Source organism: Eurosta solidaginis, chromosome 4 (genome assembly GCF_040869045.1).
Source record: "Eurosta solidaginis isolate ZX-2024a chromosome 4, ASM4086904v1, whole genome shotgun sequence".
Lineage (NCBI taxonomy): Eukaryota > Metazoa > Arthropoda > Insecta > Diptera > Tephritidae > Eurosta > Eurosta solidaginis.
The window spans coordinates 94693792-94754739 of NC_090322.1; the positions used below are offsets into that span (position 1 = coordinate 94693792).

Here is a 60948-nt window from a genome sequence, read left to right on the forward strand (position 1 = left end):
TTCCGGGCGGGCTCGGATGGTCGTATTGGCGGTATCGGGTTGATCGGTCGTCTTCGGCAGCCTCGACAGTCGGCGGGGTCGGTGACCTAAGGGAGAAACTGCGAGGACTCAGGTTAGTGCTGGTTTCACCGCTGGACACCCCCGTCTACCTACTTGCACACTAGTAGAAGGTGCGTAAGGGGGGGCGGGTTTGTACCAGCCGAGACACCGTGGGTCGACCCGTGGGCGGGGGGAAGGGCGCCGTAACGGCACAGCGGTAGCCCCTTGTGCGCACGCACCGGTTCACCGCCGAAACCAGAGCTGAAGAGAGGGGGTAGTGCGGTCGTTCGGGCGGCAATTCATTCCTTACCAGACCAGGACGACGGAGGGAAGGGTAGTCCGAAGACTCCACTGGCGTCGTCTTCGTCCAGCCCCGGTGAAGGGTTACTCGCGCCATGACAGCGCCCCCTTCTGCTCAGTCCGAGCTGCGGAGGAGGCGGTATTTGGTCATTGAGGCGGCGGGCCGCTCAACACCAGGGTGGGCGACAGAGGGAAGGATAGTCCGAAGACACCACTCGCGTCGTCCAACCCTGGTGGAGGGTGATCGGCGCCATGACAGCGCCCCTTCCACTCAGCTAGCTAGCTGGAGTGGCAGTTTTGTTTTTAAAAAGACAACCACTCCCGCTGGCCCACCTGCGAGGACTGAATTGCAAAACGCAAATTCGCTGTTTTTATACGGGTGGTGCTGCAAACTGCTTGAGAAATTAATACACCACTCTTGTGATTGTCTTGCGTGGTGGTCTTGCTGACGAAACCTACCATTGGTTTGCCATCAGTCGTTGGTAGCGTGTGGTTATTTACCATAGTGGTTGTTGGCTATGCTATAGAAAAAAGTACAGGGGGGTTCAGGCTTAAGTGAAAAGGGGAAGTACAGGGGGGTTATGCTATTGTAACGCTACGGTTACAATATGTAAGTAATAAAAAATTGTCAGATACTATTAATCCTCTATGTATATATGTATATTTTACAGATAATCCCTTAAGCGCGATAGAGAATAGATGAAAAAGCAATTGGAGAAAAAAGTGTAAGTATATATATATATATCAAACATAGAGGAAATTACAAGTCGAGGTAGATGCATTCAATTTTTTAAATCCGAATTCGGAAACGAACCCAGAACGATCTTTTTAATGTTGTGCATTCCTTGTTCGAGACTGTAGTACCAAATCTCCTCATTAAGAACTTCAAATACATTTGAAAATGCTACTTATGTTACACATATGGGGAAATCCGCCAAACTTAGGTTTTTTTGGAGAAAAAAGTTTTTTTTGAAACATGGTATCACGCAAATATCTTTTTGTTAGGAACATTCAGGGGTAAATTGGAGCTATAGTGCATCACCGTTACTCGTCTTACATAATGCCTCAAAAAGATATAGTCAAAAGATCGAGCAAAATATATATAAATTGAGGTCGCAATGTTAAATATACATTTATTTCAACACTTCTGTACCGATTATATCGAAATTTTAACAAAATATGGAGATATATGCAGCTGTTAGCTATGTAAAATTTTTTTGATACACGAGACCCGGTTTTGTAGATATCGGTAAAAATATAAAACTGAATAACCGTCAAATATTTTTTACTGCAAACTTTGCACCACATTTATTTTAACACCTTTCTACAGATTCTTTTGAAACTTTAAAACATATAGATATGTGCACGAAGTATGTTTAGGTAAAAAAGTTTTAATACACGAAATCCGGGTTTGGAGATATTGATAAAAATATAAACCCCGAAAACCTTAAATTTTTTTACTTATTTAAACACTTCTTAACCGATTGTGTTGAAATTTTATCAGGATGTACATATATATGCGGGTTATATTTAGGTAAAATTTTGTTGATACCATAAACCCGGTTTTAGAGATAGCGGCAAAAATATGAAACTGGGTAACCGTCGAATATTTCATACCCGTTTGTTAATTTTTTCTCTACATCACAGAAGTATACCGTTAATTACCTCATCTTGGAATATTCTCGCAAGGAAAGTTATTGATGTTTGTATATTGGGCAAATATACGAAATTTTCGCCAAAAATTGACAATGGTCAAAAAGTGTAGAAAAAAAATTTTTTTTTGTTAAATTTTTCTACCAATTTTGTGTTTCTTTTCATTTGCTTTTAAATAAAACCTGGCTTAAAAAAATTAAAAAAATTGTTCTACACTTTTTGACGATTGCCAATTTTTGTCGGAAATTTCGTATATTTGCCCCATGTACAAACATCAATAACTTTCCTTGCGTGAATATTCCAAGATGAGGCAATTTATGGTATACCACTGTGGTGTAGAGAAAAATTTAACAAACGGGTATGAAGTGATAAAAGTAAAATTGTAGCTGTGTCCACAAAAAAACATGCTCCTGGAAAAAATGAACGCAACCAAGTGCTTCCACTTTTCTGCCTCTACCTTCAAAACTGAAAGGGGCACATCGAATTTGAAGCCCCAGGTATTTTTAGTCCCTGATAGAGTATTATCGTGCATAATCCAAATTTCAATACTCAGTTGCCTCAAAAAGCTATAAGCAAAAAACTGTCAATATTGAAAATGACAAAACAAAAGTATCGCTACTTTGACTGATGATAGTTCTGAGTATTGGAGGGGCACATTAATTTTGCTCATACTTTTAGAATCTCCGTCTCAAAAACAACATTTAGTTTAAATTCCATAGCGTTTCAGCGATGCCTCAAAATTTTATCGAAAAAATTAAAAAAAAAATCAAGTGTATCGCTTGAAAAAGTGTAAAAATCGTCGTTTTTTTACATTTCGAAGTTCTGCAAAAACTTATTATCAACTTTCTTGATTTTTAAAATCATCAGATCGGAGAGTCAAAAGGTCAAACTTAATGTCCTTGTACTTTTTTCTGGTCTTAAGTGTTTTGCCCGTGTGTCAAACCCGAGTATCCAAAAAAGTAAAAGTTTTTGGGATTTGCCCATATACGTTACTCATACCCAGTTAATATTATAAATATAAATGTTTGGATGCTTAGATATTTGTCCAGATTATAAATCGTTTGTTTTCGGTTGTATTTGTCTTGGACCAATAAAACTTGGTATATGGGTCATACAGATAGAGTTAGAAGCAATTTTGAAAAAGTAAGCAGTGGCGGGCTCCCATCCCAACCCATTGAAACTTTTTAAATAATGTAGTAAAATCTCATACTTATATGGAGTATATCGTATGGGGCGTATGAGTAACAATTGTTATACGTAGCTGTACTTGTACACAGGGTATTATAACTTTATTCGGATATCGGTTAGTTATTTCCCCTTTCGTTTTATTTCTTCCTCTTGCTATCCAACCAAGAACACGAATTGTTTACTAAATATATTCTTTTTAGTGAAACAATGCACTGTGAAAATGTTCGACTACAAAGCTGCGTTAAAAAGAGGCTGGAGGATGGTACTGAAATGAAAAAGCAACTGTGAGAACAATCTACAAGTAATTTACATGTTAAATAATGTATTCTTCTTTTGGCAGTGAGACGCTAACATGCGAGAATATAGTTTTAAGAGAGAGAGAAAAAAAGCTTCACAAGGTGATATCTGGCTTGCAAGAACACATTAGAGATGTTGAGTTTGAGAAAAAGAATTTAGAGGAAAAACTTTCGGTAATGTTTACGCCTGGCCAAATTAAAAAAATTAAACAGGGTGAGAAGCGTATGAGGTGGAATGAGAAGGATATATCGCAATCGATTACTCTGTACTCCACGAGTGCAAAAATGTATAGGGTTCTGAGAAGGAAGGGAATCCCGATACCCGCTGTACGTACACTGCAGTGGTGGGCAAATAAGCTGGACATTTCCACGGGGATAATAGAACCAGGACGACGGAGGGAAGGGTAGTCCGAAGACTCTACTCGCGTCGTCTTCGTCCAGCCCCGGTGAAGGGTGACTCGCGCCATGGCAGCGCCCCCTTCCGCTTAGTCCGAGCTGCGGGTGAAGGGGTATTTGGTCATTGAGGCGGCGGGCCGCTCAACACAAGGGTGGGCAACGGAGGGAAGGATAGTCCGACGACACCACTAGCGTCGTCCAGCCCTGGTGGAGGGTGACCGGCGCCATGACAGCGCCCCCTTCCACTCAGCTAGCTAGCCGGAGTGGCAATTTTGTCTTTAAAAAGACAACCACTTCCGCTGGCGCACCTGCGAGGACTGAATTGCAAAACGCAAATTCGCTGTTTTATACGGGTGGTGCTGCAAACTGCTTGAGAAATTAATACACCACTCTTGTGATTGTCTTGTGTGGTGATCTTCCTGACGAAACCGACCATTGGTTTGCCATAAGTCGTTGGTAGCGTGTGTTTATTTACCATAGTGGTTGTTGGCTATGCTATAGAAAAAGAAGTACAGGGGGGTTCAGGCTTAAGTGAAAAGGGGAAGTACAGGGGGTTATGCTATTGTAACGCTACGTTACAATATGTAAGTAATAAAAAATTATCAGATACTATTAATCCTGTATGTATATATATATATATATTTTACAGATAATCTCTTAAGCGCGATAGAGAACAGATGAAAAAGCAATTGGAGAAAAAAGTGTAAGTATATACATATATAAAACATAGAGGAAATTACAATTCGAGGTAGATGCATTCAATTTTTTAAATCCGAATTCGGAAACGAACCCAGAACGATCGTTTTAATGTTGTGCATTCCTTGGTCGTGACTGTAGTACCAAATCTCCTCATTAAGAACTTCAAATACATTTGAAAATGCTACTTATGTTACACATATGGGGAAATCCGCCAAACTTTGGTTTTTTTGGAGAAAAAAAAATTTTTTTGGAACATGGTATCACGCAAATATCTTTTTGTTAGGAACATTCAAGCGTAAATTGGAGCTATAGTGCATCGCCGTTACTCGTCTTACATAATGCCTCAAAAAGCTATAGTCAAAAGCTCGAGCAAAATATATATAAATTGAGGTCGCAATGTTAAATATACATTTTTTTCAACACTGACAACAATTAACAAACGGGTATGAAGTGATAAAAGTAAAATTGTAGCTGTGTCCACAAAAAACATGCTCCTGAAAAAAATTAACGCAATCAAGTGCTTCCACTTTTCTGCCTCTACCTTCAAAACTGAAAGGGGCACATCGAATTTGAAGCCCCAGGTATTTTTAGTCCCTGATAGGATATTATCGTGCATAATCCAAATTTCAATACTCAGTTGCCTCAAAAAGCTATAAGCAAAAAACTGTCAATATTGAAAATGTCAAAACAAAAGTATCGCTACTTTGACTGATGATAGTTCTGAGTATTGGAGGGGCACATTAATTTTGCTCATACTTTTAGAATCTCCGTCTCAAAAATAACATTTTGTTTGAATTCCATAGCGTTTCAGCGATGCCTCAAAATTTTATCGAAAAAATTAAAAAAAAAAATCAAGGGTATCGCTTGAAAAAGTGTAAAAATCGTCGTTTTTTTACGTTGCGAAGTTCTGCAAAAACTTACTATCAACTTTCTTGATTTTTCAAATCATCAGATCGGAGAGTCAAAAGGTCAAACTTAAAGTCCTTGTACTTTTTTCTGGTCTTAAGTGTTTTGCCCGTGTGTAAAACCTGAGTATCCAAAAAAGTAAGTTTTTGGGATTTGCCCATATACGTTACTCATACCCATTTAATATTATATATATAAAGGTTTGGATGCTTAGATATTTGTCCAGATTATAAATCGTTTGTTTTCGGTCGTATTTGTCTTGGACCAATAAAACTTGGTATATGGGTCATACAGATAGAGTTAGAAGCAATTTTGAAAAAGTAAGCAGTGGCGGGCTCCCATCCCAACCCATTGAAACTTTTTAAATAATGTAGTAAAAGAGGCTGGAGGATGGTACTGAAATGAAAAAGCAACTGTGAGAACAATCTACAAGTAATTTACATGTTAAATAATGTATTCTCCTTTTGGCAGTGAGGCGCTAACATGGGAGAATATAGTTTTAAGAGAGAGAGAAAAAGAGCTGCACAAGGTGATATCTGGCTTGCAAGACCACATTAGAGATATTGAGTTTGAGAAAAAGAATTTAGAGGAAAAACTTTCGGTAATGTTTACGCCTGGCCAAATTAAAAAAATTAAACAGGGTGAGAAGCGTATGAGTTGGAATGAGGAGGATATATCGCGCTGGATTACTCTGTACTCCACGAGCGCAAAAATGTAGAGGGCTCTGAGAAGGAAGGGATTCCCGCTACCTGCTGTACGTACACTGCAGTGGTGGGCAAATAAGCTGGAAATTTCCTTGGGGATAATAGAACCAGTTTTAAAAATTTTATCGGCTACATCTCATTTGGATGATGTACAAAAAATATGCGTTCTTAGCTTCGACGAAACCGACACCTTGCTTGCTCCAGTTGAATACGTGCAAGTTTTTATGCTGCGAGGTATATTCTTGGATATTCTATACCGTATTGATACCTTTAGAAGTGGTAAAATGACGGCGGAAATACTCCGTAATATAATAAGCTCTGTACAGGCGTGTGGTTACTATGTTGCAGCAGTGGTAAGCGACTAAGGAGGACAGAACAAGGGAGGGTATAAGGAGCTTGGTGTAAAGCATAGATTAGGTTGGGTCGGCTGGACGCTGCCGCTATTGTTGATAGTAGGGCCTCCCAATATCCATTCGCAGAAAATTTGTACAACAACCTGGACGATTTATTTCCTAAGTAAAAACGGCAGCAAAGCTTTTTTCTCACACTACTGCGCAAGCCATAACACGGGCTGCTAGCCTAGGTTACTTGGACGGCCGTAATTGGGAAGAAAATCATAAAATATTCAAATTAGTTACTGAAATTTTTTAAGTTTTTATGTTTACGGAATAATGTTTTTATTTCAGACAAACGATTGATTCGACGTTATGAACGTGAGAGTTCCGTATCCTGACGCAAGAAAGTGTATACATGTGTATGGTCTAGCTCTGGATGTCCAGAATGAAATTCTTGACCTAATGACTGAATTGATGACAAATATGAGGGTCACTGAAAAATTATATATGTACCCCTTTCAAAAAGGTAATTACTTCAAAATTATACTGCACCAATTGACTATAATTGCACTTTTTAAACCTACAGGAATCATACAGTTAAATTTAGCATTAAAGATGTTGTACGAAGATCTTAAAAGTCGATTCGAAATTACACACATACTAACGTATAGGCTGAACCAGGATGTACTGGAAAATTTTTTCCTGATCGTCGGGAATTTAAATATCGCCTGCGATCAAACATTCTTGGGTTCAAGGAGGGAGTACTATCAGAACACAAACACTTTGGTGGATGATACCCCAGACTTTGAGTTGAACAACAAATCACTAACAGGTAATGAGCAATTTGTGTATTCGCTAGGTGTTGAAATAAATTTCACTATAATTTCTTATTAAGGCCTTATTCTCAATAAACTTTTCGCTGACGAAGATAATCACATAAAAGCTAGCGACGATGATCAAAAGGAAATTGACTGTCTCGCAGTTGACGGCCTTGAGAACCTTGCGGGTTATATATGCCATCGACTGCATAATTCTGTAGAAGGTATCAAGGTTGAAAACATAGATGATACTTACACCTGGGTCAACCATCTCAACGAAGGCGGTCTTTCGAAACCCACAAGCGAAATGATGGCACATATGCATCAACTGCAGAGGGTATTTGACGATATCAATGGCGACGGTTTGGCTGCAATGGCTAATTTCATTAAAGAGCACATAAAAAAGTCCGAGCATATAGCCTGTGACGAGAAAATCAAACCTTTGTTTTTTCGTGCGCGTATGTTCTTCAGGATAAGAACTTTAAACAAAGTTATTTCAGAGGAAAAAAAAGTCGAAAACGAAAGTACAAAAAAATAATAACGTAGAGTAAGTTGAAGAAATGTTCGTACTAAGGACCGTTATAAACTTAATCTTTATAAATACATTTCAGAAATCGTCATAAAAGATTATGCATATAAAAAATTTACAAAAAGTTGGCAGTTCGTTCGTACTTGTTGATATTGTTTTGTCATACTTGTGGGGCTTCCCAGAAAATATCAAAGCAAATCCCTACTTTTATTATAGTTTATCAGCCGAAGTTATTTTTTGTGCATTTGTATTTATATTTACAGCATTATATTATAAACATTGTATTTCAATATTGTTCGCATTCAGTAAAAATATTAAACATGTACATACCGTCATCTTAGTGGAAGCTATCCTTCTCTGGGGTGTCAGTTCAAAAATAGGGCGTTTTTCAAGAAAATTCTAAGACAAGTAGACTTTTATTCGTTTGTGTTGATAGGTAGGATTCGACTTGGCAGCCGGTATAGGGCCATCTTCCACTCAGCCGACAGTATAATCGTTTTCGCTAAAGTCAAATGCCGAAATATATACGAATGAATTGATGAATAAAAAGTATGAATCCCTATGCTTATCTTTCAATAGTTAGATGTGGTTTTTGTACGGGGTATCGAAGTAACAGTCATTTGAAATGACTGCAGTTGTTGTTGTTACAGCGATAAGGACACTCCCCGAAGGTCTTGGGGAGTGTTATCGATGTTGATGGTCCTTCGCCGGATGCATATCCGGTACGTTCCGGTACCAAGCCCGACCATCTCGGGAACGATTTGTTAAAATGATTGCAGTCTTTTGGTCTGCCTGCGTCTAGCATAGTTTTCTCCACCTTGCTTATCTCTTCTCTATTAAAGTACTAGCAGACCCGGCAGACGTTGTTCTGCCCTAAATTTGGTCTATCTGCATATATTTTAATAAGCTTTTTCCGTTTAACTCTGCCCTCCCCTACCCCTCTTCATTTCCTGATCCTTTTATTAACTCCTCTCTCCGTCTTTTGGCTTCATCTATCTCCATATTCGTCTGGTGATGTGCTATACTTGATATCATTCGCTATAATATTTTTTATTGATAAGCACGTTGTTTAATTAAACACCAACCAATTACACGGAAGTATATCCACACCACCTGAAAATATGAGTGCCGGTGCGTATACGTAATATTTTAATATTTGCGTATAAACATATACAAAAATTTCCAATAAAAAAATATTGAGACTATAAAATGAGATATAACCTATCCTATATTTCAAGTTAGATCAAACTACACACGGGGTGCAAAACAACTTCAAAATCGGTTCAGTAGTTTAGGAGTCCATCGCGGACAAACAATGTGACACGTAATTTTCATATGTAAAAATTATATAATATAAGGGAAATGCAAGGGTTGGCAGAGTCTACCCTTCCACTTAGTCTAAAAGTTTTACCGTAAATAATCTCTGTGATCGGGAGATATCGTTCCAGTTCAGACACGTAACACCAAAACCAAGAAAAATCAATAAAGAGCTGCCGCAAAGTTGTTTAATTATTACATTGAAGCGCCTAACATGTTACCATTGCTTTCCACGTCGATGACTGCACAATAATGGCAACAGGTCGTGGCCATTAATGAGATATGCCGTAAAATTAACAGCTATCTCCTTAGTTAATTCTTCAGAGACCATATTCGCGAAATGGGCCACACAAGTTTTGGAAATATTAGACATCCACATCGATGGCATTACGCTTCTAACTGTCCCACTCCCGAAATTTTGACGTGTGACTTCGATAATGACCTACATTTTGGCGACCATGTAGCCGCAATTGTATCCCAAGTTCAGAGCCATAGCAAAGTCCTCAAGTCCCTCGATGAAAGAAACGCTGTAACTACCTTTGAAGCAATTGACCAGCCGCTAGTACATTACTCGTATCCAATATGGACACCGAGCGTAAAAGAAACACACTTGAGGTAGGCCTGTCAAAACATCGCGCAAACACAAGAGGCGGAATAGTCCCCATAAAGAAGAGAAACGAAACGAGGCACAAATAATTTCTTTTGAAAGCTCAGAAACTTGGCCATCCTAACAAACAACTGATAGAAGAGCCCTGCCTCGCAGGGACGTAAGAAGTCACTTCTGCTAGCACTACGAAGAAATCCGTCACAAAAGAAGCCTTATGAACCAAAAGAGCATAAGGAAAGTCCTCAGAGTCATCTTAAAAGAATCGGTAAGTCATATGACGATAAATGCCCACCGAACCTCGTTCTCAGAGTCCAATAACCGAAACTTGCAGTTGAAGAAAGCAGAATTTCCAGAGAGTCACTTTGGCATAGCTTCGATCTGGATACATAAATCATATCGCCGACTGACGGCGCCCAATACTGACGACTCCCACTGTGGAGGAAAGGACATTAATCTTTCGCAATTTTGAGTTTTGTGAACTTTTTGTCGAAGTTTTTTGATATGTAAATTTATAATTTAAATTTAAATTTCCTAATACAAAAAATATCAATAAAAATGTAAGCGAAATAAATTTGTTTTTTGTTGTCCTCTTTTATTACATTTTTTTTCATTTCAAACATACTTCAAAAGCGTGACGTCACAGCAGAAGTTTTACTTTCTGTTGTTGCCTTTAATGCGAGATCTGTTACTTGGATCATGGTTAATTAGTTGTAAGTGAATATTAAAATATTTGCTACAACTTGGTTATTTTCACTGAAATATATCGTCGCTGGGCTAACGAAAACAGTTATGTGTTTTTTGTCAAAAAAATTTTTTTTGCATATTTCATTATCACTATATGGAGCCCACATTTCTGCATATGCCATTTTTTATATCTCTTTTGGTTTAGAAGTGACCGAAACAGCTATGTGCTCACAGTCCCAGAAGTACTCTGAAAAACGGCTATGTACTTACTTGCTTATAATTTTTTTAATCTCTGGCGAAAGTGCTTTGATTGCAATGTAAAAAATAATTACAAGCCATCTTAGGACAGTCACACTCTTGTCAGTGTGTCACGTGCAAGGAATGGTTGCATCGGACAGAATGTTTTGGGCTAGACCCTAAAACCCGAAGTCCCGGCAACTTTTATAAATCTTTTGTGGCTCCTTGCTGTTTACGCCCAAGAGCGTCCGATAGTCTGCGCCTTAGCGCCCCAACTACCTTCTAGCTGCCCCGCTGCTCAGCAAGTCACAACAACGCAGAATTCTGCAGTTAAACTGTAATGGGTTAACTGGGAAGATCACGGAGATAGTTGATTTCATGAATCGGCATAACATCCGCATTGCGGCAATTCAAGAGACCAAACAAGATCTGCTCTGCTGACCTGCTCTGGACATAACGTCCACAGAAAAGAATGCGAGAGCGGAAATGGAGGCGGTCTCGTGTTAATCACCCACAACTCAGTGCAATATATTCTATTTTATCCCGACATCAGCATAACGCTACCGACTGTCTTCCACCCTAAAATCTTGGGTGAGACGTTCGACCACGATCTACATTTTGGAGAGCATAAAACCGTAACTGTACCGAAAATCCAGAGCCGTAATAAAATCCTCAAATCTCTTACCGGCAGCACTTGAGGTAAAGACAAAGAAACGCTCATTACTACTTACAAAGCAATTGGCCGGCCGATTGCATGCTACGCGTCCCCGATATGGTCGCCAAGTCTAAAGGTTACTCACCAGAAGAAAATACAGGCCTGCCAAAACACTGCCCTCGGAACCGCTACGGTCTGTGTTCTTATGTCCCCAGAACACCATCTACACAATGAGGTGAGAGAACTCCCCATTAGGGAGAGAAATGAAATGCTAAACAAACACCTCCCAGGGGCTAAAGGGATCATCTCCGTAAGCGTTATAAGGAAATACGGCACAAATTTCATACATTTCCCTACTGGCAAAAGCAAATTTTAATCATGTTTGAAAGCAGCTGTGTGCTTTAAAAAGGTGCAAATATTTATTACGGCGTTATGGGTTAAAAAACATGATTTTTTCCTTCACACATCAATAACATACTATCCATAAAATATTTCAAAAATACGACATTTGCAAAACTTTGCAAATGGACACCAGAAATATGTTTTTTTTATCTCCTGAACAATTACTGAAAAACACATAACTGCTTTTGTGAGCGCAGCGACGTTATATTGTGGGTTAAATAATTACCCATTTACAATTTTATTCATTTATAATATTGTAACGAATTTGCTGCAAATCCTCTTATTTGCTCTTTTTCTAGGTTCGTATCGCTAAACTGTTGAATAAATAACTCCAATATTGAATAATGGAAAAATGGCCTTTATTAAAATACTTCACAATAACACTCAAACTGTGCAACGAATAGCTTAATAACCAAACTGATACCTTAAATGAAACTGACTTTCAAAATAATACTGCTATTGCTCGCTAGATATCGTCTTAGTCGTAACTGCTAGACAACTCAAATCAAAATGAATTCCAGCGCCTGTAGATCTGTCGCCTTTTATACTCTTTGATTTTAACATTCGCATCTTCTAGAATCTACTAGCATTGTCCATGAGCTCTCAAACTTCTCAGCTATAACTAAAATTGCACGATTTTATACATCTTCTAGGCGCTCCAGAATCTACTAATCCAGTAGCTCTCAAACTTCTCAGCTGTAACTACAATTGCACAATTTTATAGTTTTTCTCATTGCATACTTATAGGAGTATCTCAGATATATGCATGTGTTAGTACATTGACTCTCCGCTGCTCGTATACGTACATGGTACATATATGTAGACGTAGTTATTGTTTCGTTTATGTAGATACATAATGATTGAATTATTGATGTGCATTCACGTCACTGCTTAGCATCGGCTTAGAGACGGCAGCACTCCTTAGTTTTGCTAATATTCGTAACACTGCCCTCCACCTAAGTCTGATCGTCCCGATTAGACAAATCTCTCGATTTAACCGCTGCTAGCCTCTCCAAATGAGCCACTTTCATTTTGGTTCGTGGTTTGTCAATGGTTTGTATGAGGTACACTACATCGTTGATCCGTTTTACAACTTTGTATGGGCCTTCCCAGTTACACTGCAATTTCGGGGACAAACCCTTTTTTCGTTGTGGGTTGTATAGCAGCACCAAATCTCCTTCCTGAAACCCTTCCGAATTAATTGCTTTATCGTACCTCGCTTTCATCTTATCACTCATAATCTTTGCTCGTTGCCTTACCAGATCGTGTATCTCTCTCAGCTCTTCTTCCAAGACACCAGTGAATTTCTTGACATTCTTCTCCGCATCGGCATCTATCCCATACTTCAAATCAGCTGGCAGTCGAAGGTCATTGCCAAAAATTACCTTTGCGGGAGTTTGGTCCGTTGTGTCATGTACTGCCGATCGGTAGGCCATCAAGAATAACGATATGTGTGTATCCCAGTCCTTATGGTACTTGTCTACTAATTTCCTTAAATGCTTCTCCAATGTTCTATTGAAGCGTTTCACCATACCATCGGACTGAGGATGCAATGCAGTTGTCCGTATTTTTCGAATGCCCAACTTCTTGCAAATTTCTTGGAACACAGCTGATTCAAAATTCCTGTCTTGGTCAGAATGTAACTCCATTGGTACACCATACCTTGCAACCCATTCGTTTTTAATCACTTCTGCCACTGTTTCTACTTCTTGGTTTGGGATTGGGTATACCTCTGGCCATTTACTGAAATAATCCATAACCACCAGTACGTATTTGTTTCCGCGGTTGCTAGTAGGAAATGGACCTGCGACATCCATGGCGATCCTTTCAAATGGTGCACCTGAAATATACTGCTTCATCTGGCCATGACTTCGGGTTTTGGGCCCTTTCGCTCTGTTGCATACCTCGCAATTGGCAATCCACTCGGTGACCGACTGACGGCAACCAACCCAATAGAATCTCTGCTTAATTTTCTCGAGTGTCTTCGTGATTCCAAGATGACCTCCACTTGGACCATTGTGCAGCTCGCTGAGCACGTCAGGAATCCCCTTTCTGGGAACAACTATCAGTTTCTTCTTGCATTGACCATATTCACTCTCCCATACTCGATGCAAGCAACATGATACCAGTTCTAAACTGTTCCACTGTGCCCAATATGAATTCGCAATGGGACTCTCTGCTGACATCTCCTCTCTGCTTGGTCTTTCGTTTCGTTCGAGCCCTTGCATAACATGTGACATATCTGTATCCTCTAGCTGACACTTTCTTAGTTGTTCCTTGTCCCATTCATCCGTACACGTTATAGTCATTAGCCGGACATCTATAATGTCTTCTTTAGCCTCGGCCTTTGAGCAGTGCTTGCATTCCAGACTACATGGTCTTCGTGACATTGCATCAGCATTTCCATGGGTACTACCCTTTCGATTCTCAATGGAAAAGTCATAGCTTTGTAGTCGCTCGATCCACCGTGCCAATTGTCCTTCCGGATTACGGAACTGCAGAAGCCATTTCAACGCTGCGTGTGCTGTCCTGACACGGAATCGCTGGCCGTAGAGGTATTTGCTAAAATGTTTAATGCACTCTACCAATGCCAACAGCTCTCTCCGTGTAACGCAATAGTTCCTCTCTGGTTTTCCAATTGAACGGCTGTAATATGCAACTACCTTCTCTTGTCCATCGACCAGTTGTGATAAAACGCCTCCTATAGCATATCCGCTCGCATCTGTATCTAGAATAAACGTTGCTCCTTGAATCGGGTATGCCAACATTGGGGCAGTGCACAACCGCTCTTTCAATGTTTGGAAAGCTACTTCTTGCTCCTTCTTCCATTCAAAAGCTTTATTTTTTCTTGTTAGCTCGTGGAGACTATGGGCTACGCTGGCAAAATTTGGTACAAATCGGCGGTAATATGTGCACAGCCCAAGGAAACTTCTCAATTCATGCAGATTCTGTGGTCTTGGCCAATCCTTTACTGCCTCTATCTTTTCATTCGCTGTACAGACACCTTCTGTCGTTACCTTGTGGCCCAAATATTTGATTCCTTTTTAAACAGCGTACACTTTTTGGGACTGAACTTCAGACCAGCGCCAGCTATTCTCTGGAAAACTTCCTCCAAGTTCTTAAGATGTTCATCAAAATTCTTGCCCAATACGATGAAGTCGTCCAGGTACACCAAGCATGTTTTCCAATGTAGTCCTTTCCGCACCTGGTCCATGAGTCTCTCAAAAGTAGCTGGTGCATTACAAAGTCCAAAAGGCATTACTGTAAATTGCCAAAGACCATCCCCGATACTGAAGTCTGTTTTCTCTTGATCTTCCTCCTTCACCTCAACTTGCCAGTAGCCGCTTTTCAAGTCCAGTGTGGAAAACCATTTCGTACCAGATAGCGAGCCCAGAGTGTCGTCAATTCTTGGAAATGGGTAGCTATCCTTTTTCGTAATGTCATTCAACTTCGGGTAGTCCACGCAAAACCTCATTTTTCCATCCTTCTTCTTTACAAGTACTACCGGTGAGCTCCGTGGACTAGCTGATGGTTCAATGACGCCGCTGTCGCTCATTTCTTGTATGATTTGACTCACAACTTCCCGCTTCGCCAGTGGAACACTACGTGGTGCTTGAAGGATCGGCCTCGCGTCTCCAGTGTCAATTTGATGTTTCACAACATTGGTGCGGCCTGGTTTGGAACCATCCTGGTCAAATATATTCGCGTACTTTAGGAGCAGCTGTTTTGCCTTATTCTGATAGGCTTCCTCTAGCCCCTGCGTCCATGCCGTGATGTCATATGAAAGATCAGTATTACTAAATGAAACGTGTTCCTGGAGCTGTTCACAGTTAATAACTAATTCAGCCTCTTGGCATCTTCCCAAAATAGCTCCTTTGGTCAAATTAAATGGTGACTTGAACTCATTGAGTACTCTTACCAGAATGCGTCCATCTTGTTTTGTCATAGCCAGGGTTTTTCCTACAAGTATGTTCAGTGCTGATTTGTTTGCTGCTTCGACAACCCACAATTTGTTTGTCCCACAATCTCCATCAACATTTGCCCAGATGACTGCTCCGGATTTTGGTGGTATTCGCTGACTCTCTTCCACCAGCACTCGTTTACTGCTGTAGCCTCTCTCGTAGCCGAAATTAAGTGGTACATCCATGTTCTTATATCGCATCGTCTTGCTTTGCATGTCGATCTTGATGCCCTGGTCGATTAAGAAGTCCAATCCAATTATGATTTCATCAACAATCTCTGCCACTATAAAATTGTGTACTACCGTGACGTTACCAATTGCGACTTCACATGATACTTCTCCTAGAACCGTGCTGTCTTCTCCAATGGCTGTACGCAATCTTGCTCCATGCAATGGTCTTATCTTCTTGTTGACTAAATCCGCTCGAATGATGGAATGAGATGCACCCGTATCTACAGTCAGTAAACGTTCCTTTCCATCCACATGTCCTCCGACAGTAAGATTGTTTGACCTTCTTCCAATTTGTGAGATAGAGATTATGGGGCATTCAATTGTGGTGATGTCATATGAAAGATCAGTATTACTAAATGAAACGTGTTCCTGGAGCTGTTCACAGTTAATAACTAATTCAGCCTCTTGGCATCTTCCCAAAATAGCTCCTTTGGTCAAATTAAATGGTGACTTGAACTCATTGAGTACTCTTACCAGAATGCGTCCATCTTGTTTTGTCATAGCCAGGGTTTTTCCTACAAGTATGTTCAGTGCTGATTTGTTTGCTGCTTCGACAACCCACAATTTGTTTGTCCCACAATCTCCATCAACATTTGCCCAGATGACTGCTCCGGATTTTGGTGGTATTCGCTGACTCTCTTCCACCAGCACTCGTTTACTGCTGTAGCCTCTCTCGTAGCCGAAATTAAGTGGTACATCCATGTTCTTATATCGCATCGTCTTGCTTTGCATGTCGATCTTGATGCCCTGGTCGATTAAGAAGTCCAATCCAATTATGATTTCATCAACAATCTCTGCCACTATAAAATTGTGTACTACCGTGACGTTACCAATTGCGACTTCACATGATACTTCTCCTAGAACCGTGCTGTCTTCTCCAATGGCTGTACGCAATCTTGCTCCATGCAATGGTCTTATCTTCTTGTTGACTAAATCCGCTCGAATGATGGAATGAGATGCACCCGTATCTACAGTCAGTAAACGTTCCTTTCCATCCACATGTCCTCCGACAGTAAGATTGTTTGACCTTCTTCCAATTTGTGAGATAGAGATTATGGGGCATTCAATTGTGGGAGCCAGCTGTCGCCCCTTGCGGCTGACTCGCTTTAGTTTAACGATTGAGTGGACTTGGAGATTTGCTCATCTCCTTCAGCTTTGCGTTTTCGGCCACCCACATTGTTGGAGCTATTGGGACCGCTGCTGCAATGTCGTGCAATATGAGCTGGGTTGCCGCACTTGAAACATTTAATAACTCCGGCATTTTTCTGTTGTGATCCCTTCAGTGCTTCCAAAATTGTGTCTACCCAATCTGGTCTTTCCACATCCACACGATGAGCTTTGTATGCTGGTTTACTCAATAGTGAGGCCGTTTCCTGAGTCAATGCATGTGATACCGTTTCAGCAAATGTGAGCTTTGGATTTGCGTATGTAGCTCGCTTCGTTTCCACGTCCCGTATGCCATTTATAAAACTCTGGATTTTTACCCTCTCGGTGTATTCCACGGGTGCGTCCGCATTTGCAAGATGAGCCAACCTTTCAACATCCGAGGCAAACTCCTGCAAAGGCTCATTCGCTCTTTGGTGACGTTTTTGCAACTCAATTTGGAATATCTGTTTCCTATGCTCGCTTCCATAACGTCTCTCGACAGCGGCCATCAATGCTTCATAGTTGTCCCGCTCTCCTTCGGGAATCGTTTGTAGGATTTCGGCTGCTGGCCCTTTCAATGCCACGAACAGAGCTGCAACTTTATCTTCAGCATTCCAGTTGTTCGCTGCCGACGTCTTCTCAAATTGGAGCTTAAATACTTGGAATGGAACAGAACCATCAAACGTTGGCACTTTACCTTCAGAGTAGACGTTGAAGTGATTGGACGATTCAATTGTAACTCCTGAATCCGATCTTTCAAAGCATCCATCTCTGCCTCCACTTTATTTTGTCGTTCACTAACAGCCTCCAGCTGCGATGAGAATTTTTTTTCCTGCGCCTCCAGCTTTGTTGAGATACGTTCTTCTTGTGCTTCGAGCTGTAATGTTATGCGTGCCTCTTGTTCTTTTAATTGTTCTGCAATTTGTGACGGCATGTGTGTTTTCTGTTCTTCCAATTGTGATGCCATATATGTCTTCTGTTCTTCCAGTAGAGTTTCCATCTTGGATGTTATCTGTGTCGACATTTCTGAAATGCATGCCTCCTGTGATTCCAATTGTGATGACATGTTGGTAGATATTTGTGATGCCATTTCGGACATTTGTGCCGATATTGCAGCCAATATCATGTTCAGGTCTGTGTTCGCCATTGTCTGCGGTGTTTCTTCCATTTTTTTTATTTCCTCGCCATCAAGATGAAAGTCATACTCTTCCACATCAATTCCTTCTGCTTCCATTGCCTCTCGTAGCCGTGCCTGAAGTTCAAGTTTAACGCCGCTTGTATTCAATCCACGGCTCTCCAACTCCTTCTTTAGTTGCTGGATCTACAATTCACTGTACTTTGCCATGTCCTTGTTGTCCTCTGGAATTTATTCAACAATTCCTCTTCTGACACCAATTGTAACGAATTTGCTGCAAATCCTCTTATTTGCCCTTTTTCTAGGTTCGTATCGCTAAACTGTTGAATAAATAACTCCAATATAGAATAATGGAAAAATGACCTTTATTAAAATACTTCACAATAACACTCAAACTGTGCAACGAATAGCTTAATAACCAAACTGATAGCTTAAATGAAACTGACTTTCAAAATAATACTGCTACTGCTATCGTCTTAGTCGTAACTGCTTGAAAACTCAAATCAAACTGAATTCCAGCGCCTAAACATCTGTCGCCTTTTATACTCTTTGATTTTAACATTCGCATCTTCTAGAATCTACTAGCATTGTCCATGAGCTCTCAAACTTCTCAGCTATAACTAAAATTGCACGATTTTATACATCTTCTAGGCGCTTCCAGAATCTACTAGTCCAGTAGCTCTCAAACTTCTCAGCTGTAACTAAAATTGCACAATTATATAGTTTTTCTCATTGCATACTTATAGGAGTATCTCAGATATATGCATGTGTTAGTGCATTGACTCTCCGCTGCTCGTATACGTACATGGTACATATATGTAGACGTAGTTATTGTTTCGTTTATGTAGATACATAATGATTGAATTATTGATGTGCATTCACGTCACTGCTTAGCATCGGCTTAGAGACGGCAGCACTCCTTAGTTTTGCTAATATTCGTAACACTGCCCTCCACCTAAGTCTGATCGTCCCGATTAGACAAATCACTCGACACCGCTGCTAGCCTCTCCAAATGAGCCACTTTCATTTTGGTTCGTGGTTTGCCAATGGTTTGTATGAGGTACACTACATCGTTGATCCGTTTTTCAACTTTGTGTGGGCCTTCCCAGTTACACTGCAATTTCGGGGACAAACCCTTTTTTCGTTGTGGGTTGTATAGCAGCACCAAATCTCCTTCCTGAAACCCTTCCGAATTAATTGCTTTATCGTACCTCGCTTTCATCTTGTCACTCATAATCTTTGCTCGTTGCCTTACCAGATCGTGTATCTCTCTCAGCTCTTCTTCCAAGACACCAGTGAATTTCTTGACATTCTTCTCCGCATCGGCATCTATCCCATACTTCAAATCAGCTGGCAGTCGAAGGTCATTGCCAAAAATTACCTTTGCGGGAGTTTGGTCCGTTGTGTCATGTACTGCCGATCGGTAGGCCATCAAGAATAACGATATGTGTGTATCCCAGTCCTTATGGTACTTGTCTACTAATTTCCTTAAATGCTTCTCCAATGTTCTATTGAAGCGTTCCACCATACCATCGGACTGAGGATGCAATGCAGTTGTCCGTGTTTTTCGAATGCCCAACTTCTTGCAAATTTCTTGGAACACAGCTGATTCAAAATTCCTGTCTTGGTCAGAATGTAACTCCATTGGTACACCATACCTTGCACCCCATTCGTTTTTAACCACTTCTGCCACTGTTTCTACTTCTTGGTTTGGGATTGGGTATACCTCTGGCCATTTACTGAAATAATCCATAACCACCAGTACGTATTTGTTTCCGCGGTTGCTAGTAGGAAATGGACCTGCGACATCCATGGCGATCCTTTCAAATGGTGCACCTGAAATATACTGCTTCATCTGGCCATGACTTCGGGTTTTGGGCCCTTTCGCTCTGTTGCATACCTCGCAATTGGCAATCCACTCGGTGACCGACTGACGGCAACCAACCCAATAGAATCTCTGCTTAATTTTCTCGAGTGTCTTCGTGATTCCAAGATGACCTCCACTTGGACTATTGTGCAGCTCGCTGAGCACGTCAGGAATCCCCTTTCTGGGAACAACTATCAGTTTCTTCTTGCATTGACCATCTTCACTCTCCCATACTCGATGCAAGCAACATGATACCAGTTCTAAACTGTTCCACTGTGCCCAATATGAATTCGCAATGGGACTCTCTGCTGACATCTCCTCTCTGCTTGGTCTTTCGTTTCGTTCGAGCCCTTGCATAACATGTGACATATCTGTATCCTCTAGCTGACACTTTCTTAGTTGTTCCTTGTCCCATTCATCCGTACACGTTATAGTCATTAGCCGAACATCTATAATGTCTTCTTTAGCCTCGGCCTTTGAGCAGTGCTTGCATTCCAGACTACATGGTCTTCGTGACATTGCATCAGCATTTCCATGGGTACTACCCTTTCGATTCTCAATGGAAAAGTCATTGCTTTGTAGTCGCTCGATCCACCGTGCCAATTGTCCTTCCGGATTACGGAACTGCAGAAGCCATTTCAACGCTGCGTGTGCTGTCCTGACACGGAATCGCTGGCCGTAGAGGTATTTGCGAAAATGTTTAATGCACTCTACCAATGCCAACAGCTCTCTCCGTGTAACGCAATAGTTCCTCTCTGGTTTTCCAATTGAACGGCTGTAATATGCAACTACCTTCTCTTGTCCATCGACCAGTTGTGAAAAACGCCTCCTATAGCATATCCGCTCGCATCTGTATCTAGAATAAACGTTGCTCCTGGAATCGGGTATGCCAACATTGGGGCAGTGCACAACCGCTCTTTCAATGTTTGGAAAGCTACTTCTTGCTCCTTCTTCCATTCAAAAGCTTTATTTTTTCTTGTAAGCTCGTGGAGACTATGGGCTACGCTGGCAAAATTTGGTACAAATCGGCGGTAATATGTGCACAGCCCAAGGAAACTTCTCAATTCATGCAGATTCTGTGGTCTTGGCCAATCCTTTACTGCCTCTATCTTTTCATTCGCTGTACATACACCTTCTGTCGTTACCTTGTGGCCCAAATATTTAATTCCTTTTTAAACAGCGTACACTTTTTGGGACTGAACTTCAGACCAGCGCCAGCTATTCTCTGGAAAACTGCCTCCAAGTTCTTAAGATGTTCATCAAAATTCTTGCCCAATACGATGATGTCGTCCAGGTACACCAAGCATGTTTTCCAATGTAGTCCTTTCAGTACCTGGTCCATGAGTCTCTCAAAAGTAGCTGGTGCATTACAAAGTCCAAAAGGCATTACTGTAAATTGCCAAAGACCATCCCCGATACTGAAGGCTGTTTTCTCTTGCTCTTCCTCCTTCACCTCAACTTGCCAGTAGCCGCTTTTCAAGTCCAGTGTGGAAAACCATTTCGTACCAGATAGCGAGCCCAGAGTGTCGTCAATTCTTGGAAATGGGTAGCTATCCTTTTTCGTAACGTCATTCAACTTCCGGTAGTCCACACAAAACCTCATTTTTCCATCCTTCTTCTTTACAAGTACTACCGGTGAGCTCCGTGGACTAGCTGATGGTTCAATGACGCCGCTGTCGCTCATTTCTTGTATGATTTGACTCACAACTTCCCGCTTCGCCAGTGGAACACTACGTGGTGCTTGACGGATCGGCCTCGCGTCTCCAGTGTCAATTTGATGTTTCACAACATTGGTGCGGCCTGGTTTGGAACCATTCTGGTCAAATATATTAGCGTACTTTAGGAGCAGCTGTTTTGCCTTATTCTGATAGGCTTCCTCTAGCTCCTGCGTCCATGCCGTGATGTCATATGAAAGATCAGTATTACTAAATGAAACGTGTTCCTGGAGCTGTTCACAGTTAATAACTAATTCAGCCTCTTGGCATCTTCCCAAAATAGCTCCTTTGGTCAAATTAAATGGTGACTTGAACTCATTGAGTACTCTTACCAGAATGCGTCCATCTTGTTTTGTCATAGCCAGGGTTTTTCCTACAAGTATGTTCAGTGCTGATTTGTTTGCTGCTTCGACAACCCACAATTTGTTTGTCCCACAATCTCCATCAACATTTGCCCAGATGACTGCTCCGGATTTTGGTGGTATTCGCTGACTTTCTTCCACCAGCACTCGTTTACTGCTGTAGCCTCTCTCGTAGCCGAAATTAAGTGGTACATCCATGTTCTTATATCGCATCGTCTTGCTTTGCATGTCGATCTTGATGCCTGGTCGATTAAGAAGTCCAATCCAATTATGATTTCATCAACAATCTCTGCCACTATAAAATTGTGTACTACCGTGACGTTCCCAATTGCGACTTCACATGATACTTCTCCTAGAACCGTGCTGTCTTCTCCAGTGGCTGTACGCAATCTTGCTCCATGCAATGGTCTTATCTTCTTGTTGACTAAATCCGCTCGAATGATGGAATGAGATGCACCCGTATCTACAGTCAGTAAACGTTCCTTTCCATCCACATGTCCTCCGACAGTAAGATTGTTTGACCTTCTTCCAATTTGTGAGATAGAGATTATGGGGCATTCAATTGAGGGAGCCAGCTGTCACCCCTTGCGGCTGACTCGCTTTAGTTTAACGATTGAGTGGACTTGGAGATTTGCTCATCTCCTTCAGCTCTACGTTTTCGGCCACCCACATTGTTGGAGCTATTGGGACCGCTGCTGCAATGTCGTGCAATATGACCTGGGTTGCCGCACTTGAAACATTTAATAACTCCGGCATTTTTCTGTTGTGATCCCTTCAGTGCTTCCAAAATTGTGTCTACCCAATCTGGTCTTTCCACTTCCACACGATGAGCTTTGTATGCTGGTTTACTCAATAGTGAGGCCGTTTCCTGAGTCAATGCATGTGATACCGTTTCAGCAAATGTGAGCTTTGGATTTGCGTATGTAGCTCGCTTCGTTTCCACGTCCCGTATGCCATTTATAAAACTCTGGATTTTTACCCTCTCGGTGTATTCCACGGGTGCGTCCGCATTTGCAAGATGAGCCAACCTTTCAACATCCGAGGCAAACTCCTGCAAAGGCTCATTCGCTCTTTGGTGACGTTTTTGCAACTCAATTTGGAATATCTGTTTCCTATGCTCGCTTCCATAACGTCTCTCGACAGCGGCCATCAATGCTTCATAGTTGTCCCGCTCTCCTTCGGGAATCGTTTGTAGGATTTCGGCTGCTGGCCCTTTCAATGCCACGAACAGAGCTGCAACTTTATCTTCAGCATTCCAGTTGTTCGCTGCCGACGTCTTCTCAAATTGGAGCTTAAATACCTGGAATGGAACAGAACCATCAAACGTTGGCACTTTACCTTCAGAGTAGACGTTGAAGTGATTGGACGATTCAATTGTAACTCCTGAATCCGATCTTTCAAAGCATCCATCTCTGCCTCCACTTTATTTTGTCGTTCACTAGCAGCCTCCAGCTGCGATGAGAATTTTTTTTCCTGTGCCTCCAGCTTTGTTGAGATACGTTCTTCTTGTGCTTCGAGCTGTAATGTTATGCGTGCCTCTTGTTCTTTTAATTGTTCTGCAATTTGTGACGCCATGTGTGTTTTCTGTTCTTCCAATTGTGATGCCATATATGTTTTCTGTTCTTCCAGTAGAGTTTCCATCTTGGATGTTATCTGTGTCGACATTTCTGAAATGCATGCCTCCTGTGATTCCAATTGTGATGACATGTTGGTAGATATTTGTGATGACATTTCGGACATTTGTGCCGATATTGCAGCCAATATCATGTTCAGGTCTGTGTTCGCCATTGTCTGTGGTGTTTCTTCCATTTTTGTTATTTCCTCGTCATCAAGATGAAAGTCATACTCTTCCACATCAATTCCTTCTGCTTCCATTGCCTCTCGTAGCCGTGCCTGAAGTTCAAGTTTAACGCCGCTTGTATTCAATCCACGGCTCTCCAACTCCTTCTTTAGTTGCTGGATCTTCAATTCACTGTACTTTGCCATGTCCTTGTTGTCCTCTGGAATTTATTCAACAATTCCTCTTCTGACACCAATTGTAACGAATTTGCTGCAAATCCTCTTATTTGCCCTTTTTCTAGGTTCGTATCGCTAAACTGTTGAATAAATAACTCCAATATTGAATAATGGAAAAATGGCCTTTATTAAAATACTTCACAATAACACTCAAACTGTGCAACGAATAACTTAATAACCAAACTGATAGCTTAAATGAAACTGACTTTCAAAATAATACTTCTACTGCTATCGTCTTAGTCGTAACTGCTTGACAACTCAAATCAAACTGAATTCCAGCGCCTAAACATCTGTCGCCTTTTATACTCTTTGATTTTAACATTCGCATCTTCTAGAATCTACTAGCATTGTCCATGGGCTCTCAAACTTCTCAGCTAAAACTAAAATTGCACAATTTTATACATCTTCTAGGCGCTTCCAGAATCTACTAGTCCAGTAGCTCTCAAACTTCTCAGCTGTAACTAAAATTGCACAATTATATAGTTTTTCTCATTGCATACTTATAGGAGTATCTCAGATATATGCATGTGTTAGTGCATTGACTCTCCACTGCTCGTATACGTACATGGTACATATATGTAGACGTAGTTATTGTTTCGTTTATGTAGATACATAATGATTGAATTATTGATGTGCATTCACGTCACTGCTTAGCATCGGCTTAGAGACGGCAGCACTCCTTAGTTTTGCTAATAATCGTAACAATATAATTATAGGTGACCACCTGATTCTAAAAGGCGACATGCCCCCACAAGGCCTGAAAATAAATACAAATGTGTACCAATTGCAATAATAATATATTAGGCGTAGCTTTACTACCTTATAAATATGCCTAGGGTGTGGAAACTGTACAACTTGCTTAGCAAATGTTAGTTGCTCGTCGGTTTGTTGAAAATTCCCCAATCCGGTATAACTTTTGCCGTTAAGGATTCAGGTTCGGCCCTAACCTCAAAAAGTAGAAAAAAGTCACCGGTGTTAGATAAATTTTAATAGCATTACCACATCCGCATTCTTTTTTTGAGCGGGTTTGTATTTTAAATGCATCTATATACTTCTATATGATTCCTAAAACAATCCCGAATCAGTCTCGAAATAATTATACCAAAATAGTCCAGATTTAATCCAAAAATAGGCAGAAGTTTATCCCGAAAACAATTCCAAAATTATCCGATAATAATCCCGAAATCATTCCGTAATAGTTTCCAAATCATTCTTAAAACAATCCCCAATGATCTGAAGATATTAGAGATAAGTATCCGCCGCCGCCGATTTTCGTCGTTTTTCGCACGCCGCCGCCGAATGTCAAAAATATCGGCGCGGCGCGTTACTATAATTTCTACTTTTTTTAAGACTGTCTAGATTTGTTTTATCAACTAACTAAGATTCTGGGCAGTAAGCATTTGAAAACAACACCATACCATCCACAATCAAATGGCTTGGTCAAACGTCTGCACAGGCAGTTAAAATCCGCTTTATTATGTCATGGGCAAGACTGGTACGACGCGTTACCCGTGGTGCTTCTCGGAATAAGAGCCGCTTGGAAAGAAGATATCGGTGCGACGTCAGCCGAGTTAGTGTTCGGTGAGCCAATTCGCTTGCCAGGTGAATTTTTGCATCCATCAAATACGAATTCATCAGCACACGAATTAATAGCATCACTCAGGCATTACTTTCACTCGCTAACTCCAGCACAGACATCCAGACATAGTCGCAAAAACATATTTGTTTTCAAAGATCTAGCCAGCACTTCGCATGTTTTTGTCAGGCACGACCACATTCGACAATCATTTGCTACACCTTATGATGGACCGTATCCCGTAATTGAAAAGCGGGAAAAATACTTCATTGTAAATGTTAGAGGCAAAAATACACCCATTTCGGTTGATCGTCTTAAACCGGTGTAATTCCTCGCCGACGATCTGAATGTCCAACAAACACAATCAGTCAGCGCCTCTCAAGCTGCAGAAACTAAACCAGCTACAAACGTAAAATGCTTACGCTTTGTTACTTAATATGTTTTATTTTCTTCTTTCGTAGAAAACTGTGTTTCACCGCAACAGAAGATAATTTTACAAGAAGGGGAGACATGTGGTGTCAACCACATAACCGGTTTGGCTCTCTTGTTGAGTCTCTGATGCACTCACCTAATTTGGCAAGTCATAAATTCAAAAGAGTTAGTCTACGCACGCGAGCTGGCCGCTTAACATTGTTTTCTTTAATTGATAAATAATAAATTTTGTTAAATTTAGTAAATATTTTAGTTGTAATAAAGACTTAAAATTAAATTCGTGTGTAATTATTTGGACCCTAATTACCACATATACTCTAATGCAACTTCGCAGAAGGATGTACTACGCAGAAGGACTTGGCATGGCGTAGCCCAGGGTTGTTTTTAAAATAAAATTTGAAATTTTGCACATACGCGGTTTTGCACCCACAGCAGTGGTACCTCAAATGAAAGACAAATCAATTACCTATCCAATGCAAAAAAAGTTTTGAAAATCGGTTCAATAGTACTGAAGATATTGTGACTTGGTATGGCGTAGCCCAGGGTTGTTTTTAAAATAAAATTTGAAATTTTGCACATACGCGGTTTTGCACCCACAGCAGTGGTACCTCAAATGAAAGGTAATTCAATTACCTATCCAATGCAAAAAAAGTTTTGAAAATCGGTTCAATAGTACTGAAGATATTGTGATTTTAAAAAATTTTTTATGAATCTTGCAAACTTAACCCTCGTTGCGCCACGTCTTCCCATTATCCAATCGCCAAAATTTTTTGCAGAACATAATATTATACTCGAGTGCAACTTTTGGGGGGGGGGGGGGGGGGTGTTATGCCCTGTACGCTATATTTTTATTCTCCCATATAGCTAAGGCGCACCCTAATGTGCATGTTTGTTTGTATAACAAAAAACTGTAGTGTCTAAAGTTTTCTTAAATAAATTATTACTTTCGATTACAGTTGCTATTTGGCGATAGTCTTTAATGTCATTTTTTTTATAAATATTGATAACATCTTCAATTGGATTGTGAACTTCAAGATTTTGACAAATTTTTTCTGGCCATTGTGTTTTAATTATATGAAATACTTCAACACCAATATCCTGTCGATTTTCACAATTTCTAATATGATTCACAAATTTGTGATACTCTGGGTCGACTATTCGAAATTGTTTAGAAAGGACACAGTTTGCGGCATTGGTTAATGATTCATTGTGTGCAATTAAAGAGCACCTCCCACTTCCCCTTTTACCTCTGTTTTTATTTTAAGCTCTTCATCATTCAGTGTTTCCGATTTTATATCGCAGTTAATATCCTCTTTAATAATATGCAATTTGACATTCTCGAGTTTTGTAAATGGTTGCAGCTGATGTTTATCTCCAATGAGTATACAATATATGGATAAATTTGGGCAGTTTAGTTTTATACATCTTAAAATGAACAAAAACAATGAAAGCTTACCATTACTAACTGTGTCAAATATGACAAAAAGCTTGAATTTTTTATCTTCATTCTTTGTCATCGTCATCTTCATAGTTTTCATACATGTCCGGTAGTATAATGACGTTTTTAATATTCTTTAAGAAATCTGTACTGAATGTGTTCCGAAATGCATCGATTTGCAAGGCATCACAATTGAGTAAGATCTGTTTTTTATCATAATAGTTGAGATCAAGAACACTTAAAAACTTGAAAAATGTCAAGTATTGTAAATTTTTGTTATAGAAACATTTCGTTCGCATACTTTGGCACAGTACATTAGTTTGTGTTATATACAAGAGTTTGGTATTTTTGGGATGTTTGTAGTACGTATAATAGCTGAGACTTTCGATAATGGAAGATTTTCCACATCCTGAATTTCCTTCTATTAAAAATATTTTATAAAAAGGATCAACATAGTTTTCCATGTATTTGTTGTCGTTGTTGTAAAATTTTTGGTTCTGAAAATCATTCGGATATGCATATTTTAGAATGGCATTTAAACAGGATTGTTGCTCTTCACTTAAATTATGCAAGAGCATTTCTCCATCTTCATTTGTGAATTTTCTTGCCAGTTCTTCAATATACTCAACAATCATGTTTGACTTTAATGTTTTTAAAACAGCTACACGTTATTTCCTGTCGAGTATTTGGTTTTTTTGCAATAGTGTAAATATGTTGTGTTTTTTTCTATTATCAGAAAAGGAGTGTAAATATTATTTAATCGTGAGAGTGTTTTATAGAATATACTAATCCAATTGTTGTACGGCAGTTGAGAATCGACAATATTGAAAACAGTGTCTCTAGTATCATGCTGTATGAAAGTCGTTCTATTATCGAACAATAAATATTTATTTTCATCTATATACTCTATCATAGTGTCCGAAATATTTCCAGTCGATCTTAGCTGTTGCTGAAGTGAAATTTGTAAAATTTGATTTATTTTTGCTATTCCTAATCGCGGTTTGTGTTGGAAGACCATATATGCCATGTTTTTGAAAAATACCATATGTGAGTATATATTTATATAGATATGTATCTATTTTTGATTTAGAAAAAAATCGTACCATTTGTAGTTGTCGAATTTGTACCACATGATTCATCTGTGTATTGGGAAGATGATGTTTGTGAGGAGCAGGATATATCCTCCATGGTAAATTTTATGATTGCTAATAGGAGTAAAATAATGCAACTATGTCTCGTGGATGACAACAATATGTGTCTGTCAACATTTGATTTAGTATTCTATAATATAATTGAAAAGAATATTTCGACTGCTCTGTATGCCAGTAAAAGAATTACTGCATCTATACTTAACATACTAGATAAGAATAACGTTGTCGATTAATAAGCCAATCAATACATACAACAATGCAATATGACAAATCGACATATATATACAAAACTTTATAACGAGTTCAATGGTGTGTCTAGCTAACGGTCTATACAATATTAATATATGTTATACCGTTTGGAAAAAATCGTGCTATGTATTGGGTGTCAAATGTGTAACATTGGAACGGTTTACAAATGACTTACAACAGGTAGAAGGAAAATATAAAAGCGTGCATATAAATACGTACGCCGAATTTTTGTTACTAAATCTGAGAAAGGCACAACAAATATTAGATGAATATTTTCCGTTATACAAAATATATACAGCCAAAGCACTCGAAACGGTTGGACAAAAAATTGAAAATGATGGAAACATAGCAGGTTGGCCCATGACAGATGCTGTATACATATGGCGATTCATATTATATCAATTGATGTTGATATTAATTCTGGATTTATGGATAAAAAGGCATTCCTGGGATTCATTGCCGAGCTAATAACGTGTCTCAATTGTAAAAAACATTACCTAGAACACATAAATAATCTTATTACATCGTTACAGACGACTACAATGTGCAAACACACTATTAGCTCTACATACACATATAAATGATAATCACGACGTTTCCAATGGAGATACAACAGCAACAAAGGAGTATTCATTTAGTCATCATCTTGTTGAAGATATTTTTAGAAACAAATATAGAAAAGAATATATGCAATTAAAAATTAAGAACGAACAATAATAAATCTTTTATTGACAATATTAGTACGAATAAAATCATAGTAAAACTTAAACCCACATTCTTTTGTTTTGAGCATAAAATTTTCCATTTTTTTTCCAATGCTGGGTGCAAATTCAATTTGTATACCCCCAAAACCGATTTTATTTAAAATTAAATATACAAGCATTTCACAAAAATCCACTGGTAGTTGTATCACAAACGTGGCGTTGTTTCTTTTTTTATTTGTTTTTGTCGTTATAAGAACTCTGGAGGTATTTAATTCCTGTGTGCGGTCATTTATAAATTCAACGTCATGTTTGTTCAAAAAGTTTCTGCATTCTTGCGTATTTATATGTATACTGTGTTTTGTCCGCCCATCAGTACCATGTTCGATAAAAAAAACGAAAGCATTTCTGATCAATTATGCTATAAATGCCAAAGGATGGACTTGAGATATTTGTCTTCTTTCTTGTGGTTATAACTTTTTGTATATTTTTGTGTAAAATTGATAGTCGCTGTGTTGAGTTTTGTGTGCGTTGATTTTTATTACCAAATCGTTTTGATGGTTGAGCACCTCGAATGTGAAGTAGTGACATTTTAAGTAGAAAACTTTAATTGATGTATGTTGTTTGCTGCTTGTTGTTGTTGAGCACCCCTGGAGTGTGTGCGATTGAATGACACCTCAATAGTCGATTTTTTCGTATTTATAAATTGGCTTGTTGATTTATTTTTACTTTTTGTCACCCCTTCCACCAAACTGTTTGCACAATAATCGACCTCATTATCAAGTGTGTTTATATTCTGTACACATGTATAGAGTTCACTTTCACTGTTGCATTCGTTTTTTGTTTGCGTTGTGTTTTTCCTCTCAATTGATGTATATGTTATTTTTTGAATACATACATATATGATACTATAAACAATACTTAGCGATACTAGTTGGCGTCGATTTTCACACGCCCAAATATTAGAAAAATTTTTGTTTGTACTTGTGCAACTCTGTTGTATCGTTTTCTATCTTCATATGGACTTTGGTCTGATGTTGTGTCCATCTTAAAGTTACACGATCTATTCAGATGTTCAGACAGTTTGAAGATCTTGGCATTTGGATTATTACCATTTTTTTTGCATGAAGACATTTTGATTGTTTCGCTTGTTAGATCATCTTGCATTAATGTTACAATCGGTTTTTTATTGTTTCCAATTAGAATCTCATCATACGGTCTTTGGCCGTTGAATTTGTTGGTCAAGATGCATTTTTCAAAGTGTGCATTTGTACTGAGTATATCCAATTGCATTTGATTGTTACGCTGTACGTACGGTGTGTTGACGTTATAATTTCGACGATTGAGAAAACACAATTTCTCTCCTGTACTTTTGGCCCCATTGTCATTTTTACACCATAATCATCATTATTCATGTTAATGTCTATAAACTCATCGATATAGTTTGGACGCGGAATTTTAAGTATATTGTTTGATTTTATCATTTTGTAATAACTTTGCCCAGTATAATAATAAAACATAGTCATTATGTTATATTTATAGTTGCGCAATTCATTTTTATTATATTGCATAAATATACACATTCCATTCTCAGAAACACTGATAGGATAGGCAACTGGAGAATTTTCACATTCCTTCATATATAGCTGAAAGTTGTTTTTACCATATTTACTGTGTATATACATTGCAAAAACTTGTTCAAAGTTTTCTATAAAAATTGCCATTGGATCATTAATCTTGGTAAATGTGTCGAAGGTTGAATTGATGTTATTATTATGTGGCAGTTTACATTTTGAGCTAATAAAATTTAATAATGATGCACACCGTGTCATCTCTTGAATAATATATAAGTCATTGTTCTTAAAATCTATTTCAAAGTGAAATTCTTTATCCAACGACTTTTCTTGTAGGACGTTGATTCTTGGTACAAATAAAGTGGACGCATTCATATTTGTTGTAATTAAAACTTATTTATATAGAAACTGTGATGATGATTCAGCAGCAGCTTCTACAACCACAATATCAATTATTGCAAAAAACACCATTGGAACGTAGTCATGACGACGCAATATTTCTATCACAAAATACCAGTACGAAATACTTTAACATTCAGGGACTTCGAACTAGTTTTATACACAACGAAAACAAAAAGGTAGATAATTCTTCTTTGGCCACATCAAAGGATATTCTGGTGGAAAAGAGTTGTGAAAAGTCACCATTGTTTTTCAAGATTTGTGGTAGCGTTTCGTATTGTCAACAATTATCTGGATGTTGTATTTTTTACAGCAGTGGAATTACATCCGAACAAATGAAAATTCTATATTCCATATCATGCCAACAGGAAATCTTTGACAAAGCATACACTCTCTACAATAATTCTATACCCAACTATAAACATCTATTTCAATTATCATTCGGTAACCAAATTATTATTCGTCAATTTCGATTGCTCGGCTTATCCGAAGACACGGTACTACTGAAGGTTCGAAATGAAACACCAAGTCAACGAAATAAATTAATGTAAAATGCCGCCTTGTTGCAACTGAAAATGCTACGTTTTGACTTTTTAATCTCACCAAATATTACGCAATATTATGTTAAACAATTTCTTAGTGTGACGCCATTATGCTCGACACCATCACAAGTTGAACAAGTACAATGTCAGAACAACTCATTTCAAATATCAGATGAAACACTTTGTGATACAAATATAAATTACGTGAATGCAACTGATATTTTAGTCTCTAAATCGAGTATCACTGCTGCAAAACAACGAGAAGAAGAAAATCTGGATAATGATTCGGATGATGATGCTAATGATGGGTACAGTAGCACTTCGGATGAATCTGGCATACAAGATGCTGCTGTTGTTCCTGTTGCTAATAATACTATTGTTGTAGAGAATGTTGCATCTGATATTGGTCCTCTTGAAAAGCCCATCAATTTGGATTTGGATAAAAATGTAAATAAAATAAAAAAAACCACTCTCATTAGCGTCTTCGTCAAATAGTGAGTCTAACAGAGATTATATTGGGAAAAGAACCGCATCTAGTAGTACAAAACCATCGATGAGCGCAGAGTTTGTAATGCCACCTCGAAGTGAAACTGGTATAACCGAACGATTTTTTAAACTTAAATGTGAAAAAAAATCATCAAGGATAAGTTCTAGCGGCCTCACAGATAATGTGAAAAGATTACGTATTGCCGGCAATGCAACAGCAGCAGCTGCTAGTACTATAACAAGTAACATTGACGAGAACGAAGAATATTGTATAGATAATGAATTTGAGAATTTTTTTCAAAATGACTATACCAATAGTTTATCAGCTATTGTGAACAAAGTTTTAGAAAAGCGTAAATCATCAGTTTTTAATAATCTCGGTAAATTTGAGATTGATGGACATACTTTATTCAACCCCGAATACTTGGAAACATTTTTGTTAAGCTCAAATGTGGATATAGATGATGTAAAGAATTGTTATGAATATTTCGATGATATTGAAGATGATATTGTTAAAAATGCCATCGAAATAATGAAATATCAATTGAACAATTATGAGTCTTTATCATGTGCTCTACTCGATATTAAACACAATGAAACAGATAGATTAAAACAAGCAATGTATTTATATTTATTGTTAAATTATAATACAAATAATTCAATATATGTAAATACATTGTAAAGCATTATTACTACTATTATTATTGTTATAGATAAAGAATTTAAATCTAAATTACTATTTATAAATGTGTTGATAATAACCGATAACGCATCTGCGTTGAGTATAAAATTTTTTATAAATCTTAACTTGAAACCAGTATATGGTACTGTTTAGGCAGGATGCCTAACTTTTCCGCATCTGATTGCGACCCCCCCAATGCAACTCTGCAAATCGATACTCGATACTCGAACTAATTTGTAACCACCCACACCATCACCGCCACATGCATGTGCATGCAAGTACATGTACGTGTATGTGTGCTTTTTGTCAGCACTCATGCATATGCATGTCATGGTTGATGTGTGGGTGCCTTTCCCCTCCAAAACGGAGGATTTTGCGGGTCAACCGGCCTCTTTGATTTCAACAGCCAACCAGCTAACATCTGCCGCCAGCGATCTCCACTGTGTTCCAGCATATTCAGGTAATATTGTAACAAGTTTATTTTACCTCTACCCAATAAAGTGCATTTTTATAACGAGGAAACTCCTCCCGTGTTCTTCTTTATTTCCTTTTGAGTGCATCATCCATTGAGCGAGATCGACCCTTGTGCGCCTACCCACTGCCGGTTTACGACGCACTCAGGCCGAACATTTGGTCCATCTTCACCAGGAATTGGAAACAGCACCTAAATTACAGTCCACAACAAAGCATCATAGCTGACCGCATACATTTTAAGAATTCCTCACAAAAATTCATCAGGAAAAGTATTTTGCCCACCAACAAAAAGTCTATTATTTAATACCAGCGTCAAAACACTGAGCAAGCGACAGCCAGCGGAAGCCACTGCAGCACACAAACTACTTGCCACACAATCACCAGAACAGCAAACAGTAAGTGCAATATTTCTTGCCACAATTTTTTTGGTTATATAAAAAAAATAAATAAAACAGTCTAAAAAATAAATATTCTCAGTGCCACACGCTTAGTGATTTGGTATTAAGTGCGAAAAGTGTAAAAAAAAAAAATTAGTGACGAAAAGAAGGAGAAGTCCAAGCGCGTAACATTAACGTTTTTAATTCCTTGTGACTATCTGGCCTGTCCCCCCACCAGCGGTAAGGCTCTCCGGACACAACACAAGGAAGAGGTACACATAACCTCACTTTCACAAAAAATTTCACGCCATTCGATTTAAATTTTCTTTTTGCATCACTTAAATTTCACTTGTTTCTTAATAAATTTTCGCACAAGATTTATTACACGTTTTTACACTTTTCGTCGAGTTCATACCAGCGCGCGCACGTATTATACAATACAATTTAACTAGGAAGTGGCGAGTGACCCCCTTTATTTACACAAAAGACATTGGTGTCGCTTCCCCCTGCTCCCTGTTTTACAGCACAAATAATCTGCAAGGTCAGACAAAAATAAACAAATTAAAAGTAATAATCAATTCTGCGTAATTTAATAGTTGTTGGTTGGGTGATTCGCTCAGGTTTTCAAGTTTTATATCCCTTGGTTAATTCGCTCTCCACTTTTCAACCATGAACATGGACTCCTACATTAGATTGGCCGATCGAATAATCGAATTCGAGGCCGATTTTAATGATATCAATGCGGCTCTGCACACTGTACACACTCTTGCAATACAGCAAAAAGGGTTGCAAGCTAAGTGGGAAAAAGCAGAGAACGCCCTGGAGGAGTTGCTTGGCTCTGACACGCTCGATGCAAAGAAAATTGCAGCGGTCAAGATCAAGCATAAAGCGGCATATGCCGTATTCTTGCGATGCATGTCTAACATGGCTGAACTTCAAGCCAAATTGAAGGAGGAAAAAGATAGGGCAGTCAAACCTGAGGGAGAACGCGCGCGCGAACATAGTATCCGCCTGCCAGCTTGTGATACTGAGGTGTTCAAGGGCGACTACCTATCTTGGCCTACGTTTCGTGACCTGTTCACGGCCATATACAAAAACAACAGTCGCCTAAGCCCGGTAGAAAAGTTGTTCCACCTCAATCAGAAAACTCAAGGTGAGGCAAAGGACATCGTCAAGAAATGTCCCTTGAAAAATGAAGGCTTCGAAACAGCCTGGAAAAACCTATGTGAGAGATACGTGAATAAGCGGATTCTCGTAAATTCACAACTACAAATTTTGTTTAATCTAAAAAAGATAGATAGCGAGTGCGGCAGCTCTATCAAAACCTTACAGCGCGACATAAATAATTGCTTGGCATCTCTAAAAACACATCAGATCGATGTTTCAAATTGGGATGCGATTATTACCTATTTATGTTCGACAAAATTACCTGAAAATACGTTGGCTCTATGGGAGCAGAGCATTGACCACAAGACGGACATATCCAAGTGGGAGGATATGGACAAATTCTTGTCAAATCGTTTCCAGACACTTGAAACCGTGTCTGGTTTTACAGGGAATGCCACTTCTAAAGTGGAAAAATAAAACACGTCGCGCCAGTCGACGGAAAACCCTACAAAAAGACTTGGTGCTTTTCAAACCAAAGTAACCAAGCAAACAACGAAATCAATATGTAAAATGTGCAAATCTACGGAGCACAGATTACGCAACTGTTCACGTTTTTGCGATTTAAATCCGGTAGAAATGATTAAATTCGTCAAATCCACAAATGGCTGCCTGAATTGTTTATCCCCAGGACACACAGTGACGAGGTGCACCAGTTCGTACAACTGTTCCAAATGCCACTCTCGTCACCACACGCTCCTGCATGCGGACACACTTCAGCAACCGGCGGTACGAAATCCCTTCAAAGATGCGGATAATGCCCCATCAACTTCGGCACAGGCAAGGAAAAGACAGGAATCGGACAACCACCTTCCTCTGCGAATCAGAATGTCAAATCCTGCCATGCCAATTCCAGCACAGGCGTGCTATTAGGAACTGCTCGCGTACACATTCACCATAATGGTACCGACTTCTCCGCGCGGGCATTAATTGATTCTGGGTCTGAATGTTCCTTTATAACTGAAAGACTGAAACGCAGAATCAATTTTCCAGCGAGGAAAATGCATGCCCATGTTTCAGGCATCACAAATGCGGTGTCAGCTCAGGTGAAAGAAGCATCCAACATCGAACTACGTTCACCAGTGGATCCCTGCTTCAGCCTGACTACACCCGTACTAGTTCTAACGAAACTCACTGGGAATCTTCCATCCTGCCATATCAACGCAATGACTATGCAGGCATTCCCAGACTTGATTTTGGCAGACAAGAGGTTCTACGTCAACGAAGACGTAGACCTCATACTTGGCGGAGACATATATCCCCACATTATAATGAGCGGTATAAAGAAGAATGTGCTAAACACACTCTTAGCCCAAGATACAGTGTTCGGTTGGATACTAACCGGTCGTATCGAATCACCGAATCCAACGAAGAGCATTATGTCTTTTTACAACGAGGTTGCGTTAGACAATCAACTCAAAGCTTTCTGGGAGGTAGAAAATATACCCAAAAATAAAATATTAAATGAGGATGAAAGGTACTGCGAACAACTATTTAAAGAAACAACGCAGCGAAGTGAGAATGGAAGGTACACCGTGTCACTACCATTCCGGCAGGATTACCCTAATAACATTAGTTTGGGACCGTCCCTGAAACGCGCATGCTCTCAATTCTTCCGGAATGAGGGGCGACTAATAAAAAATCCAGATTTAGGGAAAGAATATGTTCGCGTGTTGTCAGAATATGATACGCTCGGACATATGAGAAAATTAAAAAAGAACATCCCATCCGACGATTCGGATCATTACTTCCTGCCCCACCACGCCGTTGTAAAAGCAGAAAGTACAACCACCAAGGTACGCGTAGTATTTAACGCCTCGAGCCCTACGGCCAACGGCAATAGCTTAAACGATATTCTCCTCCCAGGCCCAGTTCTACAAGCCGATCTACCCATACTTATCTTACGATGGAGACTATACCGCTTCGTATTCAATAGCGACATCGAAAAGATGTATCGACAAATTTGGGTGAACGAAAATCACACCAAATTTCAACGTATTGTGCATCGCACTTCCCCGAATGACCCTATTAGTCTTTACGAATTAAAGACGGTTACCTTCGGAGTGAATTGCGCTCCATATCTCGCGATAAGAACGCTCCTACAACTAGCAGACGACGTCTCAAACTCGCACCCTACAGCGGCTAGCATACTGCGAGAATACATGTATGTAGATGATGTGTTAGCGGGTGGACATACGATCACATCGACTATTAAAGCCAGAGATGAAATTCGTCAAGTCCTACAATCAGCGGGCTTTCCACTTCGCAAATGGACCTCCAACTCAGAGGACATTCTAAGGGACATCCCCAAAGCAGACCTGCTCAATGAAAACTTCCTGGCATTCGAAGATACCAGTTCAGTGAAAGCATTAGGTATTCGATGGAATGCCCACTCCGATTTATTTTATTTTAAAGCAGGGACGCTGGACAACCCGGAAAACATTACGAAGAGAGCAGTCCTATCCGCTATAGCCAAACTTTTCGATCCTTTAGGCTGGCTTGCGCCAATGGTTATTGTGGCAAAAATACTCATGCAGAGAATTTGGCTAGAAGGCACCGCTTGGGACGAACCAGTATCGACCAGTACGTTGGAACAATGGAGAACTTTCACCGACCAATACCATGAGATCGATAGAATCAGGATACCTAGATGGGTCAACTTCTCTCCAGGAACCGACATCGAGATTCATGGATTTTGTGACGCATCCGAAAAGGCTTATGCAGCAGCCGTTTACATGCGTGTCAAGACGGATGTTGATGTCTGCACAAACCTGCTTCTATCTAAAACGCGAGTAGCCCCAGTGAAAACTCTCTCTCTCCCACGTTTGGAACTTTGCGGAGCTGTGCTGTTAGCGGAAATCACCGAATCACTTTTCAGGAACCTCAAATGGGGAGCAGTGAAAGTCCACCTTTGGACGGATTCAACTATCGTCCTCGCATGGATAAGGAAACCGCCCTGTTCCTGGTCCACTTTCGTCGCACATCGGATCACCAAGATCATTGACATGGTCGGTAGCAAGGACTGGCTTCACGTGAACTCGGAGTCAAACCCAGCCGATTTAGGCAGCAGAGGACTACCTGCCTCTGACTTGGTCGACAATTCGTTGTGGTGGCAGGGACCTTCCTGGCTGCAAGAAGACAATTCCCACTGGCCAGCACAAGACACCGAATACAACACGTCAATTGAGGAAAAGCGGATAAAGGTTCATGCAGCGTCAGTGAACAACAACCCTAACATCCTTGATAGGTTCTCCGACCTTTCAAGGGCGCTGCGGGTTATATCTTACATTTTTCGATTTGCCCGCAGAACACATCCCAAAACTAGAGTTTCCTTCAATAGGCAGTCTCATACAATCGCACCTGATGAAATCGAAACTACGTCACAACGATTGATAGCTATATGCCAAAGGAAATATTATCAAGCAGAGTATGCCAACTTGAAGTCAGGGAAACCAATTCAGGCGAAGAGTGAAATTTTACCATTAAACCCATTTATCGATTCTGATGGTATAATCAGAACTGGCGGTAGGATTGACGCATCCAAAGATATGCCCTACAACGAACGACACCCAATTATCCTGCCGTACACTTGTAGGCTATCCAGGCTCCTAGTTGAGTTTATACATAAGATCTCCCTCCATGGAGAAAACCAGCTGATGCTGCGCTTTATTCGCACTCAGTACTGGATACCGCGTGTTAAAACCATGATTAGGTCTGTCATCCACAAATGTAAAGTGTGTACTATTTACAAGAAGCGGGCACAAACTCAACTCATGGGCATCCTTCCCAAGGAGCGCACCACTTTTGCCAGGGCCTTCACAAATACAGGGGTAGATTTCGCCGGACCTTTTGACATAAAGTCCTACCGAGGGAGAGGGTGTCGGACCTCAAAGGGATATGTATGTTTGTTCGTCTGCTTTTCAACGAAAGCTATTCATCTTGAAGCGACAAACGACCTTAGTACCGGGTCCTTCTTGGCTGCCTTTTCCAGATTTGTATCCAGACGAGGATGCCCAAAAAACGTCTACTCCGACAACGGTACAAACTTTGTCGGAGCTTCACGATCCTTACGATCGGAGTTCAGGGCATTTCTTCGGGAAGCGAGGGACGATACCATGAATAAATATAGCCACCAAACTCTCGCATGGCATTTCATGCCCCCAGGTGCTCCTCACATGGGAGGCTTGTGGGAGGCAGGGGTAAAAAGTTTTAAAACCCATTATAAAAAAATCGCGTCCGACCATAAATATACCTTCGAGGAGTTTACGACCCTGTTATGCCGAATAGAGGCATATCTTAACTCTAGACCACTGAGTCCCTCATCAAATGAACCTTCCGACCTGGAGCCGCTTACTCCAGGCCATTTTCTCGTGGGTGGGCATCTGTTAGCTCCACCCGAACTCGACTGTGACGAGAATCCTGCCTCAATAGTCAACAGATGGCAAAAAATGAAGGCCTTGCATCATACTTTCTGCCAAAGATGGAAATCGGAATATCTCACCGAGATCCAGAAACGATATAAGTGGAAACATCCACAATCCAATTTAAAATCCGGAGACCTGGTCGTTATCAAGGAGGATAACATCCAACCTAACGAGTGGAGAATGGGGAGGATCGTCAACATACACCCAGGCTCTGACAACCGTGTGCGTGTTGTTGACGTCCAGACAACCAAGGGACAAATAACTAGACCAATTTCGAAATTGGTACTCCTTCCGTCCCACGACAAGGAGGAGGAAATGTAAGGGGCAAAATTCCGCCTTACAAAACCCCAGAAAACCACAACGCTATTTCCCCCGACTACCTACAATTAGAGGCCCCCGGTTAGTGATAGCATCGAAAGCATATTAAGGAACCCACGTCTTCGTGTCTCTCTATCCCTAAGCTTGTGTTTCTCCCGAGCCATATATTATCATCAACCCCCCGGTCTCGTGAGGGTGCGAGTCTACCGGAGGGGAAACCTAAGGCGTACTACGCGATGGCAATGGGGAAAGGGAGCTCGGGACATAAAGACGCATTCAACCACGCGCCGTGATGCCCCGCTATCCCTAAGCTTGCGTCGCTCCCGAGGCCCTAATTATAATCAACCACCCCGGTCTCGTGATGGTGCGAGTCTACCGGAGGGCGATCCTACATCTTATTTTTCTTTTTTTTCTACCCCCGGTCTCGTCGTGTCGAGTCTGCCGGAGGGAATCCTACACCTGACTACTGTTGGGCAATGGGGAAAGGGAGCGAGATGCACGAAGACACGGGAGAGCTTACCAAAAGCTCGCAAACAAAAAGCATTTTTTTTTCTATGGTTTTTTAACAATACTAACCGTGGCCCCCTGAACACAAGACCCATGACGCAGATCTACTATCTGCAACCGAATATAAATCCACTCAACCAAAAGCACGAGACCAACAGGATTTTGTACTTAATGAGTAGGGACAGTCATATTCTAAACATGGTTTAACCTCGGCTTATAGAATTTTGCGGAAACCATGGAATCGTGGACTTTCGTAAACCTATGAACCTACGAAACCTAAGCCAAATCAAAATTCATCGTTCCACGTCAAAACCCTCGACTAGTAAAATGATTCGCTTAACGCAAAAGGAATACATATCGTTGGTAACTAGTGGAGGTACCATAACGAAATGCATTCAATGAGCATGTTAAATGATTTTTTCGGAACCGTCGTCTCTATTTAAGAATTTGGGGAAAAGGTTATATTTGAGAAATTAAAGGTTCACCTGGAATCCTTCCATGAAGTCTTAAAAGGACAAGAGCTTTCCGAAATTTCTGCATAAACGGGTGACAACTCCTTGTTTAGCAGGAGCGCACAAAAGTTGGACTCTTCTGTCCATGCTAGGGTCGGAATATAGAGCCAGCGGCGGCTGCGTAGAGTATCGCCCTATCACAAAATATTTTTCAAAAAAAAATTCCCATTGCAGGAGTCGCACAGAAACGTTCTATTTCGGAACTGGGTTGAAGAGCGCCGTATCTCAGAATGCTTTTCATTAACTCAACCCCCGCTTGTGACAAAATGCTATGAACTTATGCTCGTAGAGGGAGTTTTGGCAACATAGTGCATTTTTCGAATAAAAGTCTAACGTACGGCGTTCTCTAAACAATTTCTGACAGAGTGACCAAACCAACATGACCTTATCAATCACGAAATCTTCAGTAGAAACTGAATCATTTCCCCCCACAACTTACAAACTTTTTATCACTACTACTGAAATCTTCCCGATTGATCAAGTCGTTACATATTTTTTGGACTCTTTAGTTGATTACGAACGTGAATGTAAACCCACAGTCAAAAAAAAATCCTTTCGTAATTTCCCATAAATCAAAAAAATTTTTGGAAGTGGGAAAAAGTCCCCTTACTTCGAACAGTATCTGATACCCCTTACCACTGGTGGGGGGAAGTGCCAGACTTGAACGAGGTTTTAACAAGGAAAAACCGACTAATGTCATTTCTACATCTTTACGCAGTATCTGCTACCCCTTACCACTGGTGGGGGGAAGTAGCGGACTGACGCAAAGCTTCCCAGTTATTTTTCGAGAAAATGGGATGCGTTGTTGATCACAAAAAAAAAAAAAAGGAAAAACGCTTTTTATGGAATGAAAAGTTCCTACAACCATGAATTAAAACAGACCCAGAAACCATCCCATCACTCGTTATCCCATAACGAGGACATCATAAACGCCTACCGCAGAAGGGCGAACCGATCTGCCACAAAACACTTATTTTTTTTTTAAGAAATTACAAAATAACACCCCGGGTCACTCGCTCACCGAGAGCGAGGACCCCAGAAAACAACAAGTCAGTACTGGATACCGCGTCAAGCTTCGCAATTTCGCATTTTGCATTAAAAGTACCCGAACGTACACTCATCACTGTGACTCCTGTGACTAACAAGTTAAGGTCCATGCAGTAAAAATACGCAAGTGCACGATAGTCATGTCCATTCAAGACAGATATGAGAGGCTCCTTGAGAGACCGACCCCTTCCAAAGAGCAGAAAACACAACTTGGTGCGTTCTGTTTCTTCCCTTTATGTATCCCCAGAATTCATAAATACATTCACACGAACTCAAAGAGTCAGAGGGAGTGTTTGTCTATAGGCTTCAAAGGTCCTTTTAAGAGTTGATTGTTGCTTGGCTAACAGGGCGCTATTAGGGGATTAGAAGTTAATCGGGGCACCAAAGGCTGAAACCGCAACCCGGTATCAACACCCAACCATTACCTAAATGCGTTTCAATTTATTTTCAACCGCTACGAAACAATATTCCGAATTCGAAATTTACCTTCGAAATTTTTTGTCAAAGTTCTAAAATTATTTAAAACTTCAGCATATTTATTAACGCTTTACTACTGACTCGAACTAATTGTTAATTTATTGTTTTTCAAACAAATTGCGCTAAAAAATCTTTCGTACAAAGATTGGTGCCACGTCATCCATTTTTTTCTATCACTTGCCCCTGTAGTCATAAAATAAGTGACAGAACCTATAACCAGTAACTTCTGTGAAGCAGATACTGTCAAAGCTTATCAACACAGCACTAACTTCTATTAGTGCAGCGACAACACGATACTTTGTACAAACAAAGCTGCACCACTCGTATCTGGACTGCGCTGCATTTCGCGGACGACCATTCCGGCAGCAGCGTTATATGTAGAACGGGATGTGAATGGGCGCACCACAGGACCGCGATGCTGGAATATAAGTGGTACCCACTACTTAAGCTCCGTCCTCTCCCAATTGTGCATTTCAAATACAGAAGTATTGTCGGAAATAATAAAAAAGGGGAGAAATAAATAAATCAAATATTACCGAATTGGCGGCGTTTTGCATGGCCGTATGCTTTTGTATTGCCTGATCAATTTGTAAAGGTGTTGTCTTAGTCGATGCCTTGAGTAGGAATGGATAACTCCAATGTCAAATGCCTCTGGCTGCAAAGAAAAGCAATAGAGGAATAAATTAATACAAATAAACATTTTTATTTTTTTTTCAATAATACATACAAACAGCCAAGGTATATAATCTTGTTTAATATCAGCGTAGTCTGCCAACTCTGGCCAGTGGAAGATTCCATAATCAATCTTCTCCACACGTTCTTTATGATTAGTGAGATGTAGCACTACTAGTAAATTTTGACGCTGCCAACAAATTGCAACAGCTGCCTGAAAAATAAATGCCAAAAACAAAAAAAATTAGTTGCCGATGCAGAAAAACGACTGAAAAATATTTCAACTACCTTTGTTTTTTCCTTTCTAGCCCACCTTTATGCGCTTTAACTAGTTAAATTACTTTATTTTTAACTAGAATATATAGCTCATTCATATACGTACTTACATACATATATAAGCACAGCTAATGCTATGCTTATATTAGAATCAAAAGCTCCTTTTTTTTTGGCTTTTAAGGTTCCATGCAAGTATGTAAAATTATTAACTACCTCATATATACATCAATATAATATACGCAAACAACGTTATGGATAATATTCCCGATAGGCAAAACGATCGATAAACTTTGGTTGTCGTTGTTGTGCCTTGATTTGTTTCTTCATTTGATTGTGTAACATTTGGATGGCTAGAATGTGGGCCACCTTCAGCCATTAGCGCTTGTAAAAGTTCAAAAGTTTCTACCATACGCTTCTTAATTTCTACAATTCTACGCACATGTAAAAATAGAGCTGGCTGAGCATAACTCTGCTCATTATCATCATTCTGTTCTTGGCGCAATTCTTGTATTTCTGCATCATTTAACAGTGGCACAAATGTGCGGTTCTTTCAGTGTACCATTTATAAGTATTTTCAATAGGAGTTCTTGCATAGCAGTGGTATTGACTAACGCCTGTTCATAGTCTTCACGTAATAATTTCATTTGTTGTGACATTAAACGCACTGAATCATCATCGCCTTCACTCTCCTTCCTGTTTAGGGTCGGAGTATAGTTTGTTAGATTTTTGAGCGCACTTAATACACGGTCAAGCCTTTTAAAATCATTATCATCGAAAGAGAGAATATCCAGCCTTTTAATTAATTGTATATTTACAACGTACTGCTGTTGCAACTCATACAACTCCCACAGTGAATGAGTACGACGTTCATATTCTTTTTGTACAACTGTGCCCAAAACTGCTGTTATATTATTATGTAGCAATTGTAGGCCCGATATTAAACGTGCATCGAGCGAAAAATTACGCATGAAGGCCACAACATAGTGGAGTGCTAATTCAGGATGTAAAAACTCGTCCCGTTTCATACTAAAGAATTAATTCAAATCGGCTACGGTTAAATTGCTGGAAGACCCCGATTTCATATCTTGGGCTACACCGTTAGTCGTACCGTACGTTCATTTTTTATGCGTTCAAAGTTTTCAACTAACACATCATCTGCTGGATTGTCATCCTCATCGACGGGTGCTATAGATATAGATTTTTTTATTCTCCCCTGCATATTGCACTTTAACTGGTTGTTGTTGTTGTGGCTCTATGCTTTTAGCTGCTCTCCACATGTATACTCTTCACGTTTCTCACATTCAGTGTTCAATTGTATACGTTCGATATGGAGCAGCGCATCATCAGTGAACATATCTAAATCAAGATCATCGAATATATCTGCCTTTATGTCACGGCAACAATGCAATGCAGACATGTCGACAGGATGTGCTTCAGTGTTAAATATATAGGATCTTGCATTGACTGCACACTCGCCATACGGTGTCTGCTGACGTTCACCAACGCCACCATCATTATGTAATAGGTTATTCTCATCGAAAAGTAGATACAGATATTTTGTAGTTTCTGCGAGGAAGAATGATTCCATCCGATTCTCTTTCTCGTGCGTTACTACATTACGAATCGTTGCATATCCGCAACGTGTCTTAGCACTAAACTCAATTGAGTGCAGCATATCTTCGCCCAATTCAAGAAGAAATTGATTTTTTGTTGCACGATACAAATACATCACTGACTCAATTAATTCTGGTCTCAATGGATAGATCTCACGATTTGGCGAGGCCTCTCCCAGTGGTATGGTATAGAATTCAGGCAGGAAACCGTACTTACGCCACACCGTACTATATCTTACTAAAGTGCGCATTGCGGGCGGTATATCGCCAAATAAACTTAGCACACCTGGCCAAAAAGCTTCAAGTGATTGAAAAACTGGTAAAGTAACTTGACCCTTATACATATTAGCCCACACGTACCAGTCATCCTTTTTCAAATATTTATCTATATTTTTGCGCGCCTCATGAAACATTTCCATTAACGCGGGACGATTTAACCTAATTGCTCCTTTCGCCAAGTATTCAAAAAATGAATCCACCCCTGCACCTATACCCGAATCCAGCGCCGTCCAGCGGCCTGTTTGCACATCTATATGATTGCCAAAGAGCCCAATTGGTGAACGCCGCTTCCATAAAGCGTACACAGCATTTAGAGCAAGATCTTCACAAATTGTATTACCAGTCAAACGACTAAGTGCACCAAATTCCACTAGAAATGTACCAACACCAGCTGTACATGTGACCGACGTCTCACCTTGCGGTACACCATACCTTAAATTGACAGTACCGTAAGGCATGCCAGTACCTGTATCAAATGCGGGTAGCAAACGATGTGCTACGTCCTCAGCTAAACGCAGTAATGGCCCTTCGCATGGCCAACCTTCCTCTAGCACCACACCAGCGCGTCGTGATAACATATGCGCCGACAACAAACCGCCCACAATTCTTATATTTGTCTCGAACACCGAAACGTTGATATCTTTATCGAAATCAATAGTTTCAATGAGTTTAGCCATGCGTCTAAACTCTGTATAGTTACCCACGGTGACAAGTGTGTCTAATGCATCAATAAGTGTTAACGAATATGAACCCCATGGGTTAACACCATCACACGTCAGCGGTCGTAGCTCATGATAATCAGAGGCATACTGTATGGAACCTTCGTAAGCATGCTGGAACATGGCGCGTACTCTTTCTCTTAACTCCACCATATCTTCCTTTGTGTAAAACCGTGAGGCACCCGCGTCTTCTGCTATATGGTCAACAACTAGACATACAAGCAATATTCCAACATGCCAACAGCAAATATCTTTTTAATCCTTGTAAACTATCTACTGACTAAAATAAAAACCAGTCACCTGAAAATAAACGAAAAATGAATTAAAAATCTGGAATAACATAAAAAATAGTCATTGAAATAAAATTATTGCAAAATGTTTTACTACTTACCCTTGTGTCCAGCAACGCGTAAATTTTACATGAATTGAAGCAAAACCGGTAAAATAAATCTTTCGATTCATTTTTTGTTTTTGCTTCATTCTCTACACTGGAATGTTCAACCAACGTATGTATGTATGTATGATACATACAAGAAAACGAGAAACGACAGAGTTGCCATGTTACCCAACTCGACCTCCCAATGGTGCGTTTCTTGTTTGCGTCTGTCTAAGAGTGGAGAAGACAACACAAGGTTATTTTTCTTTTCAACAAATATTAAATTACTTCACAGCCGTAACTGAGTGGCACAGAAACCCACTTCAGTGGCGAAGACGGCGATGCACGGAGAGCGCTGCGGACGACGCATACCGCTTGGGGCAACTCCAACACCTATACGGGTAAAATTGCATATGCCCATTTAGATGGGCAATCAGGCCTCCAAACGACCGAAGATGCCGTTGGCACACACGACATCGATACCCCCCCTGAGGCGTTGGAGCCTGTGCTGGCTGCGGCTCCCACAACACGTTCTCGTGCGCCTTATGGAACCTGGCGTACCAGGCGGTGGTGCTCCCGCGTAGCTTAACCACCAGAGGCGTCTGCAGGGCCCGGAGCACACAGGGCTTAACTTGCCGCAACATCTCCTCCACCGCCTGCTGCACCAACTCGTCCGGCGCGTGGCAGATATAGGAGCCCCTCCGCCGCTCCGGGTATTGGACATCCGCCACCACCTTGGCTCCTCTTCCCCAGTCTCCAAACACACTAGAAGCAGTTGCATCGGTTCCATCTGAAACGAAAAAAAAAAAAAACCATTATCGAAAAAATTATCAAAATCCGTTAGGAATTTGTCATACTTACGTTTTACCAGCTTGAAAATCCTTTTCCAAATAACAATGTGGTGAGGGTAATTTATCCACCACAATCCTACATTAATGTATCCTGGAAAATTCCTGTTATAGGAAAACAACTGGATGGCAACCCGCAACATACCAACGGCAGCCTCATTAGTGCCGTCATATTAAGAAGGAAAAAAGCGGATCCCGATAACTACACCAAAGCAGTACCGAAAACCGCAAAACATCAGAATCGGTACTGACGTGTTTTTGCCGAATATAGGCATCTACTGCAGTACCAAGCAGTCATACACAACAAAGGAACTCAGAAAAGAGGGGAGGACAAAACAAAGAAAACAACCTTTCCTCGCAAAAAATTCACATTTTTTTTACAAAGAAATTTTTTTTTTTTTTTTGTTTTTCTTTCTACCCTTTCCCTTTTTTTTGGGCACTGTTTTCTGGCGGGGGCAGGACTTGTTGTTTTTCAACAACAAACATCACAAACAGTCATTATAAGGGCTCGGTACAAAACAATCCGAGTCCCGAAATAAAACAATCCCGACACGACAAAATCCCGAAATGGGAAAAGTTTACTGTTTCTACCGGCCTAGTGTGCTACTGCCCCAGTGACCTAGTTTTTTTTCAAGGGCAAGCAAATACATATATGTATATATATATATTCGCACACCACAAATTCACCATACCAGCTGTCAGCTAACCAAGAAATACACGACAGAGTTGCATGGTACATTTAGCATAATGGTACGTGCAGATAGAACGCGTCGTGAAGAACGCATCGCCAATCCGGATGCAAGCACCGGCAGTTGGTACACTTTCAAGTTTAATTACGATTTTCGCTATTCATCATGTGCTGTCGCACAAAATTAAATCCATACCTTCGTGAGCCTCTCCGCTTCGATTTAAACTCGGTTTATTCACCTATTTTAACGTACGTTTGTTAATAAAATAACACGCGTATCACGAAAACAGGTAATTTTGCGCGGGTGGCTTGGAATCACGTCCGCTCCAACCTCCCACACACCGCAATCTTGCTGGTTATGTTGAAATATATAAGCTGCTCGAAATCACAGGACTAACTACTTTGCAAAAACGCTCTCGTCACTCCACGTCATTTGACTAGTCATTCTCCGGTGACAGGTTATATTCATAGTCACATTTGCATGGGCGTGGGTAGGTGTGACCAGGTGTTTTGTAGGGTAATAATATAATACACAACTGACGAAATACATGCGCTGCACCGAAAACGCGCATCACCCAACCCACCTCACGGCCACTCGCCCTGGCACATCCCTAAAATGCCACAGTCGCCCTGTGAGCGACACGACACGTTATACGCTGGAACGGAGACCTCGGCCTCTTCGTCCAGCCCAGAAAAACCTCAAAACCCTCGAGTCTGGAACGGAGACCTCGGCCTCTTCGTCCAACCAACAAAAAAACCGCAAATCTGGAATGGAGACCTCGGCCTCTCCATCCGGAACGAAAAAAAACCAAAGAATAACAAAATGGTGCCACTCTGGAACGGAGACCTCGGCCTCTTCGTCCAGCCTTACTGGCCATCGACAATACACATATTACATTCTGAATTTCTATATTTAAGAATTATGTATAATTCAATGGCAAGAAATATTCACTTCACTGTTCATAACCGCTAATTCTTTCATCTTAGCTCAGGTGGCATGCTAAGCAAGTCGAAAAGGATTCCCGGCCATTTTGCGTCGCAGACGAACGCTTCATTTAGATTAAGTTTAGTGTGTAAGTCTTATATTAATTTTTTCTCGTTTCAGCGGAGGTCATTGGCGAAAAACGATGTTGCGTATCGCAAGGGGGGCCGGCATGTTTAGGCAGGATGCCTAACTTTTCCGCATCTGATAGCGACCCCCCCAATGCAACTCTGCAAATCGATACTCGACACTCGAATTAATTTGTAACCACCCACACCATCACCGCCACATGCATGTGCATGCAAGTACATGTACGTGTATGTGTGCTTTTTGTCAGCACTCATGCATATGCATGTCATGGTTGATGTGTGGGTGCCTTTCCCCTCCAAAACGGAGGATTTTGCGGGTCAACGGTTGTGGCTTGCTATACAACCGGCCTCTTTGATTTCAACAGCCAACCAGCTAACATCTGCCGCCAGCGATCTCCACTGTGTTCCAGCATATTCAGGTAATATTGTAACAAGTTTATTTTACCTCTACCCAATAAAGTGCATTTTTATAACGAGGAAACTCCTCCCGTGTTCTTCTTTATTTCCTTTTGAGTGCATCATCCATTGAGCGAGATCGACCCTTGTGCGCCTACCCACTGCCGGTTTACGACGCACTCAGGCCGAACAGGTACTATATTACAATCGGTAAAAATGAATGTATGTATACAACACTTGCATAGACAAAGTACTTTTTTCATGAGATTATCCAAAATAAAACTATAAATGTTTAAATTCAATATAGTTTCAAATACTTTATTATGGATAAAAAATATGTAATATAATTGATAAATATTGTTATTATAATTCTAATAAATTTTGATTTACAACTAAATAAAACGCGCCAAGTATTACGTTTTAAGTCCTTAGTAGATGCTTACATTCCTTTTAGCACTCCTCGCGTTCTCCGAATTTCGCGAGCTTCAAACTATTCTTTACCCACTTCCGAAATATAGCTCTTCGCGCTACCATGGAAGATTTCCTTCGCCCGTGGACTTTTATAATGGACAGGGTTTGTTGCACGCACTTATCAATATTTTTCGTCATGATGTTGTTTAATTCCCCCAACTTTTCTGCTGTGATTGGTTTTGAATCTATTATATCCATAATTTCTGAAATTTTGTCCACTCCGTTGTTATATGGGTTCTAAAGGCGTTGCTGTTCTCCACTTTCCTTAAGGTGAGACCGAAGGTGATATATGAATGGCCTGAAAAGGATGACCTAACGGACACACGGACGGAAATATCTCAACAGATTTTTTAGATAATGCTGATAAACTTGATATCCAGTAGTCCGTTGCTATCTAAATCTATTGCAACTACAAATTTGATATTGCTCATCCTGCGGCTTCCTTTTCTGAATGATGCGCCCACATGGCCATGGTGGAATAACCACCATGCCCATGGCAACCAATGTTTTTTTGTTGACGTAGGCATTCAATAAAGTGCCATTGAAACAATAATTCAAATTGTTTGATTAAATAAATAAATAATTCAGATTGGCAAAGAAATATTTCAAAGATTTAAAAATTAGTTAATTTTACTGGGGACACAACTTTATTTGGTAATTGTTTTATTTTTAATACATTAACCACTTTCACTAGCTCTTAACAACAAACATGGAAGCTGCCGCATTGAGCATGAACGCGAATGCGGACATTTATACCAGAAAGATTTAGAAAAGGAATCCATAGAGTCAATTGCACGATCATTTGGATATATTGGAGAATACCATTAACGAAGAACGTCGGACAATTGCGCTCACAGAGCTTATAAATGGAAAAATTTGATATGGTCAAACAAAAGGAAGAATTTTATGCTGCAGAGATCGCACGTATAACGGCTGTGCAGGAAGAGCTCACTTGCAGCACGCGTATACGTCTTTAGAACGAAGCAGAAATGCTCGAATGGGAGCTACGTAAGGTACGTAATACGGTGTTAATGAACTCGGAAAAGTTGCACTACAAAAGCGTAACGAAGAGAATATTGTGATAAGTAATCAACAAAAACGTCGTATAGCCAGGCTTAATGAGAGCATTACAGCGTTAAAACCAAACATTTCTACCACCCCGGTTTCGGAGCGCTCCGGGCCATTTTTCGGTTTTTTGGAAATAACTTTTGACAGAAAAAAATTTTGAATTTCCGCTCTCGGATTCGTGGTCCTGGGATCAAAACGCGTCTTTTGACACTTCTCCCGATATTTTTGGTCGGGTTTTAGCAGTTGTGAGCTAAATTAAACAATTACCCAGATATTGAATTTAAGTCGAGAAAAGTCTAAGATTTCTACCGCTCGCGTAATCGCTGAAGTACTACATTTGCTATTATCACCAACAGCTAACTGCGAATCTAGAACAAAGTTCATTAATTTTATTGTGAACTTTCCATTGAATATACTTGAAGCGCCATCTTTGCGTGTAAAATTAATAAAAGAGCTAACGACGGATATAATGCAATCGGATGATACATGTTTAGCTTTACTAGCACGTAATGAATCCAATTTGTCAGTAGAAGTGCTGGAACAGGCATAGGGACAATGGCAGATGTGTACAAATGGAGTGCCCAGTAAAGAATTTATTGTACATAAAGCTCTACGAAATAGACAGCATTTTACATCCTTAGTTGTTACGAGCTTGAAAAGAGCGCATAATATTGTAGACAAATGATTGCGTAAAAATTTGTTAATTTTAAAATTTGCTAATGAATTTTCTAATACCATACAAACATTAGCTGAAGTGGGCAATATACATAAATGGTTAACGGAATATATTGTTACGAATATTAGCAAAACTAAGGGGTGCTGCCATCTCTAAGCCGATGCTAAGCAGCGCCATGCATGCACATCCATAGATCAATCATTATGTATCTACATAAACGAATCAATCATTATGTCTACACATATGTAGTAGGTACACGCAGCTGAGAGCAACGCACAAGCACATGCAGATATCTTATCTGAAATGCTGCTAAAGGTATGCAATTGTGATTGTGGAAGTGTCGCTCACACATACAAGCGCATGGGGTATGAGAGAAGCTATAAAAATTATACATCTGTAGTTGTAGCTGAGAAACTTATAACTAACTAAGTAAAATTCTGGAAGCGCCTAGAAGATGCCACGAGGAAATCACAGAGTATAAAAGTATCAGCGGTAGAGGCGCTATGGGCAGTTTCAGTTAAGCACGCTATCTGTCGGGCAATAGATCAGTTTCATTTAAGCTATCAGTCAGTTTGGTTATTAAGCAAGCTAGTTGCAAGGTATAAGTGTTATTGTGAAGTACTTTAATAAAGGCCATTTTTCCATTATTCAATATTGGAGTTATTTTTTCAACAGTTTAGTGTTTCGAACTTAGCAGAAGGGCAAATAAGAGGATTTGCAAGTAAATTCGTTACAATTGGTGTCAGAAGAGGAATTGTTGAATAAATTCCAGAGGACAACAAGGACATGGCAAAGTTCAGTGAATTGAAGATCCAGCAACTGAAGAAGGAGTTGGAGAGCCGTGGATTGAATACAAGCGGCGTTAAACTCGAACTTCAGGCACGGCTACGAGAGGCAATGGAAGCAGAAGGAATTGATATGGAAGAGTATGTCTGTCATCTTGATGGCGAGGAGACAACAAAAATTGAAGAGAAAAACGAAACATCGCATACGGTTACCAGCACAGACTTGAACATGATATTGGTTGCAATATCTGCACAAACATCGACAGTAGCATCAATGTCGTTGCAATTCCATGATAAAATAAACTTTGCCAATTTTATCGAAACTATTTATGATGTAAATGTTTATTTGGCAGCCGAGGCTCTAGCGACTCCAAGTTTCAAGGAACTAGATGCGGGGGCAGTATGGCATAGAAGGTTCAATGTGGTCATATTAAATCGTTCCCGGCATGGTCGAGCTTGTAAAAAGGACCACCAACGTCAATGGTAAAAGTCTATTTGAGGGGTTGACTGCTAATATGCGTCAAAAAATATAGAGAGAGGTGTGAAAAGGCGTATTGACCTCGATAATCCGAAGGCGGAAAAGAAAATTTTTATCTCTGTCCGGAGATATTTGCAGTTGAAATTGGCGATTTTAATGTGGTTGTTTTAATGTTGTTGTACCCACAAAAAGCATAAGTGTTTTGCGCGGATATAGTTTTGGTCTCCAAACCGGTGTTGGACCCACCCAGGGTAATTTTTTATAAGCGCAGAAAGGTATTTTGCGCAAAAATACTATGGATTCCACCCCCCGTTACGGAGGTACCCGCGGGACATTTTTCGGTTTTTCGTTAATATCATTTGAACGAGTTAAAATTTTTATTTTCCGCCTTCGGATTATTAATAGTTATATCAAGACGCGTCGTTTGGACGGGTATTAGCCGTAGAGCCCTCAATTATCTGCCAATGCCAAACCAGTCGGGCTATCCACCACAACCTGGTCCACCTGGTTGTCCTCCATAACCTCAATAGCCAGGTTTTCCTCTACAACAACCAGGTGCACCAGGTGGTAACATGGGTCAAATGATGCCACCAACACAGCCTGGACAGGCGCCAATACCCAGTCAGCCACCCATGCCGGGTCAGCCCGCAATACCCGCATGTCCTGGCTATAATGTATGCTAATACAACTAATATATTTCAAATATTGCTGATGATTATTTTTGTATTATTTTCTTTAGCAACCACCTGCACCTGGTACTGGTATATATCAACACGCGCAACAGTATGATCAAGCCCAACGCCGTTTAGATCCCGATCAGATGCCAAATCCGATAAGCGTTATCATTGAAAATCAGCGCTGGTAGTGCTTTTATTACTAATCAACAAGGTTTATTGCCACCACTGGTGACCACAAAATATGTGGTACAAGATCAGGGTAACTCCTCTCCCCGTTACGTTAGGTATTGATATTCGAAATTAATTTTTTGTTTGGCAATTACATTGATCTTTCTCGTTTGCAGGCCTTTTTGTATTGCATACCTGCAACAGCTGATTTATTAAAAACAACAGCTTTGTCCTTTACACTTACCATCTCACCAATGGGACGCACAGTTGAGGGTGAATATGAGCCACCCATTGTAAATTTTGGTAAATTCAATTAGATGTAATCGTTTGCAAGGCTAAAATGCAATTTGTAGATGCTGGTGGTCTTTTCCAATGTAACAACAGATGGTAAAAAAAATCTTTCACTTTTACTTGTGTTCATTGATCCATATTTTTTCTCAACAGTGCCAACTGAATATTTCTAACATTTGGGCCACACCGGACAGCGTGTCGATAAATATGAACGTCCTGCACTTGTATTGGGTACAGGGTTTTGTGTAAAAAATGTTTGGGTACCGATAGCTCTCAAGGTAAACCACAACTCACAGCCAACATCAAGGCCTCGCATTCCATTGTGGACGCTGTAAGCACTAAATTGGGTTTACGCTGCATGGACAAGCATACTGTTGATTCCAGTGGTAGGGCCACAATTTCAAATGATGGTGCAACCATTATGAAACTATTGGATATTATGCATCCAGCCGTAAAACTCTAGTCGACATCGCCAAATCTCAAGATGCTGAGGTAAGTTTTTTGTTATATTAGAATGTGTAGAATAAAAATTTTTCTCTTATCAGGTCGGCGATGGCACCACTTCAGTAGTATTTTAAGGAAGGCAATCTTAAAACAAGTTAAGGCATATGTTGAGGAAGGCGTGCATGCACGTATGATCTATACGTAAGGCATTACAATTATGCATGGCCAAAATATGACATGGCTGTACATGTCGAAGCGCCAATCAAAGGAACAACTACGTGCTTTATTGGAAAAATGCGCTGCCACATAAATGTCCTCCAAACTTATTCATCAACAAAAAGATTTCTTTTCTAAAATGGTTGTGGACGCTGTACTTTTCTTTGATGGACCCAACGTCATACAAAAAATATAAAATCGCATTATTAAATATAGAATTGGAATTCTAGGCTGAGCGTGATAATGTTCAAGAGTATCAGAAAATTGTTGATGCTGAATGGCGTATTCTGTACAATAAACTAGCTGCCAATGTTGTGTTATCTAAACTACCAATTGGTGATGTTGGTACACAGTGTTTTGCAGATTGCAATATGTTCTGAAGAAGATTTGAAACGTACAATGAAAGCTTGTGGTGGTGCTGTTATGACTACAGCTAATGATATTAATTCAAGTGTTTGGGTCAATGTGATTACTTTGAAGAAAGTCAAGTTGGTGGTGAACGTTTCAAAATTTTCCAAGGTTTGATAGTGGGTTTGACATTAATTTTATTTTTATAGTTTATAATTATTTAAAGGTTGCGTTAATGCTAGAACATGTACAGTGATTTTACGTGGCAGTGCCGAACAATTTTTGGAAGAAACTGAGCTTCGTTACAATATTCAACAATCGCATAAAGTTTGCAAAGATTTTTAAAGCAATTCAATTGCAACGAATTTGTCAATAATTTTTAACCAAACTTTATAAACTAGAGGTATAACAAAAAAATATTTTGAATATAAATATTTCCTGATGAATTTAACTGACAGTACCAATACCATCAACTAAATGGTCCTTATAAATATTGTAATCACGTAATTTAAAACAAAATATTACTATGAGCACCTACGTTTATTATTGCAAAATTACGAAAAAAAGAAAATAGCATAAAGTACCCTCAATGTAAAATTATTCCACTGAATGTATATATGGCATTCTAAACTAAAAAATGTCAAAACTTAAAAAAAATGTAAATCGGTATTTAAGTGTAAATCGATCCATGAAAGCATCGCAAAATAACTGATGTTTTTTTGGTAGTTAACGTTATCGTTTAGCCTGGTTTTGTTAAGAATTTTGTTATTTTTGTGGTATAAATCAACATTCAACACAAAGCTTCTCTGATTATTAGTTGCAACACTTTTTGGTTAAGGTTGCGATATGTAAAATTGCATATTTTTGTACACAGTTCTAAAATGTAAAAGAAAAAAATTTATATTTGTCTATTAATGAAATTATTGAAAAGATATTATTATATTAGTGATATAGAGAAGCGCCAAGACGAATGCAAGTGGTTTCAAACCTCTGGTAGGCAATTCACCACTTTAAATGTCAGAAAAAATGTTAAATTGTTCATTTTATGTAAAAAAATTTTGAAAGTTGCAATTGAAGTTCTGAAAGCTCGGGAATTTCAATTGAAGTTCAAAAAATTACAATTGAAGTTCGCAATTTTCTTGCATATAGGTATTTATTTCTAAATTACGTATGGGGAATGGACTGCCCCCCTAGCATGCGAGTTCATTGGTACGCATCTCCAGTTAGTTGGCATAGTTATTTTCAATTTCCCTCTGTTGCCTGCTAATTGTGTCTTGTTGTTGTCAACGAGTTGGTTGCCCTTCGTAAGTAACTTGCAAGTGTAATGTTTATGTCTGCCTAGTACCCACGCTGTGTTGTTGGTATGCTGAGGTGACGTATTTCTAGTACATTGCATTTTTTATTTCCTCTTTGTGCGATGTCCGCCTTGGCGGTTCGCTTCAAGGCTTGCTGTGCTTGGTCGTAATTTCTTGGTATACGTATTCTTGTACGTTTTTGGTGCTCTTGCAGCGGGGATAAATGGAGCCGGAATTCCTCGTGAATTCCGGAAACGGGGAACCTATGGGGAGCCGGTTCTTGAAATTTGCGATAATGAAACGGAAAACTTACCAGCTGTGCCTAGCTGTCCAACAACAAACAGATAAGTTAAATATCCAAAGATATGAAGTATATATGTATATATATATGATAGCCTGTCGCACAGGCCTTTATTAAAAATATAGAAGGATGAAATACAAATGTATTGGCAAACACTCACCTGATGGATCGCTGGTAAAAGAATAAGGGCGAGTCTATCGCTGTTCATCCCTTTTATAGGCTCTAAGGAACTGATGCCATTTAACGGATCCGTATGATGGAACAAAGTCGAAGAAAGGAAAAAAAAACGCAACGAGTGCTTGCAGCGAGTCCTCTACCAGCGACCCCTTCAGGTGAGGTTTGTAGTTGATAATGCAGACTTTAACATGCCGCCCGCCTTGTAGCATCACTGCAATATAAATTCAATATTAATGTATAAACTTCATTATAAATTCAATTACGTATAAACTTCATTTTTTCTTAACGCTAAAGGTTTTGCTTGCATGCTCAGTATGGGGTTACTCCGAATATGACCCATCCAAAAACGGTGTTTTGAGCAGCCGGTCGTGTCGGGGTTGCAGGCCTAAGTCCAGGACGGAGTATGGCTCCACACGCGTCTACTCCCAGAATCAGAGACATTGCGCTTGAGCGGTAGAATGAGGGGTCTGCCAGGCGCAGGTTGTCGAAATCATCGGCGACACGCGCGTCAATAGTACGCTCAGGGGCGCTCCTTACGAGGCGCCCAAGGACCTTTGCCTGGATTGACACCCTCTCATTCAGACCCTTCACGGTAAGGCTGCAGTGCTTCCTTTCATTCCGTGACAGCAGATGGAGTCGTTGTGCGAGATCCCGAGATATGGTGGATATGGGTTGTCCAAGGTCGAGGATCGCGCGGACTGCATGAGTTCGTCCCATTGTCATTACTTTGGTCACCACGGTAGGCATAAGGACAGAAAAACCCGTAGCATTTCTGGCAGCCCATTGAATTCGCTCTCGAGCGTCTCTTAGCCCTCGGGGTGGACCTTGTTGTGCGACGCGCCTTCGTTGGTGTCGCTGTGCTCGACGCTGGTGGGGCGAAGGAGGCGGCCGAGAAACTATGGACCGGACACCCGACAGGGGTGGTCTGAGTACCGGTGTTTCGGCGGTGACTGGCACAACAGCATTTATCTGCTGGAGGTCTTCATCGCTGGCATCAATCTCCAGTATTTCTTCACTTGACTCCGACAGCTCTCGAGCCCGGTATGGTCGCGGTCGCTGACTTGGCCGATTTTCCACCTCGTCAAGGCCCTGTGGAACGTCATCCTCTCGCCGTGGTGTCTCCCATAGGTGGAGAAGGCTGTGATGCTGCTCATGGCATCGGTCACATCGCCCTGTTGACGGACAATTGCGCGTTCCATGGCGCGGTGACAGGCAATTGGCACAATGGCGGTGGAGGAGGACGGCGCGTAGTCTCTCCTCTAGTTCCATACGGCGCAGTTGACGACAGAACAGAAGTCGGTGGTTGTGCTGACATATGGGGCATCGATGGGTGTTTTTAATATTGGCTCGGACCATTTTGGTTTGAACGACTATTATCTAAGAGAAGAAAAAAGAAAGCTGAAAAGAGAGAATTGGTTACTTCGGGATTTCGATAGGTAGTAGGACTAATTTAACTATTGGCCGTGTAATCACACCACGGGCTGTGCGTATTTCTACCACCCGTACTCGATTATCTTGGCCTGGGAAAACCTTCACCACTCTACCAAATCGCCATTCAGTAACGGGTAAATTATCCTCTTTGATAATTACTAGATCGTTAACCTCAAGATTTCGTTGGGGGTGTTGCAACTTAACCCTCTTATGTAGCTCTTTCAAGTACTCTCCCTTCCATCGTTGGCAGAATCCTTGATGAATAGCTTTGAGCGTTTGCCATCGGTTGACGATTGACATCGGTGTTCCTTGAACCTCTGGTTCTGCATTCGCGAGTATGGGGCTTCCAATCAGAAAGTGTCCAGGGGTGAGGGGTTCAATGCAGTCGGGGTTGTCAGACATCGGACTGATCGGTCTCGAGTTCAGACAGGCTTCTATTTTAGCCAGTAGAGTGGATAATTCCTCCATTGTGAATCGCATGGTAGTTGAAATTTTGCGGAAATGGGTTTTGAAACTCTTCACCCCTGCTTCCCATAGTCCTCCCATGTGGGGTGCTCCCGGTGGGATAAAATGCCAGTGGATTTCTTGATGGGCATATGACATAGTGGTATGCCGAGCAGCTTCAGTCATGAAATTCCGAAAGTCTTGCCTTAATGCTTTGTTTGCTCCTACAAAGTTCGTCCCATTGTCCGAATACACCTGGTGGGGACAGCCTCGCCGAGATATGAACCGCGCAAATGCAGCCAGAAATGTGGCTGTCGATAGATCGCTTGTTGCCTCTAAGTGTATTGCTTTCGTAGCAAAGCAAACAAACACGCAGACATAACCCTTCGTTAATAGGCATGCCCTGCCCGTATAATTTTTGATGTCGAACGGACCAGTGAAATCGATTCCGGTATTAGTGAAGGGTCGCGAGAGCTCCGTTCGTTCTGGCGGTAGTGCTGCCATCAACTGCTCACGTGTCCTTTTCCTGTAGATGAGACAAACTTTGCAATAATTTATTATATTTTTTATCAAATTTTTTAGCTTCACGATCCAATATCCTGATCCCAAAAGTCGTAGCATTAGTTGATTTCCCCCGTGTAGGGAAATCAAATGGGAAAATTTTACTACAAGCTGCGAACACGCGCAGTCGTATGGGAGAATAATTGGACAACGTTCGTTGTAGGGTATCGTCGACAGCTCCAATATTCCTCCCACGCGCATTATTCCATCCGCATCGAGGAAGGGGTTGAGGTTGCGGATGGAACTCTTTGAGCTCACGGCATCAGTTGAGGCTAGCATCCGATACTCTTCAGCGTAGCATCGTTTCTGCGTTAAACGAATAAGCCGGGCTTTTACCATCTTAATTTCTTCTGGTAAGATATCTGGGGTGTCCTTGCGGGGGGTTGATTTATGCACAGGATGCGTGTTGCGGTAGAACTGGAAGATTCGTGCGATGACTCTGAGGGCTCTCGAAAAGTTCGAAAATCGCTCCAGAAGATCCGGATGTTCTTGAGCGCTGGTGGTATGAGCTCGGACAGCTCGTTGTTCTAGGTCCGTTTCCATAAGCAAGACATCTGTTTTGCTTGGCCACTCCGATGGGGGCGCCTTCAGCCATCTAAGGCCTTGCCACTAGAGCGTGCTGTCCGCCAACTCTTGCGGAGTCACACCGCGACTGTCCAGGTACGCTGGATTATCGCTAGATTCCACATGATTCCATCCCTCCACTCCGACCAGCTCATCAATTTTTGCGACCCGATTCGCCACGAAGGTTGTCCAGCAGCACGGAGGCTTCTTCATCCAAGAGAGCACGATGGTCGAGTCCGTCCATTTGTAGATGGTCGGCTGCGTAACGTCGAATTGGGTGAGCAAAGCGTGGATAAGTTCGGCCAGAAGCAATGCTCCACATAATTCCAACCGTGGTAAAGAGACGGTTTTAACTGGGCCACCTTGGTTTTACCTACCAGTAAACTGACATATGGAGTCCTGTTTGTTGTGCGGTCGTACACTCTAACATACAGAGCGGCTGCATATGCCTTTTCCGAGGCATCGCAAAAACCGTGGAATTCGATTTCATTCCACGGTCTGAAATGAATCCACCATGGAATTTTAATTTCTGAAATGTGGGTATAATTTTTTAGAAAAGTTTCCCATCGCCGGTGAGGGTCTGGAGGAAGGCTATCATCCCAATCAATATTCGAAAGCCATATGTCTTGCATCAAGATTTTGGCTTCTACTACTATTGGTCCTAACCATCCCGCGGGGTCAAATAATTTGGCAACATAAGACAAAACCTCACGTTCGGTGTAATTTGGTTTTGTAGGGATTTCCTGGACGCTAAAATGGAACATATCGTGTACCGCATTCCACCGTATACCTAACATCCTTGCTTCGCTGAGGTCATCAATTTCCAGGAACTCCTCCTTTAGCAGGTGCTCCTTTGGTAACGCTGCCAAGGTCTCTTTCGAGTTTGA

The 60948-nt window shown here is 40.5% G+C and overlaps 2 pseudogenes; one reads left to right on the forward strand and one right to left on the reverse strand.

Moving 5' to 3' along the window:
• Positions 1–43331: 43331 nt before the first annotated feature.
• On the reverse strand, positions 43332–54281 carry LOC137248614 (uncharacterized; annotated as a pseudogene).
• Positions 54282–54329: 48 nt separating this feature from the next.
• LOC137248615 (T-complex protein 1 subunit eta-like) lies at positions 54330–55674 on the forward strand (annotated as a pseudogene).
• Positions 55675–60948: the final 5274 nt, after the last annotated feature.